A 70,627-nucleotide genomic window follows, 5' to 3' on the forward strand; every position below is an offset into this window, starting at 1 on the left:
CAACGCTCTAACACTGTAGTCCGAACAGCAGATCAGAAACACTCGTGTCCAAAAGAACAAAACCCTTTCTGTCCTTATCTAGCTCGCATCTGCCCTCCATGAATCCTTTTCGATAACAGGAATTCGATTTCGAAATGATCTCCTTTATCATGTTACAGAGATGAATCGCACTAATTTCAGCTTAAAAATACAGCTTAATATTGTCTCCTAAATCAAGCTGTATGCTCTTCTCTTTGAAATGTTGTGTTACAGAACAATCATGAAGACTAAAGGTTAGAACCGACATTTACTGTGTTGGTACAGCAACGAAGTCCTCAGAAAAAAGAGTTTTACATCACAATTTCACTAAAAGAAGCCTCACTAGAGTGGATACACCAGAAAACGCCAATGGATATGTAACTGCATAATGGAATGGGTTTGGGACAGTTAATCTGTCACTAGTAAATGAGACCATTTACGTTAAGACGCTTATAACGCCATATTTTTGTAAAATTCTTGTTAACTTTTTTTTGTTCTTTTACTTTTCCCCCCGAGAAAATAATATGCTGTTCAATTTCGATTGAATCCTGAGCAGCCGTTCTCCTTCTAAAGCGTTCTGAAACTGGAACTTGACGTCCTGTAGGTGCACAACGAGTACAATTTCGTTATTTGAATCCTTCCTGTTGCTGCAATTGTAGTGGCCATCAATGTATTGGCGACACACAGAAACACAGCATACATCCAATCTGTCATCCAAGGCGGGCTATACCTTTATACTCACATACTCTCTCACCAATCCATACAGTGTGTTGTTTGCACTGTTGACCACTTGTCACAAACCGTGTGCGACAGCGTCAGATTCATCTTCTAACTGATGACAATAACACTGCCACCTGCACAGAAGATGGCTGTCAACTGCAGAGAAATGAAAAAAGGTGAATCACAAGTAAGCTGCGACAGGTCTTGTGATAGTATACTGCCAGAATCCGTGTTGTCTAAAACACAACATTCTGCTTGGGATGTTCCTTGGCTGATACTCTAATTGTTACGAACAAAATGCCTTACTAATAAATTAATATGCAATTTCTTTTTATGTCCAACGTCTTCAACTCGAATCTGTTCGAATGTATTTTCTTATACGGTTTTGATACATTTCTCATTAACAAAGCTATTTTGAGTTTATTTATGATGTAGCGTTATACCACCATACAAAGAAAGCTGTAAATGAAATAGGTAAATAGGTATGTAGCATAGTAATGTAATTTAGTGTGTAGTGTGCAGTAAACACTAGCAGATGGCAGCTGCTAAGCTTGATGTGTGGCTAGACCTCCTTTGTGATTCTCTCCTGAAGACTGCTTCGCAGCTGACCTCTGCTCACTTTGCCCGTAGGCAGGCGAGGGATGGAATCCACTACGAACACGCCCCCACGTAGCAGCTTCTCCTCGCTGCCACAAGCTTTCTCTGAAATGAAAAACATATCCGAGTCTCTACTTCAATGCGATGGATAATGTGGTTTAGCTTACTCTAGATAGATCGCAGTGCTCTCATACAAAAAGCGTCCCTTCTTGCGTCAGTGATGTAGACCTGTTATATGTTGAGCTAAATAAGCATAAGAGTAGATAGCAGTAGTGAAATCAGTACAACTAAAATTCAAATTAGTAACCCACCCTGAGTGTTTTTTCTTCACTGGTCTGCTGATTGGTCTGATGCATCCCGCCACGAGTCACTCCCTTGTCTCAACCACATTACGTCAGAGTAACACTGACAGCCAGATTATTCAGTTACTTGTAGGATATTCTTCAATCTGTTTTCCTCTACTGTTTTTCCGTATTTTTCCGCTTCAGGTACTATGGAAGATTTTCCTTTACATCTTAACATATTTCTTATAACGACGGTTGTCCAGAAAGTAAGTTACGATTGCTCGAAAATGGAAACCACTGTGAAAATCCGGTAAAACTTTCCACAGATGTGTTGAGCAGTGTCTCTAGTATGCCCATCGATCGTGTAGCGTCGCTCATTTCAGTTTTGAGTGAACAGTGAGGACGTAAAGATGCGTAGGGAATATCGTCTCCCGCCAAGTATGAAGGCCTTGTTACAGATTTCGCCTGTGTCATGCAGCCCACATAACACAACTGTCGAGCAGTTCCTTCTTCATGCCAATTCTCGACCGCACACTGCATGGGCAATGAAGACGCTACTGCAGCGTTAAGAGAAGTGTTTGATCACCCACAATACAGTCCGTAATTGGCTACCCCTGAGTCTCATCTCTACTCACAAGAACCGCTTGCTATGAAGACAAAAATTTTCCACAGACAACGAGCTGCAGACCAGTACAGATAACTGGCCGAAAGCACAGGCGGCTGCTTTCTATGATGAGGATACTGGAAAGTTGATACAACACTACGACAACACTCGATGTTGGAGCGGTGACTATGTATGTAGAGAAGTAGGTGGAAGGTGCACCTAACTGTTGCAAATGAAACGTTTCTGGTTTTCACTGTGGTTTCCATTTCGCGACCGATAGGAACTTACTTTCTGGAGTGGCCCAGCGGTTGTAGGGGCTACAGTCTGGAACCGCGCGATGCTACGGTCGCAACTTTGAATCCTGCTTTGGGAATGGATGTGTGTGATGTTCTTAGATTACTTAGGTTTAAGTAGTTCTAAGTTCTAGGGGACTGATGACCTCAGAAGTTAAGTCCCATAGTGCTCAGAGCCATTTGAACCATTTTTTTTTTTTTACTTTCTGGGCAACCCTAGTATGCTGTTCCTCCTTCTTGTTAATGCTTTCCACATGTTGCTTTCTTCATCAATTCTACGGATAATCCCCCATTTCCTATCAAACCACTTAATTTTTATCATTGATTCCACCATACTGCAAATGATTCGATTCTCTTCTTTCCCGGTTTTCTCACAGTTTGTGATTCACGTTCGTAAAATACTGTGATCCAAAGGTACATTCTCAGAAATTTCTTCTTCAGTTTAAGGCTGACGTTTCATCAGTTTTTAGTAGAGTCGTTTTGATCAGCAATCTTTGCATGTGTACCATCCATCGTATGTTATTTTGCTTCTCAGTTAGCAGATAGCTTTCAGTTCGTCTATTTCGTAGTCTCCAAGTTTGATGTGAATTTTACGGCTAATCTGTTCCTGCTGCTCCTCATTAGTGTCATCTTTCTGCCTTTTGCTTGCAGTGTATAATGAATGTTCAATAGATTATTCGTACTATTCGACAGATCCTGCAATTACTCTTTATTTTCCTGAGCAATGTCATCAGCAAAACATATAGTTCATATCATTTCACCATGAGTTTAACTCCCACTCAACGATCTTTCTTTTATTTCCCTCCTTACTTCTTCGATCTATGCATTGATAGACAGGAACATCCCTGTCTTACACCCTTATCAATCCGAGCACGTCTTGCATCTATTTTCCTGAGAACTTCAGCATTTCGCCCCACATTACATTGTCGAACGTTTTACGTTTTTTATAATTCGACAACTGCTATGAAAGTATTTTTATTTTTCTAAAATCTTGCTTCCAACATGAAGTGCACGATGAGGACTGCCCCTCTGGAGCCTTTATCGTTTCTAAAATCAAACTCATCGCCTAAAAAAATCCTCTATTATCTTTCCCTTCTTCTGCATATTATTTTTGTTAGCAACCTGGATAAAATAACTGTTACCTGATTATGCAGTAGTTTCCGCTCTTATTTGCCCCTGTTACCTGACTAGTGTGTGGTGATATTTTTCCGAAATCCTTATTCTGTACCGTCGACCCACAGACATTAAAACTAAGTTTAATATTCGATTGGTTGTCACTCCTCCCAATAATTTCACATATGTGATTTCATATGTATATAATTTAACACTATACATTCTATCAGCTAATCACAATGGCGACGTATGGTTCGTATTTTGGTTTCTATTTGCTAGAAATCAGAGCCAGGATCCTTCTATAATGAGTGAGGTGTTGAGCCAAGAAAGCCATGTTAGTATCACACATTGCGATTCTTTGGGAGTCAGATTTATCAAAATAATAATAACAATAATAATAAATGGAAATAAAATGAATCAAAATTGTGGGACTATTACGTGAAATGACTGAAGCCTCATTACTGTTATTAATAATATTTATTTATGTTACATTTTTTACCAAACTCATTCTCTGTGTTATTTAGACAATCCTTCATTTTACAGAATGTACTGCTTAACAGTAACATTTTAACTGCCTTTTTAAATACTTTTCCTTCACTAATCTCTTTAATTTTGTTCTGTGGTTGTGGAGAACTGTTTGTGCAATAATTGTCAATGGTTTTTTCTTGAATTCGTTCTTGGCCTTGTTTTTACTGAAGAATGTTCTGATATTTCTATATAATTAATCAGTCCTTCCCACTGCCATTTCTGTTTCTGTGTCCTTACATTTTCTATTTGCATGGTGTAATACGAGGGCTATTCAGAGAGTAAGGTCCAATAGGTCATCAAATTGAAACGACTGAAAACCTGATAAAGCGTAGCACAGATGTGTCGGGCAGGACCCCAGTATTTCTATCCAGCGCGTCACGTCGCTCTTTTCAATCCTGAGCACACTGTGAGAGAACGTAAAGGTGAGTAGGGCAATCCCGTCTCCCGCCAAGTGTGAATGCACGCTGCAACGTTTCGCCTGATTTCATGTATGACATGCATTTCGTTCTTCATGACAGTTCTCTGCAGCACAGTGCAGAGGTAATGAGGATGTCACTGCAGCGTTTTCGATGGGAGGTGTTCGATCATACAACATACAGCCCAGAGTTAGCTCCCTCTGATGTTCGTCTCTTCTCACATGAACCGCTGACTATGAAGCCACATTTTGGCACAGACAACGAACTGCAGACCAGCGTAGAGAAGTGACGGACGGTTATTACAACCCTACGACAAATGTCCAAGTCGGAGCGGCGACTATATAGTGAAGTAGCTGGAAGGTGTAGCAAACCTTTGGAAATGAAACGTTTTCGATTATCACTGAGGTTTCCATTTCGCGACCGATCGGATGTTACTTTACAAATAGTCCTTTTTTGTTAAGTCCAACTTCAGGTGAAGTACGTAAGAGACAATGAGGGCGCAGACAAACATCTTGATATATACCATATATTTCCATAAACTTCTTCTGGATTATACATCATGTTACGCTATAAATGGATCAACCAAGGGATTCAAACAGAGTGTAGTGCTACTACAAAAAGGACCAAACCGTTTGTTCAACATTTTGCGGTATCATATGTTCTACAACGCAAAAGAATTCTATGGAAGGGCACTCCAGTCACAAGAACCTACAAACATGCATGTGTCACGTAGTTTCAGAAACAGTCGGCCATAAAATATTTCCCATTGCGAGCAGTCAGGTGTACTGACTGTGAAGGCTCGAGTCATAGAGCGATGGAGAAGTGCACAGAATTCATATTTTGGTATAAACGTCCAGGAGTGGTTCATGAAATCATGAAATTCTGCCTAAAACAAACTATATTAACTAACAACACCCATCAAGCATGGCAGACAGAGGCGCTGACAGAAAATTTGGGAGATGCAATATGAAAGAAACTGGAGATTTTACAAGGCAGCGCCAAAATCAGCGTTTACAGCGATTTGAGTAGATGGAAGTCCTGTTTCCTGCTTTAGTTAGGCATGGTAACTGCCGAATATTTCGCTGACGTGTATTAAAGACCGTTAGCACACATGAAATAAAACCACTGGCTGCTAATTTGTTCTCGTGTAGGCCGGGCTGTTACTATGATTGAAGGCATTGCAGTGTGCATTACATTTATTCAAACATTCAAGTACATATTACATCAATACTTTGATCTGTTCCTAATAGACTGTTTGTCAGTTTCCTCCACCAATTTTTCTAACGTTGCCTAAAGTTTATAGTTTCTAAAGGAGTTTGCTTTGAGAAAATATGTTACGTTCGTCCATTACTTTTATGTATTTTGCCATACCACGTCAGATCTTCTGCGTACTTTATGTACGGAGACTGATCATCAAAGACAGAGAATGACTCTTTCTCTTAGCATCCGTGATAGTCTCCTATCTGTATTATAAATGTTTGGAAAAAGCTGGTTTTTATGAAAAACGTCAATAGGCGGCTGCACTCCAGTGTCAATAGGTTGGTAGTAATGCTCTAGTTTGTAGACGCTCTTCGCATATTGCATAGAAAACAATAAGGATGACGTGACAGTTGTTGCGTCTCTTGGCTGATGGAGAGGATGCATTTCTACTATCAGTAATGAGTCATGGCTACATCATTATGATCCTGAAGATAAACAAGGCAACACAGTGCGAAAACACCAGGTTCTCCAGTACCAAACTAGGCGAAAGTTGATCCACATGCAACGAATGTGACGGTTGTCACTTTTTTTATCATCATGGAATGTTACGCACTGTCTTCTGTACAGGACAACGGCTTCCGCAAGTAGACAACTAGAATAATAACCACTTGGCTGCTCTTGTACATAATTTATTTGACGACCAGTTTTATAGAATTTAGTCTTAAACAAGGCACGTTCGGTCCCGTCGATTTTGAATTTTAAATGTCATGATGCACCATATGAAACCCGATGCTGTGGCTTCTAGGTTACTACATCTACATCTACATTGATACTCCGCAAGCCACCCAACGGTGTGTGGCGGAGGGTACTTTACGTGCCACTGTCATTACCTCCCTTTCCTGTTCCAGTCGCGTATGGTTCGCGGGAAGAACGACTGTCTGAAAGCCTCCGTGCGCTCTCTAATCTCTCTAATTTTACATTCGTGATCTCCTCGGGCGGTATAAGTAGGGGGAAGCAATATATTCGATACCTCATCCAGAAACGCACCCTCTCGAAACCAGGCGAGCAAGCTACACCGCGATGCAGAGCGCCTCTCTTGCAGAGTCTGCCACTTGAGTTTGTTAAACATCTCCGTAACGCTATCACGGTTACCAAATAACCCTGTGACGAAACGCGCCGCTCTTCTTTGGATCTTTTCTATCTCCCCCGTCAACCCGATCTGGTACGGATCCCACACTGATGAGCAATATTCAAGTATAGGTCGAACGAGTGTTTTGTAAGCCACCTCCTTTGTTGATGGACTACATTTTCTAAGCACTCTCCCAATGAATCTCAATCTGGTACCCGCCTTACCAACAATTAATTTTATATGATCATTCCACTTCAAATCGTTCCGCACGCATACTCCCAGATATTTTACAGAAGTAACTGCTACCAGTGTTTGTTCCGCTATCATATAATCATACAATAAAGGATCCTTCTTTCTATGTATTCGCAATACATTACATTTGTCTATGTTAAGGGTCAGTTGCCACTCCCTGCACCGAGTGCCTATCCGCTGCAGATCTTCCTGCATTTCGCAACAATTTTCTAATGCTGCAACTTCTCTGTATACTACAGCATCATCCGCGAAAAGCCGCATGCAACTTCCGACACTATCTACTAAGTCATTTACATATATTGTGAAAAGCAATGGTCCCATAACACTCCCCTGTGGCACGCCAGAGGTTACTTTAACGTCTGTAGACGTCTCTCTCTAAACGGGTCATTAAATAAATTATTTACAAGAAAAGCCAAGTGGCTATTATTGGCGATGTCATAGAATCATTTACCAGCATACAGTTCTTCCTCACATTACTATTACAGTAGTATGCCACACTTCAGTACTGGGTAAAATGTGGAAGCATATTGCAAGGAAATAACCAGAACTTCCTTAGACTGGGTGGCGGCTTCATCATCAAAATGCGCGGCCTCATGTAGAAGATCATTCTATACACTTTGTGGCTCAATGCAACGTTACCTGCCCACCGCATGCGCCTTGTGGCTCGATCTTGCAGCCTATAATTCTTTTATTTGCATCACAGAAAGTAAAGTTTAAGGGGGTTATATTTGAGACCTCTGAAGCAATCTTAAGAAAAGTAGATGATTCCCAAGGACCTGACAGAGAACGGCCGGCACCTTGTGTTCGAGGGCTGGCAAAGACGCTATAAAGAGTGCATTCAAGTAGCAGGGAAGAATCTGAAAAGGTCGTGGAAACACTGAAATTGAGTGATAAACACCTGTTAAGAAATTCGAACGATCAGAGCCTTTGTTGATCAACATTAATATTATTGGAAAAGTGGATTAACGAATGAATAAACTAACGAACGTAATGCTCATAGAGACGTTCGTTACAAATCGTAGCCGATGTAGCATTTTGTGTGCTCTGCGTTTCGGGGAGTGAAACGCTGCCACTTCTCCATTTATGTACATGGGAATATTAATTTACTTTCCTCTGTTCATCTGATTTGTGTTAACTTGATACGTAGGTACTCTTATTCAGTAAAACTATCGAGGCTAGACGTTACGTTACCCAAACCGAGTACGCTCGTAGCTTTCCGTGTAGGATACCTGACGATCGACGACACGAGGCACTTCTCCACGTTGACATCAACGACGGACCCGATGTTAGTCATATCACCATCAGCCTTTGAGGCTATAGGAAGACACTTAAACAATAATATCATGTAGACATACACACAGGCATTTTCTTCAGTTGAAACTACCAGGCCCTGATTCCCTGGCCGACATAGAAAACTATTCCACAAGCTTTCGTCAACTTCTGCCAGTAATATATTCGGAAATAAAACGGTAACTACATCGAGAACTTGAGGGGTCCGGAATTTATAGAAGTGTATGGAAGACAAGTGATGCCGATTGCGTGATTACTTCTGTATGGCAGCATCGTTCCCAATTAAAATTAACTCAACGCCCGATACGCGCGGCTCCCCTGTCGGAGGTTCGAATCCTCCCTCGGACATGGGTGTATGTGTTGTCCTTAGCGTAAGTTAGTTGAAGTTAGATTAAGTAGTGTGTAAGCTTAGGGACCGATGACCTCAGCATTTTGGTCCCATAAGAACTTACCACAAATTTCCAAAATTTTTTACATCAACACAATTCAATTGGCGCAAACTCTAAAACAGTATATTATCAAACACCGTCTTCTTTTCGGTCAAAATTATTTTGGTGTTTCCAAATTCCTGTGGCCTTTGTGTACATACTCGCATGGTAATGTGTTGACTTTGCCAAAATGCTCATCTCAGGGAATTCTGGTTCGTTATTCCCATCTCGGAAAACGTTCTGCGACGGCCGATTTGTCAGTATGTTCCAAGAAACAGTTCCTTTCGTGTTTGTCTTGTTCAAATGATTCAAATGGCTCTAAGCACTATGGGACTTAACATCTGAGGTCATCAGTCCCCTAGACTTAGAACTATTTGAACATAACTAACCTAAGACATCACACACATCCATGTCCGAGGCAGAATTCGAACCTGCGACCGTAGCAGCCGCGTGGTTCCGGACTGAAGCACCTAGAACCGCTCGGCCACAGCGTTTGTCTTGTTAGCGAGCTTTAACACTTTTTTGTTTTAATCCCCGGTACCTTCGAAGACGTCTCCCTCAGTCGGTGATTGTGTAGATTTATTTACAGATCAGAGCCACTCGGCTGAACGGAATTGAAGATATCACTGAGTATTTGTTTCTCTTTGTTGATGGTATTTCTTTTACCTGAAAACTCTGATAGAACCCTGTCTATGCCACCACAGCACGACAGTATCTTTAATTTATCTGACATGAAGAAATAAGTGTGGGGCAAGTTGTAAAATGAAACTGATGTTATTTCCACTTTTAACCACCTACAGGGTGTACTAGAATTGTGACAAACTTCTAGCCATTGTAGAGGGTGTCTTGAGGAACAGACTGAGGATAAGAAACCGTGACTGGAAACTTCATCCAAGGACGCTACAGAGCGTCGAATTTATACACGCTGGCTCCTGCCACTAGGCCATCCATTCGGCAGCAGATGTGACTTTGTACAGTAACGAACATTTCGTAGTGTTATTCATTATTCAGGGATCGGGACTGATTGCCATGATCACCAGTGGAGCTAGCTGCTGCGTATAAAGGCCTTGTCTTCTACATGTGATGCTCTGTTGCCTCGGTGGATGACAGTTTCGGACAAAATTTTCCATGCGCAGTTTATTTTTATCCTCGAATCCTCTAAAATCACAGTTGTTTTCAGTTGCACAGGAGAAAAATAAACTGCGGATGGAAACCATGTCTGAAGCAGTCATCCACGAAGGTAACAGATCATGGAATACGTAGGAGAAGAGGCTTTCTACGCAGGAGCGAGCACCAACTTCTAAACTGGCAAACGTGGCAATCTGTGGCCGTCACTGCTAACATACATCACAGCGAGATGTTCCATCTACATTCCGTCAGCATATGAAGTCACGTTTGCTGTGGAAGGGGTGGCCTAGTGGTAAGAGCCGGCGCCCATAACTTCGACACACTGTACCATCGTCAGTTGACGTTACTGGGCACGGGTTCCTATCCTCGATTTGTTCATCAGAACACCCTCTACAACCCCTCCAAGTCTGTCACAACATTGCTGTGAGATTAGATTAGATTAGATTAGATTAGATTAATACTAGTTCCATGGATCATGAATACGATATTTCGTAATGATGTGGAACGAGTCGAATTTTCCAATACATGACATAATTAGGTTAATTTAACAACATACTTAAGTTAATATAACAACTTTTTTTTGTGTTTTTTTGTTTTCCTTTATTTTTATTTTTTTTTTTATTTTTATTTTTTTAATATTTTTTTTTCTTAATTTATATCTAAAAATTCCTCTATGGAGTAGAAGGAGTTGTCATTCAGAAATTCTTTTAATTTCTTCTTAAATACTTGTTGGTTATCTGTCAGACTTTTGATACTATTTGGTAAGTGACAAAAGACTTTAGTGCCAGTATAATTCACCCCTTTCTGTGCCAAAGTTAGATTTAATCTTGAATAGTGAAGATCGTCCTTTCTCCTAGTATTGTAGTTATGCACACTGCTATTGCTTTTGAATTGGGTTTGGTTGTTAATAACAAATTTCATAAGAGAGTATATATACTGAGAAGCTACTGTGAATATCCCTAGATCCTTAAATAAATGTCTGCAGGATGATCTTGGGTGGACTCCAGCTATTATTCTGATTACACGCTTCTGTGCAATAAATACTTTATTCCTCAGTGATGAATTACCCCAAAATATGATGCCATATGAAAGCAATGAGTGAAAATAGGCGTAGTAAGCTAATTTACTAAGATGTTTATCACCAAAATTTGCAATGACCCTTATTGCATAAGTAGCTGAACTCAAACGTTTCAGCAGATCATCAATGTGTTTCTTCCAATTTAATCTCTCATCAATGGACATACCAAAAAATTTGGAATATTCTACCTTAGCTATATGCTTCTGATTAAGGTCTATATTTATTAATGGCGTCATACCATTCACTGTACGGAACTGTATGTACTGTGTCTTATCAAAATTCAGTGAGAGTCCGTTTACAAGGAACCACTTAGTAATTTTCTGAAAGACAGTATTGACAATTTCATCAGTTAATTCTTGTTTCTCAGGTGTGATTACTATACTTGTATCATCAGCGAAGAGAACTAACTTTGCCTCTTCATGAATATAGAATGGCAAGTCATTAATATATAATAAGAACAACAAAGGACCCAAGACTGACCCTTGTGGAACCCCATTCTTGATAGTTCCCCAGTTTGAGGAATGTGCTGATCTTTGCATGTTACGAGAACTACTTATTTCAACTTTCTGAAAGTGTTGTAGTACTGTTTCTAAGAAGTATTATTCTGCAGTGTCGAGTGCACATTTGTGTGTGATCAAGAGGTATGGCCTCACCTTGGACCAGTTGCTTCAGTTCGTCGGGTGTGACGGTGGCGCCTTGGGCCAGCACGACGAAAGCTGCTGGGTGTTCCTGGTCCTCATCGTGTGGCAGGCCCAGCACCACCGCCTCCGTCACCTGCGGGTGTCCCAGCAGCCACGCCTCCAGCTCTGACGGCGACACCTGCCGGAGTAGTCACTCCTCTGTATATTACCGAAAACAGCGTACTCTATCTGATATAAAGTATCTGGCACTCCTACCTAATGCAAACTTTTGTGCTAAATCTCAAAAGAGGCGAAGTGGCCAGGATAAAAGGAGATGCAGAGTACAATGTTCTCAGTAGAGAAGCTTCATTGATATCATTATTTTTATTTTTATTATTATTACTACTATTGGTACTGTAAGTGGAAGCAGCAGCAGTACTACAACTACTGCCAGAATTAACCCTATTAGTTCATAGCCAGTATGATTTACTCCTGTTACCGTTATAGACACCCATATTACTTTTCATACGAAAATGGGTATTTCTTAAGTAGTTCTGATATAATGAAAGGTACTGTATGCGTGGAATGCAGGTCCGCTAATGAGATGATGTTAAATAAACAAATGACAGCAGAACGCGATGGTCAGGAGAACCCTGTGGTATCGAACATGGGGTAGTCGTTGCATGTCAGCTGAGCAACAAATTCATCACAGACATTTCAACTGTTCTAAAGCTGCCCAAGCTGAGTGTTGGTGATGTGACTGAGAACTGGAATCGCGAATTAACAGCCACTGCATTACCAAGACCAGGCAAAGTTCGGGAACTGGTTGAAAGACACCGCTGAGCATTGCGGAAGGTGGCTGCAAAAACTCGCATGTAATCATGGGAAAGAAAGTGCTACCGGAGCTCAGACAGAGCAATGGCTATGTGTACGGAGATTAATAGAATAGTTAAAATGGTCGACCAGCTTCTCGTAACTGCATATTTCTGTAGTCAAGCGACGCCTGAGATGATGTAAATAGCGATGCCACTGGTCAGTGGATGACTGGAACGAGCGAATTGAGGTGATGAATCACGCTATACACTGTTGTAATCCGATGGAAATGTTTTGAAATCGTGGAAAGCCTGGAGTCCGTAATCTACTTCGACGTCCAATATTAGCGGTAAAGTAAAGATAAAATGGTGTTGTTGGTGTTTTGTGTGGTTAGTGTGACATCCCATTGTTGTGCTTAAGGCAACGCTAAACGCGGAAGGACATGAACATATTTAAGAGCATTCGGCAGTGCGTTAAGTTCTGGAAAATTTCGGGGACGATTACTATTAGTATAAGCATAACAGCGCATCATGTGATAAAGCTTCCTCTTGAAGCAACTGTGTATGGGCGGTAACATTCTCGAAATGGATTGGCATGAACATATTTACAATATGAACCCAAGGAAACATCTTTGGCATGAGTTACAACACTGACTTCGCTTCATATCCCAGCGATCAATAGCACTAACTTCACGTTGACAAAGACTACTAGGTGTCTGAATACTTTTGATCCGATAATGTAATCTGAAACAATCGCTGTGGGACGCAAATATTATCCGATGCAGTCAGACTAGGACAGTTTCACTATCGGATTAACATATGAAAGTGGCTCTGGAGATTCAAATATTCTTGTACAATTCAGGAGAGGACGACATGCTGCTGACTAAAACATTAATGTAGTCGGAAACGTTAGCCACATGAAGGTGGGCGTGATATCGAAACCAATTTTGGCATTGACATAAATATTTTTAAGAGGTGTTTGCGATGGTTGCGTTCTTGGTCACAAAGTTGTGAAAATGTTTAATTATAGTGTGTTAGAAATGTTTTGGGCGGAAGTGTTCTGAATTTACTTTAACTGAAATCAAATGAACGGTTTATGGATGACAATATCGTGTATCAGTATTAAGGTAATAAAAGAGGGCCTCAAAGTAGCCCGAAATCAAGGTGGCAGACAAGAATGTGGAATTATAACTAAATCAATACCATTAGCTGCTGACGGGCGTTCATATACATCAACGGGGACAGTTGAAAATGTGTGCCCCGACAGGGACTCGAACCCAGGATCTCCCGCTTATATGGCAGACGCTCTATCCATCTCAGCCACCAAAGGCACAGAGGACAGTGCGATTGCAGGGACTTATCACCGGTGTGCTCCACGTGAGACCCACATTCTCAACTTATAACCCACACACTACATTCGTAGTGCCCCTGCCATTATACCCATTACTCGCGGCAGACAGTCCCCCGAGTCCCGTAAAGAGTTCAGGTAACTAGTGTGCATCCGTACGGAAGAAGGTCATCAGCCGGTTAGCCTTAACGATATGAAGATGGCATCTGTTCTTTCATATAGAATTTGGAATTGTTTTTACTCGTAGCGGTAGGTATCTTGGGCGCTGATTCAGGATGTCGATCTTTTTGTGATGAATTTAGCTGCTCGCCACGCTCTGAAGTTAAATGTTTGTTCCATTTATTAGTTACAATGTAATCGCAGTTTGAAATTATATGAATTAGTTAAGGGGATTATGTGAACCAGCAGCTTGAATGTAAGTAAAGTACATTGCAATCGTTTTACATGCACAAAAAATCTGTTCCTGGCACCAGTTATTCAGTTACAGTTTCTCTTTATAAGCGACACTTTCATCGAGGTGCAAAACGTATGGACGAAGGTAATTTTCGATTTATGTGCCCTTGGCAAGTAACGTAGCTCGATTGAACTTAAATCATACACATAAAGAACTGCTACAATACGGACAGAAGGCGGCTGAAAGAAATACACAATGACATGAAAAGAAATGAGTCCTTTATTCAATGACAATGATCACACTGAAGTCACCGCGATATATGATGACCTCCTGAACGTTACAAAAGACGGTACCTGGTCCTTAAAAACGTTTGTGATCGCCACAGACGCCAGTGCATGCTCTTCAATGTGTTACAACGCCGGTCATACGGTTGGTAAGTTCTGGTGGTAGGGCGTTCCATTCCTCCACGAGCAGCGTTGACAAGTGCAAAAAAATGCTTCAAATGGCTCTGAGCACTATGGGACTTAACATCTGAGGTCATCAGTCCCCTAGAACTTAGAACTAATTAAACCAAATAACCCAAGGACATCACACTCATCCACGCACGAGGCAGGTTTCGAACCTGCGACCGTGACAAGTGCAGCACGTCCGTTGCTGCGCGTGGACGCGCTACAGTACGTCTCGCCAACGCAACACAGCTACTCTACGGGAACTACGTTTGAAGAACCGTCAGCCCAGTCCATTCGCCGAAATCCTCTCGTTCCTAGAGCTCCTTCATCAGCGTAGTTCTACGCGGTCGCGCATTGTCATCAATTAAAAATGAAGTCAGTGCCGAATGCACCACTGAAAAAGACACACGTGAGAAAGGATTATACTGTCACCGGTAAGTCCACCTCCCCACAACGTATTGCCTGGACCAACAACACGACCATGTTCTGGAACGCTCTCTACGTACCCTTATGTAGCGAGAGGTGACAACACATAATGCACCCAGGAACATTCTCGAGCGTGATCATTCCGGGATACAACTTATGATACCAAGAACCGTAATGTTCCACTAGAGTCCTGACTTCCAACTCTTTGAACAGAGTGCGCTCACTCGTCAACGTTATAGTGGGACTCCACTCCTTGCCTCACGTATGTCTTTTCCTGAGTGCGATCGACGCCGACTTCATCTTTATGGATGAGAGAGCACTACTCCATCAAACTGCCCAGGTGGAGGAGCTTTTTGAATAGGAGGATTTCGGCGACTGCCCATTCCGTCGACTTAAATGCCATCATCGGGTACGAGTGGGATGCGTTGGGGAGGTGTATTACAACAGGTCCAGACGCAGCAATGATCATCCAGCAGGTGTCAGTTACGCCGTGTGAGGAATTATTGGTGACATCATTTGGTAGTCAGCTTCAAATGACGGTTCTCTAAATTATTTCAATAGTGTTCCTCGAAAAGAACGTCGCCATCCCTCCAGGGATTCCCATTTGATTCCCGAAGCATCTCCGTAACACTTACGTGGTGTTCGAACCTACCCGTAACTGCTCTAGCAGCCAGCCTCTGACCTACTTCGATGTCTTCCTTCGATCCGACATGGAACGGGTCCCAAACATTCGTGCAGAGCTGAAGAATAGGACGCATCAGCGTCTTACATGCTACCTCCTGTACAGGCAAATCACACCTTCCTAAAACTCTGGGGCGCGCGGGGTAGCCGCGTGGTCTGGGGCGTGCGGCTCCCACTGTCTGAGGTTCGAGTCCTCCGTCCGGCATCGATGTGTGTGTTGTCCATAGCGTAAATTAGTTTAAGTTAGATTAATATAGTGTCTAGGCTTAGGGACCGAAAACGTCAGATGCTTGGTCTCATAAGAACTTACCTCAAATTACCAATTTCCTAAAACTCTGCCAATGAACCGAAGTCGACCATTCGCCTTCCCTACCACAGTTCTCACATGATCGTTCCATTTCATATCACTCTGCAACGTTACGACCAGATATTTAAAGGACTTGAGTGTGTCAAGCAGAACACTATTAATACTGTACCCAAATATTATAGGTTTCTTCTTCCTACGCATCCGAATTAACTTACATTTTTTCATACATAGAGCTAGCTGCCAATTATCACACAAATTAGAAATTTTTTATAGGCCGTCTTGTATCTTCCTACAGCTACTCAGCTTTGACACCTTATCGTAGACCAGAGCATCCTCAGCAAACAAAACTGAAAATTGCTGCCCATTCTGTTCACCAAATCATGTATGTATACACAGAACAACAGCGGTCCTATCACACTTCTCTGAGGCACTCCTCACGGTATTACTTAAAAAGTCTTCCAGCCACTCACATATCTGTCAACTTAGTCCATATGCTCGTACCTTTGTTAACATCCTGCAATGAGGCACCGTGTAAAATGCTTTCAGGTAATCTAGAAATATGGAATCAGCATGTTGTCCTTCATCCATAGCATTCAGTATATCACTTGAGGAGAGGGGCAAACGGAGTTTCGCATAAGCAATGCTTTCTAAAACCATTACTGTGTTATGGACGTAAGGTTCTCAGCTCAAGAAAGTTTGTTATATTCGAACTGAGAATATGTTCAAGGATTCTGCAGCAAACCGAAATTAGGGATGGTGGTTTGTAATTTTGCGGGTCCGCTCTTTTACTCTTCTTTACCCTCTTTTCCTGTCGGTTGGAACTTCGTGCTGGCAAGAGATTAACCATAAATGCAAGCTAGGTGTGCGGCGAATGCCATCCCATATTCCTTGTAAAACCTTATTGTGATTCCATCAAGACCTGATAATTTATTTGCCATCAAATCTTTCAGTTGTTTCTCTACGCCAGGGATGCTTATTGTCATGTCGTCCATACGAGAGTCTGTCCCATGGTCAAATGACGGTATGTTTGTACGATTCTCCCCCGTGAATGATTTCCTGTACGTGAAATTTAAAACTTGGCCTTTCATTTAGCTACCTGGAACTGCCACACCAGGGTAGTCAACAAGGGACTGATTGGAAACCTTAGAGCCTCTTAGTGATTTTACATACGACCATAATTTTCTCGGGTTCTTTGCCAGGTCTTTTGCTAACGTATGATGGTGATAGTTGTTGTATGCTTCGCGCATAGATCACTTCAAAGACGCATGAAGCTCTATTAACCTTTGCTTGACGTTATTTGCGCGTTCTCTTTTCAACAGTGATTGCAACGGCCTCTACTTTCCGAGCATCTTCCGAATTTAATTATTAAACCGCGATCTGTCTTTTCCGTTCAAGACAGTTTAGAAAATGTGTTCAGCAGTATACCGCACGACAGTCTGTCTGCACTCAGCGCAATGAATGCATAGACATCCCAGTCTATACTCTGTAGGTTCAAGTTGTCTCCAAGTATTACTGCATGATCTGGTTAATTAAGTGATACTGTCAGTAGATCATTTTTAAATGACTCTGGAACTGTCACTACCGAATCTTTTGGCAGGTAAAAACATCCAACAATGAACATAGTTTCACCTACACCAGCTGTAACTGACCAGATAACTTCACTGTGACACTCAACTTCAACCTGAATAGAGACAGTACCATTGTCATCTGCAATGAACACCCTCCTTCAACGGCATCTAATATGTCTTTCCGATATACATCCCAAGACTCGCTAAATGTCTCAGAGCTTTCTACTTCGGGGTTCAGCCAGCACTCGGTCCCAAGAATAATTTATGCACGAGAACTTTCTTGGAAGACAGTAAATTCGGAAATTTTATTACTAATACTTCGACAGTTTACTGATAAAATTTTGACAGTCGAAGTATCTTTACTCTCAACGTGGTCTGACTTCTCTTGCTATGTATCGACTGGCGAGTGTTCATCAGTGCACCTCAACTAACTATGCCCTTAAAAACCCTGAATACCTGCTTCCTTCGCGTAGTGCACCCTTGACCTATCAAGGGGAGTCCAAGAAATCCCCATTCAAAATCCACAACCAAGACTGTAACAGAGTCAACGAAACCGTTGATCATGACCTCCACTCGACTGCAAACCAAAGGACTCCAATCAACTCTGAGAACAATGCTGCAAACTGCGAGCTCTGTTTGCACCCTGCGCGCGAGGCCAGCAGTGTTCATCATATCCGCCAGCCGCCTATATGAATTGACAATGGCCTCAGAAACCATGCGACAAGCGTCATTGATGCCGACATGACCCATAACTTCCAGACAACTGCACCCTGCGCGTTCGATAGCCGCAGGTAAGGCCGCCTCCACATCTCGGATACTGCCCCCTGGCTAAAGTGCAGAGCACACATTGGTTTTCTTTCCATACCTGAACGCTGTCTGCCTAAGAGGTTCCATAACGCCCTAACGCTGCAGATCCCGATAACAAGCCCCCAGTGTGCCTCCTCGAATCCTGCTAAAGGAGCGGCCACTTGTTAATTCACAGGGTGAATGGGCAAGGCCAGGAGATCTGTCACACATGCCCTCCGCCTCGAGCGAGGCGAATGCGTGACCATCTGCCACTCACCCTGCTGTGAGGCCGGATCCACTGTGTCGGCCACACTAGGAAGTGTCTCGGAAGCAGAACCTGTGGGAGCAGCAAACGGCACCTGACATGTCCCATGGACGTTCCAGATCCTCCGACACCGCCACACCCCGAGGCAGCAGCCTGTAGGTGATTGACTGAAGCCAAAAACAAGTTCAGATGTTCGCTAACCGCAACCAGCTCCTCCTGCGTCCATACACATCCTAACCATCCTAGTGAGACTAACAAAAGAAGTAAACTATAAAGGCAGACAGAGTTTTAGCTATGCAACTTGTTTCCTCCCTGATGTGTTACAGACGGACGCTGTGGAGCTTGCTCTTCAGTGAGGAACTATTGTGCCACAGACTGAGTGAATTTACCCTTACAAAAACGCAAGATGGAGCCTCTTAAACAGAAGAAACATGCACGAAATTTAATAAATGTGCTACGAGGAAAACATAGAAGAAGATCAGCACTTAACTTACCGCTCCGTAGATATGAATCACCTGAGAGTTGCTGCTGCAAAGAATAACCAAGCTTGCTTCCAACTTATGTTCTCAAAATTAATTTTCAATGCACAAACAAATATTTATGGTAAAAATGGTCTCTTATTATAAATTCAAACAGGGATATTTTGATTTATTTAACCTTGCACAGTGCTGGTCGTTGGTAAGGAAGCGATGTTAATGCTTGGGTCACCAAAGGAGACGTTCATGTACTTAAACATCCACTAATATCCCACTAAATTACTAACCTTCAGCATGCAGCTTCTGCTGGGACAGAGGAGTTGACGGCGGGATCTCGCAGCGTTTTTACTCAAATATACTATATGTGGAAACCCAGTCTCGAAAGCGACAACCGAGCCAAAAAGGAAAGAATGTACATAAGGCCATTACCAAGAGCAAATGAACTTTCCACTCATGTACTGATGAAAGAAAATCTTAATAATTAGATTCTCAGGCTACAAAACAACGATCTACAAGGCACCCACCAAGTGGTTGGATCAGGTGCCAAAATTAAAGTCCTATTCACAACAAAAGCTATTCACAAATAAGATTCGAGACGCCAATTCTATGTCATTGTGCTTATTATAATACACGCCATCATTTTATAATGATTATGGTGTGATAACTAAGGACCACGGGCTTGGCTGAAGCCGATTTGAAATTTCATGATTTTACACGGAAATGACATATCATTATGCTTATTATAAGACACGCAATTTTATGATCGTTCAACAAGGGTATGGAAGAGCGAAGAGACCACGTACTTGGCTGAGGGACACAATAGTAAAGATGTGGTTCAGACGGAACACTAGATGAAATATGAAAGTTCACACGAAAGTTGTATATTATCATGCTTACTATAATGTACAAAAATACGCCGAAGAGCCAAAGAAACTGGTACACATGCCAAATATCGTGTAACTCTCCCGCGAGCACGCAGAACTGCCACAACACGAGATGGAATGGGCTCGACTAAAGTCTGAAGTAGTGCTGGAGTGAACTGACACTATGAATCCTACACGGCTGTCCATAAATCCGTAAGAGTACGAGAGGGTGGAGATCTCTTCCGAACATCATGTTGCAAGGCATCCCAGGTATTTTCAATAATGATCATATATGGGGTGTTTGGTGGCCAGAGAAGAATAATATTCCTGGAGCCACCCTGTAAAAATTTTGAACGTGTGTGGCGTCGCATTGTCCTGCTGGAATTGCCCAAGTCGGTCAGAATGCACAATGAACATGAATGTATGCTGGTGACCAAACAGAAGGCTTATGAACGTGTCACCTGTCAGAGTCCTATCAAGGCGTATCAGGTGTCCCATACCACTCGAACTGCACACGTCCCGCACCATTACAGAGCCTCTACCAGCTTGAACAATCGCCTGCTGACATGCAGGGTCCATAAATTCTCACGGTTGTCTCCACACCCATACACGTCAATAATATAGATACAATTTGAAACCACACTCGTGCGACCAAGCAATATGTTTCCAGCGATCAGCAGTCCAGTGTCGTTGTTGACGTGCCCTTTTGCTCGAAAGTCGCATGCCCGGTGTTGGCGACAAATACGATACTGCGGTGCAAGCGTTATTCCGAATTACAATGCAATGTCCCTTTCGACATGCATGCATGGCCGTGAGTCGTGCACGTCATTCTGAGGAGTCGTTCTCTTTCTACAGTGTTTCGATGGACACACTGTGTGTTATTATGATATTGAAGGGACTGTGTTGTTCAGAAGTACGATGCAAAGTTCCTTCGGACATCTATCGCGAGGACTGTGGTTGACAACATATGTGAAGATTGATTCGGGCAGTGAGTCATGCTCGGGTAGCCTAAAGGTAAAGCGATTGCTCACGATAAGGGAGTTATCGGGGTTGAAATGCAGGTCCGGCACAAATTTTCATTGTCGTCATTCCATTTACAGCTGATGGCTGTCCATATCAGCAATTGCGAGTGCATTTCCTGTGTTTTAGTGATGGCTACAGTCGGCGCATGTAGACATGTCGAAAAGAACATTGCATCATAAATCGGAATAACACATGCCCTCCGATGTCGTATTTATCGGCCGACACCGGCATGCTACTTTCAATACAGAGCCTCAAAAAGCTTGAAGAATCGCCTGCTGACATGCAGGATCCATAAATTCTTGAGGTTCTCTCCACACCCATACACGTCAATAATCTAGATACACTTTGAAACGACACTCGTGCGACCAGGCAATATGTTTCCAGCCATCGGCAGTCCAGTGTCGTTGTTGACGTGCCCAGGTGAGGCATAAAGCTACGTGTCGTGCAGTCATCAAGGGTCGCGAGAGGCCATTCGGCTCCGAAAGCCCATATCGATGTTTTTTTCGTTCAGTGGTTCACACGCTGACGATTGTTCATGCACCAGCACTGATGTCTGCAGCAATCTGTGGAAGGCTTGCACTTCTGCCACGTTTAACGATTCACTTCTGTAATCGTTGGTCCTGTTCTTGTAGGATCTTTTTTCGTCCGCAGCGATGTCTCAGATTTGATGTTTTACCAGATTCCGGAAATTCACGGTACACTCGGGGAATGGTCGTATGGGATAATCCCTACTACAACACCACCTCGGAGATGGTGTGTCCCATCGCTCGTGCACCGACTGTAACAGTACGTTCAAACTCACTTAAATCTTGATAACCTCCCATTGTAGCAGCAGTAACCGACCTAACAATTGCGCCAGACACTTGTTGTGTGACAAAGATGTTGCAAACTGACTGCTGCGCCATTTTATGACTTTTACATATCTCTGTATTTGAATACGCGTGCCAATACCAGTTTCTTTGGTGCTTCAGTGTACAACAGGCCGGTACCTTGCAGCGCTGTTACCAGTGGTGCTACGGGATTGCGTGGAGTTGCAGCAAAGAGAACGAACAGAGATTTCGATACACACAATAAGCTACACGTGGTAACAATTCGTGGTAGACAACAGAGTTCTGGGTGCTCCTCAGAAGGGAGCACATGTCAGTTCATCACGCTTGTTGATAGAGGCGAGATTACACTTCGGTTCTCAAAGCAGATCATTTGTCTTGGAGACTTCAGCTGATTTATCGCAGCCTGTGGCACGATACGTTGCCCACCAGGTTCACAAGTCAGAGAACTGAGTGGAAATGTTAGTTGCATGTGAACTTTTTCTTTCTCTTGGTGGACACTGGCAAACACTGAGCAATCATCGTGGATTTAACTACTGATAAATCACCTGTAGACTCCAGCTTCATCCCATCCACTTGAATTATCCAGTCTTTGCCAAGGTATTCACGTGTTAGTTGTATAGTGACCCATGTTAACAGTTAATAGTTTTCTCATTCTTTGCATTATCATTAATCGAACTGATCCAACAATAAATTTTTATTCATATATGTCAGAAACGGATATTGCAATAAATAAGAATAAATGTAGACAACTGTTTCACTTTTTGATTAGATGGAAACTCTGTTTGTTATACTGTGTGATTTACAGCACCCATGTCTCATGTTTGCTAGGGCCATCTTTGTCTCATTAATTATCTGTTGCACGGCACTTGTCTCATTAAATGCACGTGAGTCCGTAGGGAGCAATAGGACTATTACCGAGGTCATCCGATGCGGATCATTCTGAGACCCACAGAGGTATGTCGAATGCCAAACTGTAGCTTCATCTGTGTCAAGACGGGGTGCCGAATATCCTGATGAATGTTTTGGAGGACTTTAGAGGTGAATCTGATAACACCATTAGTGATGGACGGAAGGTGTAACCAATAACTGCCTTTGATGTTCCCTTCTGCCTTCACAGTTTAATGAAATAGCAAGTGCAGACACGTCCATCAGTTTCAATTCATCAGTGGTCATTTGTTTTGCTGCTAATGCACTCTACAGTTTTCTATTGCTACTATGCACCAAAAGTGATTCTGAGAACTGTCATAAACAATTGCACGAAAAGCATTTAGTTAGTTGTTCTTCTGCTTGTATGTAACCGGAACTAAGTAAAGTGTGTGCGTGTTAACGAATGCAGCAAAATACTATGTTCGGCGTCAGAGAAGACGTGATGCAATTGTTTCTATATATACTGGAAACGAAAAATAACATTGCGTTGAAACAGTTTAGAGCTGGGAGAGAGAATACAACAGAATATAACAAGGACGTGAACAATTCCGGCGGGCGTTTATGGCCGTGCGGTTCTAGTGACTTCAGTCTGGAACCGCGTGACCGCTACGGTCACAGGTTCGAATCCTGCCTCGGGCATGGATGTGTGTGATGTCCTTAGGTTAGTTAGGTTTAAGTAGTTCAAAGTTCTATGGGACTGAAGACCTCAGAAGTTAAGTCCCATAGTGCTCAGAGCCATTTGAACCATTTTTTTGATCAATTCCGAAGCCCACCGTTTTCTTATCATGAACATACCCCTTAATCAGTGTATTCGGTTGATTTATAGCAGTAACGTGTGACCCATTTTATGTTTACCGTACTCACCAAAGAAATGGGAACAGTTTTATTTTCGAGGATACTGATGTAACCTCTAAAACTCACATGGACCCCGCGGTATTTGACGAGTTCCTTTATTCTATCGACGACGTAAAAGTTGCCATCAGCGTCGTAGTGGCCCACGTCTCCACTGTGGATCCAGCCCTCCTCGTCTGCGAAGTCTTTGACGACGGTCCATCCTTTGAAGCACAGCTCGCCATCGACTCCTGGACCGAGACATTTCCCGGTCGCCAAGTCCACCACCTGCAAGCAGAGCAGTCACTTACAAACGTAATCGACAAATAGAGAGTCCCATACACGGTGTGTAAGCGAGAAGGCACTGCATTGGAACAACGACACCTAAAATAGTGACTTGCCGCGAGAAAAATGGCAAGCTCTAACACCACTCCTATAATAGAACACCTAGAGTGAAAAGGTATGAAGACGAAAAATGTAATTCATACACTCGAAATTTGTAGAAATAAAAATTACTCCGAACTGCTCTGCTAAACGAAAAGACAGATATGACGACAAAAGGAAGGAAGCTTAGAGTTTAACGTCCCGTCGATAGCGAGGTCACTAGAGTCGGAGAACAATCTCGAAGTTCGGAACGATGAGAAAATAAATCGGCCGTGCTTTCTATAAGGAACGATCCCTGAATTTGCTCTAAGGGATTTAGGGAAATCGTTAATGGCCGAAAGGGAATTTGAAACCCCGTCCTTCCGAATGCGAGTCCTGTGTGATAATTGCTGCGTAATCTCGCTCGGTGACGACAGGTAACCCACAAATAACCATGTTTCTCCCATGTAGTAAGGGTATGAGTTTCTATTTTGATAAAACACAAGTTGTCTGCTATTAGTTTCGGAAAAGTTTGTCCATTATTTCCAATGAGTTTCAGTTTATTCTCTGTTGAACAACATAGGAAGAATAAGCGCCTTATCATATCCACCTGTTTTTGATATGGCAGTATTGACATTCAGAAAATTACTGGCAGATTTATTAAAACTAAATATATACCTTTGTATTACTTATTGTCGTTCACATTCTGTTTGGTATTTGTGGCAGAGCTGTAATTATTGCCTTCCACAATGTTACCTGCAAATCTAAGCATTTACTAACGTTTTGTTACGTAATTTCGCAAATTTTTGGCCTAATATGACATTACCGTTATCTTTTTACATTTCGTTTTTATTGTACTACTGTGATTATATCACGTGGTTTTGTAAGCATGGATTCACTATTTTACTCTCTGACTAGCACTTTTTAAGTTACTGTACAACTTTTCCAAAAAATTTGTTGAGGTGTTTGCTGATTGTGAGCAGGCTTTGTAAATCGATGAGTTTTGCAGATCCTACGTTTTCGAGTTCCTACAGTGTGTCAAGTGGAGCATTTTAATACAGACTGTTTCACTGTTTGTGTGATAATTACTTGTTCCATCATGTTTTTCTAGGTGTTCTTGCCGGGAGATTTGAATGTTGTGGTAGCGTTGGGGTTTAGGAGTGTGTGGTTTTGTTTGTTTGTTTGTTTCTCTCCCTTTCCCCTCAACCCCCTTCCCCCCCTCCCTCACACTCTCTCTCTCTCTCTCTCTCTCTCTCTCTCTCTCTCTGTGTGTGTGTGTGTGTGTGTGTGTGTGTGTGTGTATGTGCCTACTCTGTTACTCTGTTAAACATTACGTCTCAGATTACGTTTCCAGTTTCATTGTGGGCACTGACGTATTGTTGTGAATGCACAGCAGAAAATTCAGGGCTTTTCTCTTCACTGTTCATGGGAGTAATTCACCTCTTGCCACAACACACGACTTTCAAACTTACAACATGCTGTCTGAATTAACCACCATCATAGCTTCATCAGTGCTAACCATGTGGAGAGACTATACATGATAGTTGCATTAAGGCTAGTCTTGACAAGATCGCCGCAACTGTGTATAGGGACGATGCACGCTGCCTACAATATGCTTACCGTTTTCACCTCACCAGGTTGCAAAGACTAATCAGGCCACCTATATTGAAAACGAGACCTGGTGTATCAACCCTAGCGGTGTACAGGGACAGTACATATCATCTACAGTAATAGCTACGATTCTCATATTCACCCCATCTGTACGTAACACCTTGCATACCATCTGCATCAAAGGCTGAAGAGCCTGGTGTGCTGTTACGCCACTGTCATCAATTACTGCCTTCCTTTTACCTTCATTCAACATCCTTTCTCAGGACCACTGAGATGCACCGTTCCTACCAGCGATTAGCTACAGCAGCTATTCTACTTCGCATGACGGCTCGGTCCCACCAGTTTTTAGCCTTCTGAGGATCTACTCATATCCTAACCCCGCAAACCACCAACCAGAACTTTCCCCGATACACATCGCCAGCCTCTTTTATTACACACTCTCTTCAATGCCTTACACATCTTAACCCCTCACTTACAGTTGCCGACAGCCCATACCAGCACTATAGTCAAAGAACAGAGGCATGCACTCTCCTATCATTTTTTCACATATTTCTGTCGTTGGCTCATCAGATTATATTTCGTTTTTACATTTGTTTCATTTGAAACTCAAAGGTGAAAGAATGAAAACTTGGTCATTGTCAGACCATTCTCATTTAGGGGAATGCAGAAGGTGAACCAGAACTTCGTCTAGAAAAGTTTCAAGATTGTTGATGGATGAATGTGCGACGCTGCAGAGCAATTTCACAGCACTTGTGGCAAGCGCAGTAAACAGGAGTCATGTCGACACCAGAGCATAAAGTCTTTGGGAATTTTATTCCGTCTACTCAGCTGAACAATAACTTTGCCTCGCAGGCAGGCGTGTGAACAATATACACAGATGGCAGCATTTTAGAGACGACGTGTAGCGACGTGTAGTTTGGCTCAAAGCAGCCTGTCCGAATAATCGGCTGATCGCTCGACATTTGAAATAGAGCGATGCCACTAGTCGACGACTTTTGGCCGGAATAAGTGACAGTGACCACAAGGATCTTTGATAGGGGAGTCTCAGAAAGGGGGCTGATATCACCGCGCCCCATGCGCCGGTTACTATTGACCTCTGAACACCGACAAACCTGTTTTCAGCAGCGTCGGACACATTCGACGGGGTATCTCATTGACTGAAGTAAAACTGATATCAGCGGTAAACCCCGCTTCGAACTGAGTCCCGAGGACGAAGGAAGACATGTCTGGAGACATTCCAGACAGTGGTGGGATACCATCATGACTGTCGCCCGCCATACTCCGCGACAACCAGGGATGATGGTTTGGCCTGGCAATTCATTTCATAGCGGAACCGGTTTGGTTGTCATCTGCAGCACTCTTGCGGCACAGCGGCACGTCGACGATACTCTAGACGTTTTGTTGCTCTTCGTCGCAAGTCTCCTGGGCTTACGTTTCAGCAAGATAATGCCCTCCCATACACATGAAGTGCTTCGACTGCCTGCCCAACTCTACCTTGGTCAGCAAGACCGCCGTATCTCTTACAAGCCGACCGTTGTGGCCGAGAGGTTCTGGGCGCTTTAGTCCGGAACCGCGCTGCTGCTACAGTCGCAGGTTCGAATCTGGCCTCGGGCATGGCTGTGTGTGATGTTCTTAGGTTAGTTAGGTTTAAGTAATTCTATGTCTAGGGGACTGATGACCTCAGATGTTAAGTTCAATAGTGCTCAGAGCCATTTGGACCATCTCTTACAAACAACGTGCATTTGGAGCACTATGGGCGTCTTGGGATTTGGACGATTTAACGTGATAGTTGGGCAGAATTTAGTACGATGTCCTTCAGGTAGCGTTCGACAATTCTATCAGTCAATGCCGAGCCGAATACCTGCTTGCATAGGGGGCGGAGGCGGACCAAGGCACTCAATTTGTCAAGCTCTTTCTCTTCAATAAATCATCCAAGTTTTCTGAAATTGTAATCAGTTGTTTATCTGTACATGTACATGACATCTATCGATTTCCGTCCCTTTCGGACAATTCCTTCGTGATGCGTCGTTTTATCCTTTTACGACTTATAGTGTGATTTTAATGTCAGTCCACGCAAGGAGAACATTTTCTTAGCATACAGTATTCAAAGGCTGCAGTGCCATGCTGTGCATTACTGAGATTGTGTGTGCGGGTCGTCAAGCAAGAAGTAACTGAAGCGGTCACCCCTCCACCCCATAGTACAAAGCGCTGTACTCCCCTTGCGCTCTGGACAGAATGCATTTCAGCGAAGAGATTGTTTCCACTAGACACAAAGCGTGCATGACCGACTTTAATATGTTGTCGAGATATTTTCAGCGTACTACCGATGGAAAGAAAAATGATTTGCCTTGCGAGACTGCACGTTTGTACTTCCCACCGCTGGTGACTATATTTCTCGCGGTTTGTGGAGGCCATTATCGTGAGAGGGCAGCCGCGTGGGATTAGCCGAGCGGTCTTGGGCGCTGCAGTAATGGACTACGTGGCTGGTCACGGTGGAGGTTCGAGTCCTCCCTCGGACATGGGTTTGTGTGTTTGTCCTTTGGATAATTTAGGTTAAGTAGTGTGCAAACTTAGGGACTGATGACCTTAGCAGTTAAGTCCCATAAGATTTCACACACATTTGAACTCATCGTGAGAGGGCAATTCATGTGCTTGATCATCGATGCAAGCGATCCTCTGGCCGATCTCCGTCATCGTGGTGGAGTGAGTGACAGTTTGTTGACTGCCAGCAAGCGAGGAAGAGAGAGACTGAAACGGTGAGAGCTGCGGAACCGGACAGCATGTATGCAGAGCCGCAACGGTCTACGCGGACGTGAGGCGGGCGCTATCGTTTGCTGTTTTCCATAAGAAGAAAGCAGCCCAAAGCCAGAGACGACGAATGGAGGAGCTTCACCTACTGCAGAATAGTGCAGATCACCAAGTATTATGCTTTTGTGGCATGCATCTATTATTGGGCAGCTGATATCATGGCGTTCTGAAAAGTAATGCTTCCAAATTTTTTATTCTGTTTTCAATACGGGTTGTTATATGTCAACCTCCCTGCTTCGCTGATGCAACTGCAAGCCTCTGCTACCATAGGGTCCCAATTTGTAGCAGGTTACATGACTGTGCGTTATGTCTGTGCACAAAGAAACTGAAAACACGAATTCGAAGAATTCGCCATCACATGCAGCATCCTCTCCTTCAGCGTGAAAATGACCGACCACACGCGAGCGTTTTGACATCTACAACAATCCGATGCCTTGTGTTCAGCATCGGCGATCACCTTCTATACAGCCCCGACTTGGCCCCTTACGATTTGCATCTGATTCCAGAACTTGAAGTACACCTTCGAAGACTTCATTTTGATAATGATGAAGCGGTGCAAGGAGAGGTGAGGTTATGGTTCCATCAGTAACGTCAAACATTCTGAAGTAACGGTTTCAACAAACTGGTATCTCTCTGGGAAATAGGTGTTTGTCGGTAGGTAACAATGTAGGGAAATAAATATATAGATAGGAATATTAAATATGCAGAATAATAATAAAATTTCTTTTATTTAAAAGTTATTAAGACCTTTAAGGTAAAATATTCGGAGGCTTTACATTTTAGCACGCCCTCGTAGGTTCTGCCAGCGTAAATTATTGCACATCATGTACCAAAGGGGGTTAAGTTCGTACGTGCATGTTATGTTGTTTTAAAATATGCTGAAACCGACTCGATATTTTGAACTGAAATTCTTTATTGCGTCATGGGCCATTCTATAGAAGAGAGTAATATTTCATTGCATTTTGATAACTTTACTCACGCAGTGATTGTGATTTGAACATTATGTACAGATATAAGTTCTGTCTGTGTTGTGATGATTTCCCTAGTATTTGTATTGTCCGTTAGCAACGGTTGAGTAGTCGGTGGGCGTTATTTCTGATAGAGTGTACATATTTCTGTGACAATTGCTATTCTTAAGCAGCATGGTTCTGTGTGCCTACTTTTAAAGCTATTACTGGCCGATATTGCGATATTTGTTTCTCGATTCATGCCCACTTTAAATGTCGTCAGGTTCGAATAAGATTATTGTTTAGTTACATTTGGATCTCTTTAGATTTATATTATTAATTTTTCTGGGGTCGTCTTAAGTAAGAATTACTCACAGACAAAATACGGTACAGTTTATTTCTGATCTTAGCTGATGTAGGTATCTGTGTTGACGTTTGAGCTTCCGTGTTGTAATGTGTGAGGTTCATTCAAAAAGTAATGCTTCCTACTCCTTTCTCCTTAAATATTGTTAAGTGAAAAATATGGCGGTATTCCGCAAAAGGTCTCCTCCAATACACTGCAGTGGTAACATCCAGCAACAACAGATGCCAGTACCACAGTCACTAGCAAAAAAGTCGACATCGCTGTTCGTATCAGACAGCTTCCTGTGATACAGTTCTTGAACTGAAAAGGAGAAACGATTGTTCGCATTCATGGAACAATGAAAAATGTGTACAGCGGTGCAGCAGTGGATATCAACACTGTTAGACGGTAAGTTCGTCGACGTAGGGAAACTAAAGGGCAAACACCATTTTTTTTAAATTCAATATTCAAAAGAACAATTTCATATACAAGCAGCCCACTATCTCACTCATTCTACATAAACATTACAGTTACGTCAGAAAAATTATTTGCTACAAGTTGTGTATTTTGTTATGTTATAACTCCACTATGGGCATCTCTTACCTACGCCATGTCCGCTTCCGGTAGCTGAGTGGTCAGCGCGACAGAATGTCAATCCTAAGGGCCCGGGATCGATTCCCGGCTATGTCGGAGATCTTCTCCGCTCAAGGACTGACTGTTGTGTTGTCCTAATCATCATCATTCCATCCCAATCGACGCGCAAGTCGCCGAAGTGGCGTCAAATCGAAAGACTTGCAGCCTGCGAACGGTCTATCCCACGGGAGGTCTAGTCACACGATATTTTCATTTGCCTATGCCATCATTGTTCATTCTACATGTTACCTTAACTACCGAACAATCTCCAGGGTTAGTATGCTAGTGTCTATACTCTAATTCTATACTACATTGTACACATGTTAAAGCTAGCCTACACTACCTGCAGTGTTACAGGTGTGCCTGTGTGATATATAAACCTACGGTGTCGGCCGTGTCCACCGAACTAATCCCAGTAGGCATGCCACTGGCACCGGGCTGGCCTAAATCTTGAAATTCGCTGCAGTTTTATGCCAACTGTTCATCCTACCTTAACCTACATCAAACCTAAAGTTTGTATTACTACTGTCGTAATTATTGCTTTGTTGTAATTTGTGATCTATGCACCCTCCCCCTAAATCCGAGACGTGGTAGATCCCAGCCATGAGGCGGCTAGCCAAGTCCACACCCCGGCGGAACAGGTCAGGTGCATAGAGTCTTCATTGGTGTGTTATTCTGACTGTTCCTTTGAAACTCCCTTAAGACTTTTTATGATATTTCATTTGTAAGTTCATTAAGAATTTGGAATGTGTCTTGTTCCCTGAGCAGATGGTGTGTGGCGCGATTGGGTAACTGTTGCTTAAGTAGTGATGCTAGGTCTTCAAAATGGGGGCACTCGTACACTACCTGGTCTGGAGTGCCCTTTATGGCGACACAGTCACACGATGGTGTGGCCCACTTCCCGAACTGACATAGACATGCCGGCTACAGTCCATGTCTGATAAGGAAGTGCAGCTGTCCTCTGGTTGGTTCGAAGTACCTGAGCAGCAGGCGCTCCCTGATATTCGGCAGCAACTCGTAAGTTCTGCTCAAAGTTTCATCAGCATCCCACTGCTCCTTCCATAATTCCTCACCCCTTCTTCTGAATTCCGCTTTGTCTCCCACTTGGATTCCCATTATTTGAATTATTTTCTCTATTTATTCTTTCTTTGCCCAGTACCATGCTGCCAGCCCCTGATCTTGATATCAAGTGGACAGAGTCCCATTAACACTAACAGTCGCGCCGCCCCTCCCCCCAGAACTCAGCCGCCAGGGCGATTGTGTTAGACACCGATACTCCCAGCAGAAAGCCGAGTGCACAGCGCAGAGTGTGCTGTCAGTCTGTCTGCTAGCAGCTTCTCAAAAAGTTTGCCCAGGAGGTCCAGCAGACAGATGCACCTACGACTTTACCTCTGTCGGGTCTTTGTCTGGACCTTCCATCATTATGCAACTTAGTGAGAGGCCCCACCAACTAGGGGACGATGAATGGCACTACTTCCACTATAATGCCGTCTGGGACTGGAGCTTTGCCGTTTTTTATGGTTTTGGTTGGTTCAAATGTTTCTGAGCCCTTTGGGAATTAACATGTGACGTCATCAGTCCCATAGACTTAGAACTACCTAAACCTAACTAACCTAAGGCATCACACACATCCACGCCGAAGGCAGGATTCGAACCTGCGACTGTTGTTGCAGTGTGGTTCCGGACTGATGCGCCCAGAACCACTCGGCCACAGTAGCCGGCTCATGGTTTTCATTTGGGCAGAAGCTTCCTCTTCTGAGGAGGGATACACCAAGGTGTTATTCTCATACTCTTGCCGATCTTCAATCCTGTTTCGTCGTTGGTCATTTCAGTCATCCTCCTCATACGGCAACAGAGCTCAGAGGAGGACCTCGGCAGTTTTCCGCCTAGATTCCGTCATCTGGTCCTAATCCCTGACGATGGATAACACCACTGGTGACCTTATTATCTCGTTTACCAATTTGTACGGGACGCCCTACGGGTTTGCAGCCAATTATTTCTATACGTATCTCGCCCAGCCCCTCAGCCTCAGTGCCCTTAGGTCCTGCTTCTCGATATAGATGCAACCAACGTTGCTTTTGCTCCCAGATGACACTCTGCTGATAGTAGCTCCTTGCCCTCGTTACAGACTGAAGCGTCTACCATATTTCAGCCGACATCGAGATGGAGAAGCCGCAATGGCTCTCCTCCTGGTTGGAATGGCTGACTTCACCGCCGTGGTAGCTGATCTCACTAGTTTCACAGCGTACTCTTCTACACTGTCGTCTCCGTCCGGCAATATCGGTATGTACACACTCCCCGGGTAGGAGCTCACAAAACGTCCGATTGTAGCTGCGCTGTATCTCCCACACAAAGTCCCAGTGGCACTCCATACCAGGCAGTGAAAATGTTATTAAATAATGGTCACTGGTGATAACTTTGTCCAAGACCACCAGTCATTTACATTGCTCGCAAGACTTGACATTACTAACGCAACGTCAGTGTGTGTACCCTCGCCACCTCCACAGTGTAGGTGGGGGGGGGGGGGGGGGGGGGGGAGTGGGGGTGTTCCCCTGTCTACTGGGAACCATGAGTTTTAGCGCCATAATAGTCTCCTCCACTTTCTGTCCCTGGTCATCCCGAGTGCCACTGATCCATAGGAGCGACTCGGCATTTATATCGGCCGTCACAATGAATCTACGCCCCCGCATCGCCGTGGCCAGCTGTACTAGCTTGTCTTAGAGCTCGTCAACTTCTCTTCCATACTGAAAATACATATTAATCAGGTATGCACCAATAGCTGACTGAAGTTCCAGGCCGTTGCAGTGGTCGTCAGAAAGCTGTCAGGGGACTGTGACTGCCAGTTTCAATTTTCCGCCGTGAATGGGATCTGCCCAGCGATGGAGTACACCTCCTGCAGACAGAGCACGTCCAGACTCCTCTCCTCCACCACTCTTCGAAGTTCCTGCATTACCAGTCTACTGTTACACGCGTTTTTTGTCCCATATTAAGCCTGATCTTCATGGGAAGTACGTGTGAATGTGTGATTCTGGCAAATTTTTCCTTCAGTCATGCGCTATCCTCCAATTTGTTAGGACAGATTGATTGTGTAGTTCATCCAGGTCGAACTTTTCGTTTCTTCTTTCGAAAACGTTTTAATTAAGCCCCACAGGGCGCCAAAATTAGTGGGGAGATTCATTGTGCTGAGCTGTATTCTATCCACAGCCATCATTACAGAAAAGTTGACGTCTCTGCCGAGCTCGTTGCAGTCACACGCCACATGCCTCAAAGCTTTAGTGAGGACTGCCGTATCCTCCAGGCGCGCTGGCCGCATTGCGTGTTCCAAGTTTGGCTATACCCTAACAGGATGCCTCCGAAACTTGAAAAATGGTTCAAATGGCTGTAAGCACTATAGGACTTAAAATGTGAGGTTATCAGAACTACGTAAACCTAACTGACCTAAGGCCGTCGGCACACGGACCGTGCATCCGAACGTTGAGCGTGCCGAGTTTCTGACGTCATAGCGTGGAATAGCACATTCGGGATTCTTTCCGAACGTACAGAGCAATATCTGGCATGTCAGATATTCTGAGCGTGCCTCTGAGTGGTGACCAATGAGATGGCACAACGCCAACTACGTCACAAGCAAGCTGTCTCCGTTCAGTACAGGGTTGTGTGGCGCCATATTGACATTCATTTGAAGCGTATATGTATATATGCCGTTTCTGAGCACCAGCAAATTGAGAATCACTGGAAAACCCGTTGTTAACTGTGTGATTCGTTCCAGTCAAATAATGTGAAATATCATTTTCGTGGCAAAAGAATTATTGTAACTTGCGTATTATGAGAGTAGGCTATTTGAAGGCAGCGACGCACTGAAGATCCACCCAAAACGCAGTTTCTTGGTGCAATTTGTTATAATTAAACTTCAATTAGTATCATATCTACGATAAAGGTTTTCAGCAAGGGGGAAGATACTATAGTTAGATATAGTTTGAAAGTTGCTGGTGTAATGTAGTGACTACTGTCACTGTCTGCTGTTGCGATATGTGTTGGGGCGGTTGTTCGCGTTTTGCCACTACCGAATGTTTTTCCTAACATTCGCATTTTTATTAGGTTCTGGTACTTTATTATTAGTTTCATATAAGTATATAGTATAATATTTGATGTTATGTAAATATAAGTTCACCTTTTTTTGAGGAGAGACTGTTCGATTGGCTTAATCTACGGGACAGCTACTTGTATAAAGATATTTTGCTCCTTTTTCTTTTACGCTTCGTAATTCACATGTTGCAAAGATTCTCCTACTGGGTAGGAACAGTGATCAAGTAAGACTGACCTTGGGGTTTTACTAAAATGTGAGAATGATGAAATAATGTTTATCTTATGCGGAGAAATATTCCAAATTTGTACCGCACTGTTTGTAATGGAACTTTTATTGATTGGACATGGTACTTTTCGTGGACGATGGAGGACATGTGCGTTTTAACAGAGCTAACGTAAGAATTTTTAGGCACACCCGTTGAGTAAACAATGTGATTTACGAACTAGACACATCCCTCAACTGCCGCTGGAGCGCGTTGCGATCGCGTATGCTACGTTGGGGCCCAAGTACCGTATGCACAAGTCGCATCGTTCCTGAGCGTTCAGCAGCACGTTGAACTTGGCACGTTCAACGTTAACGTTCGATAGCACTGTCCGTGTGCCGATGGCTTAAGGACATCACACCCATCCATGCTCAAGGCAGGATTCGAACCTGCGGCCTTAGCAGCCGCATGGTTTCGGACTAAAGCACTTAGAACGGCTAGGCCACAGCGCGCGGGCTCCGAAATTTCTGTGAGGAAGTGAATCTGTTAAGCCACTCGTACTGCTCACATTGTTTACTTGCACTTGTTTTCTTAGAAAGAAAATATGTCATTCTTCTTCATCACTGGTGAACTCCCTGCCACAGGATGCCCTCTTGGCCGTTTCCGATCTTCAGAGGACCTCTTTCCCTGGCTTAGAGGAGAGGGAGCTTCTCGCTGACCTCAGGGGTCAGTTTGAACATATACGTCCATCGTCTCTACTTTCCGAGTCGAGACTCGGCAAGCATCCGTGAAAATTCTTGGAATCTTGTGGTCCTCATTGTGTTCCTTTCCCTTTTGCTCGGGGACTTAGGCTTACTGTGTTCAGATGTGGCGTCAGCCATGGTTCATTCTAACGATGAGTCGCTGCTGTAGCATCATGTAGGTAGGGAACTTCCTCCCAGTGGTGTTGCAGGTCTTCTTTCCTTTTCGGCATCAGGAAACGCTCACCCCAGTTCAACCACAATTTTTCCGTGCATGATCTTCAGCCCTGCACCTAGAGCATTCCGGACTTCGTTCACAGTGCTTGTGCACATGGTCCAGATGGGCACAATAGTGGCATCGGGGTACTACCAGATAATCTATCAAGTTTATTGCATGAAAACCAATGCAGCTTTTGCCAATAGTGGTTAATTTACGCCACAAGTTTTAGGAAACCTCGGCAACGTGATGTACAACGTCAGATTCTTGAGGCCCAGTCTTGAAGCGCAGCTTAAACTCCTTTTCAAAGGTTTCCATATTCATATCATCAAAGTTTTGCTGGCATATTGTTTCGTAGATTTGATTTTCCTTCAGTATAATTGCCACGAAATATAGTATTACCAATGAATTCCGCTTCTTAGGTGGCTCACACTTTACTGCTTAACTTAGTTTTTGGTTATTAGGAATGTTGTTCTCATCTTCTTCTGTCATCTACAATGACACATTCTTCGTTGCCTATAGTTTATTGATCCTTATTTTGTCTTTTGAAGGATACACTGTTGTTGTGAAGATTTCCTGCAATTTCTTTATATCGTGACAAGACAGAGGTCTTAGAAAGACCGCCGTGTCCAGTCTTTGTGACACTTTTGCAATGGTTTCCTTTGTTATTTGGGGCCTGGTTCAAATGGCTCTGAGCGCTATGGGACTTAACATCTATGGTTATCAGTCCCCTAGAACTTAGAACTACTTAAACCTAACTAACCTAAGGACATCACACAACACCCAGTCATCACGAGGCAGAGAAAATCCCTGACCCCACCGGGAATCGAACCCGGAACCCGGGCGCTGGAAGCGAGAACGCTACCGCACGACCACGAGCTGCGGACATTTGGGGCTTGAAAGCTGCCCATGTTTTGATAGCTAATTTTCCCGATTTTTACGCTCGAGTCAAGGATCTGACTTATCCCGACATGTTTCTATAGAACACTTTCCTCTGTCTGTCCCAGGCCCTCTTTGTGGCAGAAACAGTCAGCGCTGAAGCCCTCAAAAGCGCACTCAAATCGCTCGTCTCATGTTCGGTTCTCATGATTTTTAGATGATTGAGGAAGGTGGGAGCCCTTCTCTTGCCCGACAACAGCTTCCCTTGCACAGAGAGGGCGGGAGGGTGGGGTGGGTGGGGAGGGGTACAGCTACAGCTCACCCACTGACCTCACCCCTTGGCCAAGGCCACTCCTGAACCGCCGGGTTCAGCAAGTATACCCCTAACTTTGGAGAGGTGAATGCACCCCTCTTCCTTTACTGCGTACTAGCCCGAGCTTCCATCTCTTGGCCAAGAACCCACTCTTACTCTGGTGGTGGGGCGGTCACCCAGTCGTTCATGCGTCTGGACACAGCTAACTTGGCCCAGGCGATGTCAGCAGCCTCTAGATTTGGCAGAATCGCCCCCCCCCCCAGTTACTCCTCACGGGCTATTCCGAGCATCCTTGCCGACTTATACCGAGATCCCATGCCGACAAACGATGTCGCTGGCATGCAGAGCACCTGGTGATCTATGCTCTGCAGCAAGAGGGAGGCGAACAGCAGACTCCCAGCGCTGAAGAGTCGCTCATGAGGTGAGAAACGCCCCACGCCCCCCTTCCTCGCCAGGCACAGCAGCCCTTTCAAGCCCTCTCCAAGGGACAGATCTTCAGTCCCTGGGCACAACTCCCCCTGTGCCACGGACCCTTCTCTTTAACATCGGGTTGGGTCGCAGCTATCCCTTCTGACGCAAGGCAACGACCGTGTGAGCCTGGGAAATGCCGAGTTTGACTTCTGGCACCACGAGAAGGCGCAGAATGAGCCACGTGGGTAGAGAGGCTATCTACGACGCATCACTCTCCCATGTGAGACCTGCAAACACCTTTTGTTAACGAAACGCCAAGTGGCAGGCCGGTGACTGGAGTGGCTCCACACAACATTCAGCGAGTCGATCGCATCATTGTGGTCACCGGCGGAAGGCTGCGGATGATTCGTGGTGAATTACCTCCCTCAGTAAACGCAGTGTCATGAAGATTATTCAGCAATGTATATTCAAAGGTTTGTCCAACTTGCGTAGCAAGAATGATATCCGACGAGAATACGTACACAAGAAAAACAAGTGCCTCCCAACAGTGGCAGCGCTTCTGTTTGGAAGTAGAGGAATTTATGGAAAACACTGCGACTGAAGACGAAATGTGGGTTTATTTTCTTGAAGCTGAAGAAAAAGACAGTCAGTCGAAAGGCATCACAAAAGCTCACCAAGTAAGAAATAGCTCAAAACAATCCAATCGGCAGGGAAAATAATGGCTCTAGTATTCTTAGAAGCAGAGGGTGTGATAACGGTTGAATTTTTGGAGCAAGGATGCACAAAAAATTCTGTCCAAAATGTCACAACTCTTGAACTCAGCGAAGCAGCTGCTTTTTGTACGAAAGCGAAATATCACACACTTGTCGTCACGCCGCTGAAGAGATTGTGGAGAATGAATTGGAAGTCTTGCCTCCACACAGCCATGACCAGGCACCACCAGATCCATCAGTTCAGGCCACTGAAAGAAGCTCATCACGAGATTGTCTTAGAATATGAGCAGGCCATGAAAGCTCTGTGTGACAATGGCTTCTGAAATAGGATCTGCCTTTTACCACGCTGGATTACACGTATTCGTTAAAAGGCGGAATGGAACTGCGGAAAAGGACAGAGATTGTATTGGAAAGTCACAAACTAATCGTCAGTGTTCTGGTTTAGAGGTTTTACAGTTGCATTTGAAATTGTTGACGAATAATGAAAGCCGCGCAGGATTATCCGAGCGGTCTAGGGCCCTGCAGTCATGGTCTGTGCGGCTGGTCCCGGCGGAGGTTCGAGTCCTCCCTCGGGCATTAGTGTATGTGTTTGTCCTTAGTGTGTAAGCTTAGGGACTGTTGACCTTAGCAGTTAAGTCCCATAAGATTTCACACACATTTGAATATTTTTTTTAATAAAGAAAGGGGACATTACATTTTGTAGGAGCTCCTATGGTGGCAAATAAAGGTTTCCAGCAGTGGAACCTGGCATTGTCCAGCTATTATTTATAGCTTTGCGTCAGCACCAATACTGTGCAGTGTCTGGCTTTGTGCTTAATGCATGTGACATGTATCCTGAACTATGTGATGTACAATGAAATAATTTTGTACGTATATTCAGCGGAATATGCGAATACTGTCTGCGAAATTTATTTAAACGTCGTGCATGAAGCAGTAGTTTTTCACGCATCTTATTATTTATAATCATATATCTCCTGAACGGTGGGCAGTATAATGATATGATTTTGCGTTTACGTTCAGTGGTATATGAAAATACTGTCAGTAAAATGAGTCCTGAATGCCATTCTTGGCCCAGTAAGTTATAACTTCATGACATGCGTGGTACTTTGACTGCCTGAACAGTGGAAAAGTAAACATATCTCCTACCATGATTTCATTTGTCAGCGAGGAAGAACTTAGTAAAGGTTTGAAATAATGTGTAAAGACTGTTGTAAGTCAGTAAGTGCTCTCAGCCTCAAACATTGGACATTCACACATCACGCACTACACTCCTTTTTCACCCCACTCTCCATTTACTAGTTAGGTGGTTCTCACCGCCCCCCCCCCCCCCCCCCCCAGCAACGATCACCTATAAATAATGTTTAGGTATACCACGTTTGGTTGCAGTCGGTTAAGTGGTTTAGGATTAGATGTGCAAGACATCTATTTTAGTAATACGTATATATGTAACAGTAAGAAGCATCGCTCGCACAACACCAGCCCACCCAAATCCTCTGCTACAATGGCGAAGAGAAATCAAAAGAAATTTAGTTATCCTGTAAGAAGCCACTGGACTCCTCAGGTCGCTTATACCGAATCACTCAGAAAATAACCCGAACGAAGTCTGAGATTTTCTCGATTGATTTCGTGTCCACACTGTGGATAATAAGTAAGTGAAAAAAGCAGACAGACGCAGCTAGTAACTGTGCATGGTGTGCTGTACCTTGGCCTGTACCCCTGGATCGAGGCGACCCACAGAGCCGGGTGGCGGAGGCGAGTGGCTGAGGAGGACGTTGCAGGCCGGGAAGGCCTCCGTCTGGCCGTACCACTGCTTCAGCGGTCGGCCCGTGCGTCCCTCAATCCAACTTTGGGCCCTAGCGTTGAGAGCGGCCCCTCCCGTGATGCACACGCGCACCTGAGATAGAGTCGACCGCAACCGACCTTCTGGAGAATGGCGAACCAGCAGCACCCAGTGGTTGGACGGCATTCCTACACAGGTGGGCTGCGAAAAGACCCAATTACATACACACACATACACATCTACGGACACAGCATCGAACGAAAGCTATCAACACTTTGCTCATAAATAAAAATCTTGAAGGCTTGGTGCTCTGCAGTTTTCAGATTCTTATTAAAGGACATCTCCTGTACACCAAGAGCTGAAGTAGTAATGTTTTGTTTGCCAAAATCAGTTTTCATGCCTGTGACCCATCATCAGTGCCATATGATGCAGGGGAACAAAGAAATGTATGATCATCGATGTTGACAAAATGATAACTGTACTTACGGTATCACTAATATCAGTCATCTAACAGTAAGTACCTCAACAGCAATGAAATACATGTCAGTTAAAATGACAGTTTCTCAAATCTGTCTTGTAACATAGCACACAGATTGTGATGTATATAATCGCTGACAAATCTTAGGCAGTGACAATACTGTAATGTTTGACATAACTGTCATAAAATGCAAAAATGGAACTGACAGGTCAAAAGTCTGTGTTACCTGCCTTTTCAGGAATTCAGCATCGTATTTATATACAGGGTGTTACAAAAAGGTACGCCCAAACTTTCAGGAAACATTCGTCACACACAAAGAAAGAAACGCTTACTTTCCATGTTAGAACTCATTATATTACTTCTCTTCAAATCACATTAATCATGGAATGGAATCACACAGCAACAGAACGAACCAGCGTGACTTCAAACACATTGTTACAGGAAATGTTCAAAATGTCCTCCGTTAGCGAGGATACATGCATCCACCCTCCGTCGCATGGAATCCCTGATGCGCTGATGCAGCCCTGGAGAATGGCATATTGTATCACAGCCGTACACAATACGAGTACGAAAAGTCCCTACATTTGGTACCGGGGTTGCGTAGACAAGAGCTTTCAAATGCCTCCACAAATGAAAGTCAAGAGGGTTGAGGTCAGGAGAGCGTGGAGGCCATGGAATTGGTCCGCCTCTACCAATCCATCGGACACCGAATCTGTTGTTGAGAAGCGTACGAACATTTCGACTGAAATGTGTAGGAGCTCCATCGTGCATGAACCACATGTTGTGTCGTACTTGTAAAGGCACATATTCTAGCAGCACAGGTAGAGTATCCCGTATGAAATCATGGCGGTGAATCGAGGAAGTACAGCACAGTACGAAACTAAACACAGCTCCAACATGGAAATTAAGCGTTTCCGGACACATGTCCACATAATATCTTTTCTTTATTTGTGCGTGAAGAATGTTTCCTGAAAATTTGGCCGTAGCTATTTGTAACACCCTGTATATGTGACACACATTCACATATGTAAATTACACTTTGACAGTAGGTAGGCCTATATGAAGAGACAATACACAAAAAGTACGAAACAGGAAAACAATAATTTTGGTTCAGTGTTTATGTCCTGGGTCTAAAATTGCCTAATTTGACTTGATACGTTTTACTATTTTGGAATGTTATACTTTTTGTATGTTATAAATTCATATACCAACAGTGAACAAAAGAAAAACACTGCACGTCGCAGATATACGTAAATGCTACCTTAGAAGTAACGAAAGTCAGGTAACGTAGACTGTTTACACAATGTGACAGTTAGGGAGTCATACGTTAACAAGAATTATCACTCCCTAAGATATGTCAGCAATAGCATACATTACAAACTATATACTCCGTGAGCCGTGTTGGCTCATATCGATTGCGGTCTGTAGATCGAATCCTTGTTTCGTTTTCCCTCTGGTCGCCAGGCGGCCCTCTTGCGCTTGGTCTTCTGGCATGAAACTCTGAAATGTTTTCGAGGTGAGTGAGTGTGGAATGAACAGTCACCGAGTGCAAGGAGGAAGGAAGTCGGCTGGAGAAAATGTGTGTTGTCAAGCGCCCGTGGTCGGTGTCTTGACTGAATAGGCTTGAGAGATCCGTTACAACGGAACGACTTCCATTATGATTAGCTGTTTCCGGTGCACTGAATTGGCACCTCTTCCCTGTTGTCGAGCCGTTTTGTGTGATCAAGTTGGGCATTATTAGTCAGCTCTGTTGTTACTGCTTTGCCCTAAGTGATTTTACCGTGAGTGGTGAATCTGTGCTTTCGGAGAAGTTTGGATCCACCATCAGTGCAGTATGTATTTCTTTTACAAACTGTTTGGGCCTGCCTGTCTCTGGGTTCGCGAGGGCCCTGTGTAACTTACTTGTGATCCTTGGGTGTGGAGATTGTGGTGAAAATCTTTTAGTGGTTGGTTTGTCCGCTTGCTTAGCTGAGTGGTAAGGTGCTTGACTCTCATGCAGCGGGTTCGGGTTTATTCCCGGCAGATTTGGAGATTTTATCAGCTCGTGGACTGGGTGTTGTATTGTCTTCATCATCATTTCATTCTCATCATCGCGCACGCAAGTTTAGGCAGCTATTTGCTGAAAATGTGCTGTCGTAACAACTGACCTTTTGATGTTTCTAGGCATCTCCAGGTGAGTCAGCTACTATTTCTGCAGTCTACGCTTGCAGTTGGTTCGGCGCACCGGCGGCACGATATTATTGACCAGCATTTGGGATTCGCTGCTGCCCTAAACTTGTGTGAAGCTGTCCTTCTGTGCCGGCCGAGGTGGCCGAGCGGCTCTAGGCGCTACATTCTGGAACTGCGCGACCGCTACGGTCGCAGGTTCCAATCCTGCCTCGGGCATGAATATGTGTGATGCACTTACGTTAGTTAGATTTAAGTAGTTCTAATATCTAAGGGACTGATGACCTCAGAAGTTGCGTCCCATAGTGCTCAGAGCCATTTTTTTGTTCTTCTGCACGGCGACTGTTGCTTAAGTTGTCTTTTCTTAATAGGTTTGCGTGGGCCAAAATCTTTTCAGAGTACACGTATTTTGGCCTTTTGGTTTGGATACTTTTTTGTTCAGTGGCCTTTCTTAATCAAGCTCTCCCTGTTTAACCCGGCCTTTTGCTGACACTTGTATTTCCTTAAATTTGACTGATCTCGGAAAGGACTAAATTAATCATTGGTTTATAATTTTAAATCATTCTGTTAGCTTCGGATATTTAAAACCGTCCAAACATTTTTACTAAATTTGTGCTACTCCTTGTTACATTTGACCTACAAAATTTTTGGTTTAAGTGTGTCAGGTCTTTTAAAAGACCGTGTTAAATCTTGGGTTCCGTAATTGAAAACCATTATATTAGCATGGGACATTACCATATTTGTTGAACCACTTTCCTGTGGTAGTTAAATCCTATCGTACTAACTGATATGCATGTCATTGCTACAGAGCTACTCTAGTAAGTGCTGCTACAGGCACAGTTATCAATTTGTGGAAATCGATGAACATACAGTTGTTTTGCTCTGTATCAGGTGTTATAAACCCGAAAACAGGTTTTGGGAAATAAGGTATATCTAGTTTAGCTCATGGTGTATGGAAGATGTTACTCATAAATAACATCGCAAGAAAGTTATAGTAATCATAGAAGCATCGCTATGTTCATGTATCGGTGTTTAGGATTGATGAAAGGGTTAGGTATTCTGTCTGCTCTCATTTCTCCATTTCTACTTATTTTTCAATCTATCTGTGATAGAGGGCAATCGATTTTCACAAGTCTTAAGCGAAATAGTACAAGGTTTAGATATAGCAACTTTTTAATTTCATTACAGATTTTTTTTTAAAAATAGGAAGAGCAAATTTAAAATTGCATAACAGATTATCAAAAAACAACTGGACAGTACCAAAAGCAAAATAAATTAATTCTTACCTAAACCTTCATTTATCACTCTGTGTACCGTAGTCACTAAAAAACAACAATTCATACGTCCAGTCGTCTCGCTGACAATCTTTTACTTAGCACTGACAACGCATTGCTTAACTTTGAAAATAAACGCTTGGAGATTATTAACGTTGTTGGAATCTTCAGATACTCATTGCAAGCTTACAGAACTGGGGGAATAAAATGATATATCTTCTCACTGCTCTACACGTTTATCCAACAGTGATGCCACAGGTATCGCAGACTAGTTCATTGGGTCATTTTGATCAGGCAGAGCAGGTTCGAAAGAGGGAGCTGCTTCGTTTACTTTTCTTTCGTTTACTTGTGATGACGCCGGAAGTCGTATACTGTTTGAAAAAGGGATCACAGCCTGCTTCGCTGCTAATGGTGCAGCGTTTGTACCAACACTTGTTGCTGATAGACGACTCGTTGTAGATTTTGCTCTAATGCAAGCTCTGGAATACTGAAAATATTTTTCAATCTTGGGTGAAGCAAGCAGATTATTGTTGCCAAATAATCATCTTCAATTTTTTTCAAAACTGCGTTCTATTTGCTTATTAAGCTCATCTTTAAAGTGTCTACTACACTGTCATCAGGGTGATCGTTGGGCTTACTTAAGTCATTTCGTTGTGCTTTTATCAGTAATAATAATAATTCGCGTGCCTCAGGGACCTGGTACAAGTATTTCAATTGGACGCCACTTCGGCGAATTGTGTGTCCGTAACATAACCCAGTCATCCAACAGGGACAGGGGACTCACAACTAAACATGTAGCTCGAAACACGTATCGTTTCTGTTGCCGCCTTACATCGTGGTGACGTGAAAGCTAGGTTAAAACGCAGATTGAAAATTCTTCGGTCCCACCGGGGCTCGATCGTGCTAGCACTCTGTTTCTCTGCAAGCGCTTTGCCGTACGATTTCTTTCAACCATGTGACAACTGATATAATTCTGCTTATGGGCACGCACTCCTTAAATATTGGTATGTTGGTGCTCGTGTGTTCAATTGTTTCAACTGTTTGAAGTGAATCATGTGACCAACATTTTAGTTTAGTGATAAAAATGTAATAAACTATTACTAGGATCACGACGTACACGCTTACTTATCTGGTCCTGTAGTCAAAGTGCTATGTCAACAATCAGTTACCATTGCATTCTGTTCATTGCTGTTTCCCCACAACTGACTACATTCAATGCTTCCGCATCTTTCTATATGTCGTCTTCCATCTGTTTCCTGTCCTACCCAAGGATCTTTTTGTCGTAAAGTGGACAGTGAATGCTTGCTTTTTGATCAGATCTGTGTCCTACGGATTACGTGATCTGCCCATTGGAGACTTCTTATCTGTTGATGTTGTAAGGCGTTGTTCTCGTTGAAGATCTTACCAAATTCGTTATTATTTCCTGCTCGCCAAGTATCTCCGCCTGCCAGCGGGTCCCTAATTCTTCTCATCGCGATTCGTTCTTGTCTTAGGACTTATGCCTCTGCCTTTTTGTCGATGTCCCGCTTTCTGAACCGTAGAGGACAATGAGGCGTTCTCGTTTTCGCAGAATGTGGTATGGCATTAGAACTGGAGATATCTCTGAGGACATGTAGATATCTCTAGCCAGCAGCAATTCTTTCTGATACATCAATTGGTATATGTGTATAACAACTGTGCCAACTTGCACACACTTTAACTGATCAACAGACTTGAGGTCCTCTTCGTCAACTGTGAAATGCTTCTGTGCATATTTAGTCCTGCCTAGTTGAATAGTTCTACCTACTTGCATGTCTCCTTTTATTTGTTTATTTATTCAGTGCGGTACTTGCTTAAAGTACTGGTATCAGTAAGAATATCTATTGAAGAGTATGGAGAAAAAAGATACTGATATGGAATTACTCGATACCAAGCATTATCATACTTTTTCCGTATTTCTACACACATCATCATCACTACAATAATTTCCAAGATTCTTAAATTAAAAACTAAACTTAACCTAATTTCAAAAATTTAAATTTTTCTTCTAGCTGTAAAATAGCTAATATTGGAATGGTTATCGTCACTATCATACACGGTATGCAGTGACATACTTTGCTCTCTGTACCTTTATGAAGAGATTCAAGGTCATTACTGTCAGTCGACTGTGTCCCCGAGAAAGATCTGTGTAGGGGATTTCATCTTGGTAGTTGACAGGCTTAAATTATCTTCCCTAATAGAGCTTTTACACATAGGAATCAAATTTTACTACCTCTCCGGCTACAACAGATGCATAAATACCACTAAGACGTAACGTTGGTTTGATGGCATAATTGTCATCAGCTTTGACTCTATTAACATTTTCTCCGATCCGTCTATCCGTTTCATTATAATCTGAAGCTTATTCCAGTGTCAGATCATGTTCAACATCTCTCATCTCTTATACCAATGTATCATATTTAAAGATCTTTTGTCACATTCCTAAAATGAGGAATTTCTTTATTGAGTATTTCTACACGATAATCAGTTTATACTAGTATAACTGCTCAAGACATATCTGTCCTCTCCTTGGCGCGTGGTAACACTATCATGTGCCCCACCTTCTGTTGTATTCTCGGTCTTTTTATTCTTCTATTCATGTCCCTATTCGATTAATTCTCCCAGTATTCTGGTGGTCTTTTTTCTTGGTACACTTTGTTTCATGGGCTGTATGCCGTGGTCCAAGTCATATTCCGCTGCCTAACGCATCGTCTCCTAGTCATCACCACAGGGTATAAAGACATCGATAGCAGATTCAGACTTAGACAAGCTGAACAACCCGACCTTTTTATAAGTACCCCCACAACGATCACGTTTGCGCCTGTATCAGGAGGAAAGCTCCAGATGATACCAGAAAGCACTGAAGCATAAATCGTTATAAGTAGTAATGCTGCCTAAAGTTGCAGGTAAGTTCAGCTGAAATTTTTACCGCGGACCTAGCGGTGATCAGAGAGGATATATTAAGTCCTAATCGTAACTAACACTTGGGTCAAGAATGATGAAAGAAGGTTGTATATATGGAAGAAGATTGGAGATAGATTATATAATGGTAAGACAGAGATTCAGGACCAACGTTTTAAATTGTAACACATTTCCAGGGGCAGATGTGGACTCTGACCACAAACTATTTTGTTTGAACTGTAGATTAAAACTTAAGAAACTGCAAATAGGTGGGAATTTTAGGAGGTGGGAGCTAGATAAACTGAAAGAACTAGAGGTTGTATAGAGCTTCAGGAAGAGCATTAGGGAACAACTGACAAGAATGGGGGAAACAAATACAATAGAACAGGAATGGGTAGCTGCGAGAGATGAAATAGTTAAGGTAGTAGATGATCAAGTAGGTAAAAAGACGAGGGATAATAGAAATCCTTGCGTAACAGAAGAGATATTGAATTTAATTGATGAAAGGAGAAAATACGAAAATGCAATAAAAGAAGTAGGCAAAAAGGAATACAAACGTCTCAAAAATGAGATCGACAGAAAGTGCAAAATGGCTAAGCAGGGATGCCTGGAGAACAAATGTAAGGATGTAGAGGCGGATATCACAAGGGATATGATAGATACTACCTACAGGAAAATTAAAGAGACCTTTGAAAAAAAGAGAACCACTTGCATGAAATCAAGAGATCAGATGGAAACCAAGTTCTAAGCAAAGAAGGGAAAAGGGAAAGCAGAAAAATGGAAGGAGTATATAGAGGGTCTGTACAAGGGCGATGTTCTTGAGGACAATATTATAGAAATGGAAGAGAATGTAGATGAAGATGAAATTGGAGATATGATAGTGCGTGAAGAGTTTGACAGAGCACTGAAAGACCTAAGTCGGAACAACGCCCCAGGAGTAGACAACATTCCATTAAAACCACTGATAGCCTTGGGAGAGCCAGGCCTAACAAAACCGTACCATCTAGTGATAAACACGTGTGAGACAGGCGAAATACCCTCAGACTTCAAGAAGAATATAATCATTCCAATCCCAAAGAAAGCAGGGGTTGACAGATGTGAAAATTACCTTACTATCAGTTTAATAAGTCACGGATGCAAAATACTAGCACGAGTTCTTTACAGACGAATGGAAAAACTGGTAGAAGCCGACTTCGGGGAGGAATAGTTTGGATTCCGTAGAAATGTTGGACCACGTAGGGCAATACTGACCCTACGACTTATCTTAGAAAATAGATTAAGAAGAGGCAAACCTATGTTTCTAGCATTTGTAGACTTAGAGAAAGCTTTTGACAATGTTGACTGGAATACTCTCTCTCAAAACCTGAAGATGCCAGGGTAAAATACTGGGAGCGAAAGGCTATTTTAAATTTGTACTGAAACCAGATGGCAGTTATAACAGTCGAGGGACATGAGAGGGAAGCAGTGGTTGGGAAGGGAGTGAGACAGGGTTGTAGCCTCTCCCCGATGTTACTCAATCTGTATATTGAGCAAGCAGTAAAGGAAACAAAAGAAAAATTTGCGGTAGGAATTATAATCCATGGAGAAGGAGTAAAAGCTTTGAGGTTCGCCGATTACTTTGTAATTGTTTTAGAGACAGCAAAGAATCTGGAAGAGTAGCTGAACGGAATGGACAGTGACTTGAAAGGAGGATATAAGATGAACATCAATAAAAGCAAAATGAGGATAATGGAATATAGGCAAATTAAATCGGATGATGCTGCAGGAATTAGATTAGGAAATGAGGCGCTTAAAGTAGTAAATGAGCTTTGGTATTTGGGGGGCAAAATAACTGATGGTCGAAGTAGAGAGGATATAAAATGTAGACTGGTAATGGCAAGGAAAGCGCTTCTGCAGAAGAGAAATTTGTTAACATCGAGTATAGATTTAAGGGTCAGGAAGTCGTTTCTGAAAGTATTTGCATGGAGCGTAACCTTGTATGGGAGTGAAACGTGGACGATTAATAGTTCAGACAGGAGAATAGAAGTTTTCGAAAAGTGGTGCTACAGAAGAATGCTAAAGGTTAGATGGGTAGATCACATAACTAATGAGAGGTATTGAATAGAATTGGAGAGAAGAGAAATTTGTGGCACAACTTGACTAGAAGAAGGAATCGGTTGGTAGAGCATATTCTGAGGCATGAAGGGATCACCAATTTAATATTGGAGGGCAGCGTGGAGGGCAAAAATCGTTGAGGGAGACCAAGAGATGAATACACTAAGCAGATTCAGAAGGATGTAGGTTGCAGTAGGTACTGGGAGATGAAGAATCTTGTACCGGATAGAGTAGCATGAAGAGCTGCATCAAACCAGTCTCAGGACTGAAGATCACAACAACAATATTAAATACAATGGTGGCGCCGTGTTTGTTGCTCTTAGAAGTAGTCTGTCTTGTGGCGAAAACGAAGTAGATACCTTCTCTTACTTGAGATGGTAGAGTCTATATTTAACAACTGGAATTAATTACAGAATGCTTACTTTCACCGACCTCTCGACTCAGATGAAGACTTAAGACTCATCTCAAACGCTTACTCCACTCATGCAGCTACACATGATTTGTGACTTAAATTTAGACTCGATATGTTGGGGTAATTACTTGCTTAAAGTCGGTGGTAGGCACAGAACATCGTCTCAATCAGTACTAAGTGTGTTCTCGTGAATTTATTATGGATAGTTAGTTCAGAATCCCACTCGAAGTGTAAATAGTTGCGAAAACATACTCGGCCTCTATGCAACAATTAATCCCTAGCAAATAGATAGCATTTTGACAGAGACAGTAATCGCAATGTCGTTGCACCGACACTGAATACCGCAACAACAAAATCAACTAACAATAGACATAAAATGTAACTCTATAAAAGCCGAACAAAATTCGCTTGACGCCTTCCTGAGAGACAGCTTTCATTCCCTCCGGACTAACTATGTAAGTGTGGACCAAATGTGACTTAAATTGAAAGAAATAGTACCGCAGGCAGTGGAGAGGTTTGTACGAAATTAATTACTACGAGACGGAACTGACGCAGCATGGTACAAAAAACAGGTCAGAAAACGTTTGTAGCAACCACGTAAAAAGCACGCAAAATTTAAAAGAACGTAAAACCCCAAGAGTGGCCAAGTTTTACAGAAGGTCTAAATTTGTCGCGAACTACAATGCGAGACGCTTTTAATAGTTTCTACAACGAAACTGTCATGAAATCTGGACGAAAACCTAAGGAGATTTTGGTCTCGTCAAGCATACCAGCGGCAATACACTATCCATACTTCACATCATAACGATGGTAATGTTACCCATGAAAGTGGCACTAAAGCTGAGTTACTAAATACGGTTTTCCGAAGTTTCTTCACCAAAGAAGACGACTAAATTATAAGTAGATATTCTCGGTGTAGTGCAGCATCTGAAATCACTTAATAAAGACAAGTCCTCCGGTTCACTAGCTTCATACTTCAAGACTTGAGAAATGCGCGTGTTATACCAGTACCCTAGAAAGGAAGTAAGAGTAGTCCGATGAGTTGCAGAACCATTCCGCAGACGGCGATTTGCAACAGGATTTTGGAATGTATACTGAGACAACTATCCGTCAACACACATTCAACACACGTTCAAAATGTATCGTTCTTCTGAAACGCAAGTACCTCTTTATTCTCACGAACGAATGAGTGTCATCCACAGAAGCGTTCACATTCATTCCTTATTTTTACAGTTCCAGAGAGCTATTGATACTGTTACTCCCAAGCAGCTTCTAATCATATTGCGTGCCAATGGCGTATTGTCGCAGTAATGGGACTGGATTCGCCACTTCCTGTCAGAAAGATAACAGTTCGTTGTAGTTGACGGAAAGATATCAAGTAAAACAAAAGTTATATCTGAATCTCCATCGATCTTCCCAAATACGAAAATATTGTTTCATTACCGAAGTACGTGTACATGGAAAGAAACGACTGTCGTAATAAAATAGGAGAAATCATGTTCCGCAAAAAATTATTTAGGTGTCCGTTTTTCCTGTGGCGCTGTTCAAGAGTGCAACGGCAGAGAAATAGAATCAGCCGCATAAGCGTACTGCAGAGTGGTAACGTAGATGTACATCTGTACTGCGCAATACACCTTACGGTGTGTGGCGGTGGGTGCTTCTGTTACCACTTTCTTTACCCCCATTTCCTATTCCATTCAACAATTACGAGTGGGAAGAAAAACTGCAAGTAAAGCAGGTAATGTAGTCAGACCACTGTCTAAGATCACAGAGTCGCGCTGACTTCTGTTGACGAGCTCGTCCTGGGAAGATTTGGTGCTGTTTGCTTCATTTAGCCTTGAGACCAATACGCTATCTAACTTAACTCCATCCTGTTTTCCATGAAAAGTGTTTTTCAATTCGTATTGCCTAATATATTAATAATGTCGGAGAAACGAATTTGGCGCTTCACTAATCCTTGTGCATAATCTTCTTCTTTTGATTTATCCCTGTTTGGAAGATGACACTTGCTCTTGTGTTCTTTAAACCAGGTGTTAATGCCTCTTTTTTCGGATGTATGTACTCTAGATCGCGTTAACGAGGGTCTCTGAGAACTCATGTTGAGATATGTTTTAACAATGCCTCACATCATCTTACTGTGAACAGTACAAGAAGGTACATGAGCGTTAGATGGCGTGAGTATAGATAACCCACCAAGCACAGTTGTAGCGTTTTCTATACTGGAAGAAGTTGAGTAAACAGCCCCTCAGATGGTCATGAAGAAAAGCCCTCTTCTTTGGTTCCAGTATATTGATGATACTTCCCTTGTATGACCTCACTGAGAAAAAAACTCTCAGAATTTTTTGAATGGTATTAATCCTGATACAAAGCTCACTATGGAAAAAGAGAAAAAGGTCAAATTTCAGTATAGGACTTGCAAGTACTTAGGAAACGTGATGGAGCTTTAGGGTCCACACACCATAGCTAATCCATTCACGTGAATTCCTGTCACCAACCCAAACATTGAACCGGAATGTTTAAAGAACTCGTGGGTTGCGTTAGAAGATTCTAGAACCCACAGTACTTAAAGCAAAAGTTCGATCATTTAAGATAAACAGGGCCTACAGCCTAAAAGATCTGGAGTATCTACTCACAAAAAACCAACGAAACGGGAATTTTTTTCCTATTCCTAGACTCAGTCATTGATAGCATCGTCAGTATTCCAAGAAGTAGAAGGATTGACACTGTTTAAAGTAACAAGAAAGATGCGAAAATTTTTCGCCACTGCAAAGGACGTACGCCCTCCGCTAGCCACAGCAATCTATATAAAATCTCTTGAATATGCAGTCAACTGCACATAGGAACTACAAAAAGAGCTAGTAACATCTAACTTAAGCAACACGAGGGCAATAATTGTCTGAGAAATACGGATACCTCTGTTGAAGCAGATACTGTAGTGGGGTCAGGGAACCATCAAATTCGTTTTTTCGATACTGTTATTTTATCATGACCCAGTAGATACTATACCAGGATGAAGAGAGAGCTAATAGAAAATCAAAAGAACAAATACAACTTGCAAAGAAGAAAATGTTTGAAAATATCAGTTTGTGGGCCTCAGCGGGAAATAAAACAAACACTGCCAATACTGCCCCATTACATGCCCCGTAAGACATGGCGGTACAGTTTCCGCAATCTCATGGTGCAATTCCAGTATGACGCCTGAGGCGACACAAGCCACGTGACGTGGCAGCAGCGGTGCGCCTGTCTAGCATCTCCCCTTTTCGTATAACTGAACGCAACCCTTTCCTATTCCACATCCACAGTCGCACTACAGCAGACCCAAAGAGCGGCGCGAATCTTACCTGCACTGCAGTAGCACTACTTCAGATATGCCATTGCAAAGAATTCCGTTCAGTTAAATTAAATGCGAATAATAAAGTTGATTAGATAAAATACTTTTCTATAAACAGCTCACGGCTGTAGCCAGTTACCAAGATAAATTTTTAATTCAATTAAAGGAGTGCGACTGGCGTCTGGACAGTCGAATGGCTACTCCCGTGCGGTTTGTCACCAATGACGCCGTCTGCCTGGGATCTTCACTCAAAGGGAGTGGTTTGATGACGTCACGACGCGACTACAGCATGGATACATACAAACAGTCCGGTTTACTGAGATTCTTAAGTCTGAAATTGCTCTTTGAGTCCTTATGGCCACAGATAATGTACTCAGGATTGGGAGACGAAACAGCAAGCATCGAATTATGCCTTGAACCACAGCCTAACGCAAATAAAATAAAATTCTCCTTGGACACAGATACCGGCGGTGAAACCCTACCTTCTTGATGTCTTTGAAAACGTGCTTTCTATATTAAAATCTTCTTTGGGCATCTAACTTCGTAAAATTCTTTCACTCGTCCAATCGATGTATGTACTAATATTTTAATTTAATATATTTCTTATTTATCTGACTTTACACTTGATTCATTTTCTTGCTCATCATTCCCAATTCCTCCACAAAAATGAATCTATGTCATATTTAGAATGTGAAGTTTGGTTTACTTGTTTACTGAATCTGTGTCAGCTATCTATATGTGTTCTGGTTTTGACACAGACGTGGAAAGCAATCTCACCTCAAACTCAAAATATTATTATTATTATTACTTTTCAGACAAATCGCCAAATTGAATTATGTCTAGAACGATATGGAAATCAAAGAATTAAAGACTCTGACAATTTTTTCTGTCCTACAGAGCAAGAGTTAAAACATTTTGTTGGCATCATGAGCAATTGGGTATATTTGTAATGTATTAATTAGGGCTTATGTCACACTTCCACGTAATATTTTTATTAGTGACTATTTTCGGACATTTACGTTCATTCTCAAACGGTTACCTACATTGTAAGGTACTATGATAAAAGAAAGTGTCCTAAACTGGATTCTCCTAACCCCCCTCCACCCTCCTCGAAAAAAAATAGTGGTGTAACTGGTTCTTGGCTCTGCATTCTCCTGAACTCTAGAGGAACCAAGTGTAAGTAGTAATTTAGACTTGTACCATTCTGTAGCGGAATGTACAGACAGCTGCTTCTCTTGTTACTTATCACCGCTTTGAGTTTATTAAACCAGGCTCCTCATATTTTCATGTTTAATGTCTGAATTAACACGGGCTCTTATTCCCTTGAAATTCTATTGCAGATATGAAGAAGACAATGGGGAAGGTTCGTGAAAGTCGCGTCCCTCTAAATTTACTAAAGGTATTGATAATGTTCAGGAAAAGCAAATGGGTTGGAATAACGCCAGTAAACAGCTTAATGTTCCAAAAGCTACACGTATGAGGGTTTTCAACTTTTAATAGGGTACATCTGAGAAAACAGCAAAAACAAAATTGGAAGACCTACGATTCTGGGCAAGGATCTTGAAAAAGATTATTTTGCTATGGAATCGTCTTCCTTTTGACTTACACATAATTACTTGTGACAAATGGCCGCACAGTTGGCAGAGAGAAGTAAATCTAAACACACTTTGAAAGATGCAGTTGCTGGGGGAAACTGGGTTAGTCTTTTACTTGAACGCCACAAAAGCAAACTCTCGGGAAGAATGTCTAGAGGAACATCCTACAGCAGGGCTGCTGGGTTCAGCAAAGGAAAAACTGAGGAATTCGATAACCTTCTGAAAGATGTTATATTACGTCTACTTTCAAACGATATTATGTTTTACCCAATTTAATACCTTTTCCTGTTTTGATTATTGCTATTTTGCTTATTTTTAGAAGGGATCCGATTTTGGAACGCTCTGCGTGAAATTCCTCTGAAAATAAATGTTCCTTCATGTTATTTCTTAATGATTTTTTCAGAGAGTAAAATGTAAATGGTGTATAACATAATACAGTAAATATTACATAACTTTAAAAAACCATGTTTTACTACTTTCAATTTTTTGAAATCATCAACCAAATACGTGTCAAGTTTTGGGTACTTTCTACCACGGACAAAGCGTGAAATACAATACGTTTAGTTACATATATAATTTTCAAACATTTTTATGCACATGCTCTAGTAGTGCAATAAATCTTTTATGGCGTACCTGAATTTGCTATGTTTGACTGTACATAACAGATTGGTTTTTACGTCAGATCAATATAAGAAACATTATTTCGCTTTACTATGATTGTATTGGTACATTCAAATCTCGAGACAGACCATATGAATTATGAACACATAACAAACAACTGATGACGTCTGTCAAATTTTAATGTATACAGAAGTAAAAACGACAGCAGAATTTGGAATGTACCAAGGCAATGACAATATAAACAGCATTTCTTGTAATGAACCGGTGTAAATAAAACTATTATTTAGAGTCAAAAATTACAAATCCAAGTATTCCATAAAAAATATATGCTACTATTGTAAACCGTGCACACAAAATGATTGAAAATTGCTTATGTAACTGAACATTTTGTATTTTATGTTTTGTTAATGATGTTGTATCTTCTAAAGTAGGTAACTGTTGTGACTTGGCAAGACAGCCAAGTCACTGGGAGGTAGCCGAAAGGCACGCGTTTAAGCTCACGCAGGCTGGCGTGAGGTCTGGAACAGGTAAAGTAATTATACTATCAAGAAAAGTACGTAGCATCAGGAATACGTAACTTTAATCCATAATGGGTGTACATTGGTCTGACGGTACAGGCATCACAAGATTGACAGCAAATGATAGTGGCGCCTTGCTAGGTCGTAGCTAATGACGTAGCTGAAGGCTATGCTAACTATCGTCTCGGCAAATGAGAGTGTAATTTGTCAGTGAACCATCGCTAGCAAAGTCGGCTGTACAACTGGGGGCGAGTGCTAGGAAGTCTCTCTAGACCTGCCGTGTGGCGGCGCTTGGTCTGCAGTCACTGATAGTGGCGACACACGGGTCCGACGTATACTAACGGACCGCGGCCGATTTAAAGGCTACCACCTAGCAAGTGGGGTGTCTGGCGGTGACACCACAGTAACCGCCTGAGAATGAACGAAAATTTTCGAAGTCAGTCACTAATAAAAATATTATATGTCAATCTGACGAAAACCTAAATTAATAGAAGAGTGAGAAACATCTTAAGAGTCACGAAATAACAAGTGAGACCTGATACCTGACACACTCATTGTGCAAGAGGTTGGCTATCTATTATGCAGGTGTTTGTGATGAATTATGATTTGGATAAATTCCTTCCAGAATCAGCACAGGCTATTAACTAATTCGAAACTTAAGCCATGGTAGTTGTTTGTAGATGGCAACCAGGGTTTTCGTGATTCAACCAAAACAATATAGTTAGTAGATGCTCTTCATGTAACAGAGGCCTCATCACCAGTTTTGTCTGAACCGTGTCACGAACTGATGAAATTGCTAAAGTAAATGGAGGATTACCCATCGTGAGATCGTACCCTTTGGATCCGAGCCTGGTGCCGACTCCACAAGTACTGTATTAGGCAAGTCACAGTACTACAAGTGACGCGGACGCTCCGCAACTTATAACACAGTATGGGAGACAAAGCATAATTCAACCAAGCTGCGATAATAGGTTCTGAACTGAGCTGTTTTGTTACACAACAAGTAGCTGTAGTCACTGAATCTGAAATTGTCTTGATTTCCAGATGATGAGTAGTGTCTAAGAGTTTAAATTATAATACTTATAGAAAGTATTCCCATCTGAGGATGGACAATACCAGCCTAAAGCTTAATATGAGACTTGAAAAAGCTACAAGGATAGGCGGGTCCTTAACCGTAGTAAGTACCCATAACAGATTCCTTGGTTATCCATTTTGTTCTAACTATACTCTGTTAAGAATAGGAAATAGTATTTGAACTACTGCTACTTAACTCAATTTGGTCTAACCTTGTATCTCTCTATGTCTTGCAGAACAGCTTCAGGACTGAACTCCGACGTCACAATGCATTTCATCCCGGTGCCCACACACCACACTGTGAACGCTATTCCGCTTATCCAGTAGAAGCCCGTCGTAAATAACACAACGTCCTCTCCACCATAAGGGGCATCGCTGCGACTGAAACAAAAACACCTAATTACGAGGTGAACTGGATTGCTACATAAACACCTTTTCTACGAGCTAGTGCCTGTGAGTAAAATACAGAAAGGAAATCAACTTTTCATTATTGTAAAAAGCGCCATCTAACAGCTGTCTTTCAGGCATATTACGAGGCTGAGTAAGTTTCACTAATTGCTCGCATTAAAATCAGAACAGGGCAGTAGGATGTGTCGACCTTGTAGAAGCGTTTGAAATCTAAAACTCGGCCAGATGTTCGAAATTCTGAGGAAAGTAAGACGAAGCTACAGGAAGAGACAAGTGTTACACAGTGCGTACAAAGACCAAGAGGTAATAGTAAGAGTTGAAGACCACGAACGAAGAGCTCAGTATAATAAGACGGAGTCTTTCGCCTCTACTATTCAATATACACATCGATAAAGCAATCACGGAAATAAGAGTGGTTCAAGAGCGGAATTACGAATTAAGGTGAAAGGTTACCAGTGATAAGAGTCGCTGACGACGTTGCTAACTTCAGTCAAACTAAACAAGAGTTACAGGATACTTTGAACAGTATGACAAGTCTACTGTGTACAGAACGTGCGTTAAGAGTAAATCGAAGAGAGACTAAAGTAATGGGAGGTGGCAGAAATGAGAACAGCGTGGAAATTGGTGATAGCGAAGTTGACGACCTTAAAGGATTCTGCTACAATGGAAGCAAAATACCCGTTGCGGAGGAAGTAAGATGGACATGAATATCAGACACGCACAGGCAAAGAGGACATTCATGACCAAAAGAAGTCTACTGGTATCAAACGAAAGCTTTAATTTGAGGAAGAAATGTCTGGGAATGTGCGCCTGGAGGACAGAATTGTATGCTGGTGAATGACGGATAGCGGAACACCCAGCAAGGAAGAGAATATAAGCGTTTGAGATATGGTGCTAAAGAAAAATGCTGAAAATCAAGTAAAATTGATACTATAAGGATTGAGGAAGCTCTCCACGGGGTCAGCGAAGAAATATATTTACATAAAAGAGTGACAGGGCATGTGGCAAAGGATCAGGTAATAACCTCCTTGGTACTAGAGCGAACTATGTCGGATTAAAACGGAAGGAGAAGACAGAGTAGATCAATCAAGTACTTTAGGACGTGGAGACAGCGTCGTATTCTGCAATGAAGGGGTTGGTGCAGGTGGAGAATTCATGTCGAGTGGCATGAAACAATTGAGAACACTGCTGACTCAAAAAGGAATGATACCTAAACGTTTGAGGTAATTCATAACGGACCTCATTTCACTGAAAAAAAAAAAACTAGAACCAGGAGACTGTTAACCCCGCCAGTAAGATACATGAGACCAATCAGGAAGACAATGCAGACAAGGTGAAACATTTTTTCCTGCCTGTTGGAATTTGTGATGCTAAGACTCCATGTGGAGATGAACTCTGGCACTACTGAAGAAAATATGTCAACATCAAAGGAACAATACTGAAACAAAAAATACTGAAAAATGTTAAACATATTTTTCTAGTTTTACTGCAAGTCATATGACGTGAGTATAGTTTACAATAAACGTTGAACACAATTATCTTTTCGAATCAAGAAAAATTCTGGAAGAGACATTCCAGATGTTGTTTTAAAAGTGGAAATATCGTTTCACATCTGGAAGATCACTTCCATGATGCCCTTTGGATGTGCACTCAGTTCTGAGTACATATGATGGACAGAACATTTTTCTAACCTCCAGTCTGGACATTCTGATGAAGACTTATGTAATAGACCTTGGCCTCATTAAACAGCTGTGCTACTTTCCAGTTCTATTATACACTCTTTGAGTCAGACACAGCCACCTTCATTTGAATCTGACAAATCAAATGTGCTTGTATAACACGTTAACTGCCATGTTATGATAGCATGGTTCAAAAGAGAATATAATTAACATACCTAGGCAAAGTGAGTCTGCACAGTTCAAGTAATATGAAATGTTTAACCAAATACTAATTTGTTTTACATTTAATTTCGGTCGCTCTGGTATGTGTGGCAAATGTAATATAAATGTAAACGTTCATTTACTTGTGTCTTCAGTATGGCAATGAAGATGGCTTTTCACTGCAACAGGTCTGTCTAGTAACATATTTGAGTTTTATTGCTGTTGCACCGCTCCACATTTTATTGAATTTATTAGTTGAAAACTGACTGGACACACAGTGTTTTTAATATAATTTTCCCTGACAAATGTCATAAAATAAATGTTTCATACCTTGTCTTTCAAAAAGGTTATTAAATGTATTATATATTTATAAATAATATATATGTGCGTATATCCAGTACCTCCTCTTATGTGTTTGGATCGAGTTCATTCTCATCTGCCACACAAAGGCAAATTTCGCGAGTATCAACACTGTGATGTCTATAATCTCCTATCTCCAGTATGAGTGGTGATACGTGCAAAATGCGATTTCTTCAGTTCTTGCCACATAGATAGCTCTGTACAACAGGCATGTTGCGTTGGAATCTGACCACCTCACAGAGTTGCTTTCAGATTAGTCTAGACATCAGTGACAAGAACGTGTTTGCCAGCCCCTGACCAATAGGTTACATTGCAAGCCAGAGGTGCTGTGTTTTAGTATTATTGTAAGAGAATTAAAGCATTTGGGATGTGGTGCTGCAGAGGAATGCTGGAAATTCAGTGGACTGATAAGGCTCTCTGTAGAATCGACAAGGAAATGCTTACACGGAAAACAATGACAAGTCAAAGAAGCATTACGAATGCGCATAGACCTACATCATGTTATAAGGGAATAACTTCCACGATATTGGAGGAAGCTGTATATAGTAAAAACTGTAAAGGAAAACAGAAGTTCAACTACATCAAGAAAATAATGGAAAACATCATTTGCAGGTGCTACTCTGAGATGAAAAGTTTGGCATAGGAGAGGAAGTCATGGTGAACTGCATCAAAATATTCAGGAAACTGATGGATCAAAATAAGAAAGGAAAAGGTTTTGGCCTGCCTTATCGATGTGCATTACTGGGCGGTCTACACATGAGGGGCAAGAAATTTTTTCTAGCACTGACAAGTAGGATTCTTTGCATTACAGGCTCGTTTTGGAATTAGTGTCGGGCTGCTTTATAAACTTCTTTGATGAGTCTACATGTCATGTATCCTGTCATGTTGGCTACACAGCGTGAGAGATGTGTTTTAGTAGTACAGCCACCTTGTCAACATGCATTGCAGGATAGCCTACACATCAGGTGCAAAGTATAGTTTTACATCTTCTGATATGTATACTTCCTTGAAAAACAGGTGTGCTTTTGGAGTAGTATCAGGCTGTTTTATCAAACTTCCTTCCTTGGAAAAAAATTGTTCTTAAACCTACTTAGAATGCCATTGGTTATAGGCCTGTTGCGAGAAGGGTTGATTCTCTTCATTAACCTGTTTTGCAAGAACTATGTATATATGCGAATGGGCATGATGTGGGGAAAATTGAGATGGATAGAGGAAGAGATGGACAGAGCGATGGAATAAAAGGGAATACATCAGAAGAGCAGTCAAAAGGTGGAGAGAGAGAGAGAGAGAGAGAGAGAGAGAGAGAAAGAGAGAGAGACAGCAGGTTGAGATGGAAACATTAACAGGGCAGGAGGACATGGGCAGAGGAGATTAACAGAGATTTACAAGTAGGAGAAGATGGATACAGAGAGAGAGGGGATGAGGAGGTGAACAAGCAGAGAAGAGGAGAATGCGGATTAGGAGGCAAGAGAGGAGAAAATAGATCAATAGGTGGAGGGGATGGTCAGGGAGATATGGAGAAGGAAGAGATAGTCAGAAAGATGGGTGATGAGGATATGGGCATAGACAGAGGGAGCACAAGAGTGACAGACTTTGGCAGGGAGTAGATGGTCTCTGAATAGTGCAGGAGGAGACGGACACAGAGAGGGGTCAGGCAGAGACGAGGAGAGAAGGGAAGGAGAAATCTTGCAGAGAGGAGGAGGCTGACATAGGGAGAGGGTTTGGAAGGTTGTGATGGGCGAAGAGGGGTTCAGGAGGAGATGACCAGGAGAGGGGAGGACATGCGCCAAGAGAGGGCAGAGAAGTTATGTGTGCATTATATGCGACATACACATATTTGTCATACAAACAAGAAACAGGAATGAATATCAGCATGGTGGCGTTCACAATACATTGATCCAATATGAATGGAGATACGAAAATACATTTTTCTCTACCTGCGATAAAGGGTATTATGCACTACATGCTTGTGGGAGCAATTTCTTAATGTTTTACTGGCCTGTTTCTTAGGGATTGCACATGTGGATAGGCATGTTTGGTTAGCCGGAGGAGGGGATGTTGGGAGGTGAAGATGGATAAGGGGAGGCAGGCAGGAGGAGATGGATAAGGTGTCAAGAAATGGACTGAGAGAGAGAGAGAGAGATTGATAGGAACAGATAGATGGAAATAGTGGTTGGCTGAGATGGAAAAGAAAGAGAGACTGGAAGGAAATGGAAACAGAGAGAGGGCAGAAGGACGAGAAGAGAGGGAGAAGGAGTAGGGAAAGGAACAGGAGAGTGGCAAAGAGGGGGAGGAGGAGATGGACAGAAAGAGAGGGAGGGACTAGTGAACAGGGTGAAGGAGTTGGAAAGATAGAGAGGGTAGGATTCATGCTCCCATGCAGTACTGTCATGCTGTGCAATGAGTACATGTGTGGATGCACATTGCTGGGCATTGAAATCTGGTATAGATCGATACAGAGATAGAGTGGGGACAAAGAGGCAGACATATATAGAGGAGGGAGAAAAGGGACAGACTAAGAGGGAGAGGAGGTACTGGACTTATAGATGGGTAGGAATTGATAGGAGGACAGAGATATGGAGAACAAGATTGACAGAAAGAACAGGGAGGAGGTGATGCACAGAGAGGGAGAGGGGGGGATGAGATGGACAAAACGAGAGGGTGAGGAGATGGAAAGAGGTGTCCTTAGGACGCTGATAGAAGGCAGTGAGAGATATACAGAGAGGGCAGAAGAAGGTGACAGGCAGATGGAGTTGGGAGGGGGGCGTTGAAGGAGAAGGATGGAGAGTGTGTGAAGAAGGTGAGAAGCGGGAGGCGGTTGGAAGGTGTAGATGAGGGGGTGGAAAGGTCGTTACTGAAGAGAACAATATGAACAGGTGAGAGGAAGATACGGGTATGACTGGGGAAGAGGGCAGAGAAACTAGTCAGAGAGATGGACAAGGAGACAGAGACAGAGAGAGGGATAGGGGATGAAGATGCGGGCTGAAATGGGACCATGAGGCGAATAGAGATAGGGGAGGAAGAGATAGATGCAGAGTGTCGCAAGGAAGAGCTGTGTGTCAAACAAGTATGTGAGTGAAACTGCAGGGAAACGCTACTTAAATATAAATCGTGAATGGATTAAAGGAAGAGAAACCTCTACTTATCATAAAGAAACAACAGACATTATGACAAGGTTAATTCATATTATAATATGTACTGTGCCGTTTTAAGCAAAATTCCCTTTGTATCAAGTGAAAAAGTGAATTTGCCCAGCACCAAGAATACAGTAAATAGAATGAGGCAGAAAAATGAATCAATTAAATGGTTTAATTTCTTTGAAAGTAAATAATTAACTAAAGAAAATTTCTGTCAGTAACAGATAACACCACATACCTTACGTTTTTGAGAAAAGTATTACATATAGTTTGGTAGAATACAAACACATCATTATATCAAAACTTCCAAAAATTAATTTACAAATATATTAATAGTATTTTTATAGATAGTCTGCTTATTGCAACAATTTTTCTAGAAACTTGAGGTTGATCACGTACACCTGACTTTGTAACCACCTAATACTGAAAGACATACGCAGTACCAAACACTTAGGATCTAAAGGACGACAATTAAGTGATAAGGCTACGTTTATCTTGACATATGGCACCACAATACTGGAGGCAACAAACATGAAATGATTATCGTTTAGTATGTTTTGTAAGGTCACTAAGATTTTTGTGTGAAATATGATATTCTCATGCCAAGGTTAAAACACTGTGGAAGTGTAAATACATCAAGCTCATGGTTTTTAACTTACTTACATGATGGAAAGCATAGTGTATCATTTCGTTATCCATCTGAAGAAATCAGTTGTGTCTTACCACTGAGTTTCGTTTTGAGTTATCCATTTCTTATATATATATATATTCTAGTTTGAATTTTCAGAAGAAACATTTTGTCCTTTCATCATACGACACGATTATACAAATCTTAATTATCTGCAAGCACCAAACGTGGGATTAGCATAGAATACTAATTGAAATTCGGTTTGTCACTTAGAATTCCATCAGCTACAAAAAAAAAAACCTCTCTTCAGGAAATGAAGTATATGATGTACAAAGCGTAATTCCTTCGGAATCCCGATGTGAAAGGGCTTTGCCTAGTATATCTAGGCACCTTCGCTGAACTACGTTTGTAGTACACATGTTTACTGGTAGAGATGGTTTATATATATATAAGAATAATTGTTTTGGGTGTAAACTTAGAGGGACAGTGTTTTCACAGTACAGAAGCGTGTTGTAAGTATTATATCTGGAGTTCTAGAACATTCCGCAGTAATTCATTTGTCTAAGTCTTTATACACCGAAGAGGGAAAGAAACTGGTACACTTGCCTAAATATGGTGTAGGGCCCCGCGAGCACCCAGACGTGCCTCAGCACAACGTGGCATGGACTCGACTAATGTCTAAAGTAGTGCTGGAGGGAACTGACACCATGAATCCTGCAGGGCTGTCCGTAAGTCCGTAAGAGAACGACGGGTGTGGAGTTCTCTCCTGGACAACACGTTGCAAGGCATCCCAGATGGGCTCTATAACTTCCATGTCTGGGGATTCTGGTGGAAAACGGTAGTGTTTAAACTAAGAGGAATGTTCCTGGAGCCACTCTGTAGCAATTCAGGACGTGTGGGGCGTCGCATTGTCCTGCTGCAATTGCCCAAATCCATCGGAATACTCACTGGACATGAATGGATGCAGGTGATCAGATAGGATGCCTACGTACGTGTCATCTGTCAGATTCGTATCTAGACGTATCACGGATTCCATATCACTCCAACTGCACACACCCCACACCATTACAGAGCCTCCATCAGCTTGAACAGTCTCCCGCTGACATGCAGGCTCAATGGATTTATGAGGTTGCTTCCATACCCGTACAGGTCCATCAGCTGGATACTATTTGAAACTAGATTCGTCAGACCAGGTAAATTTTCCAAGTCACCATCAGTCTATTGTTGACGGGCAAAGGAGAGACATAAAGATTTGAGTCGTGCAGTCGTCAAGGGTACACGAGTAAGCCTACGGCTGCGAATGCCTATTTCGATAATGTTTCTTTGAATAGTTCGCACACTAACACCTACTAGTGGCCAGACATTGAAATCTGTAGCAGTTTGCGTATGGGTGGCACTTTTGTCACGTTCAACGATTTTCTTCAGTCGTCATTTGTCCTGTTCTTGCAGGATCTCTATCCGGCCGCAGCGATGTCGGAGATTTGACGTTTTACCCGGTGCCTGATATTCACGGTACACTCGTGAAATGGTCGTACGGGAAATTCCCACTTCGTCGCTACCTCGGAGACGTTGTGTCCCATCGTTCGTGTACCGACTATAATTCCACGTTCAAACGTACTTAAGCCGGCCGCGGTGGTCTCTCGGTTCTAGGCGCTCAGTCCGGAACCGCGCGACTGCTACGGTCGCAGGCTCGAATCCTGACTCGGGCATGGATGTGTGTGATGTCCTTAGGTTAGTTAGGTTTAAGTTGTTCTAAGTTCTAGGGGACTGATGACCTCAGATGTTAAGTCCCATAGTGCTCAGAGCCATTTGAACCATATCAAACGTACTTATATTGTGATAACCTGTCATTGTAGCAGCAGTAACTCAGGTAAGAATTACGCCAGACAATTGTCTCATACAGGGGTAGGCGTTGCCGATCGCAGCACCGTATTCTGCCTATTTACGTATCTCTGTATTTAAATACTGCCTATGGCAGTTTCTTAGGCGCTTCGGTGTAAAGTGTATATTTTGCACAAAAAATACCCTTTCTAAATATAATTAAAGTCTGTTGTTTGGCTAAGAATACCATCCAGGGACTGCCAACAAATTCTGTGAAAACCAAACATTACTAGCATTATCTGTTTCAAGTTTCAGATGATTCACCCTCCAAACATTACTAGCATTATCTGTTTCAAGTTTCAGATGATTCACCCTCTATATACAAATTCGTCCAAAATATATATATATATATATCATTGTTGGAACTATTCAAAATACGATATCTTGTAAACGAGTCGCTCTGGAACAGAAAATAGTAACATTTTAATGTATCTTTATTTTATTTGCTAATGTCATTTGGTATTTTTCCGTTTAGAAATGTGTAAGGTTGCGCAAAAATTCACTTTCCATGTATTATTACGATCTGTTTATTGGCTAACAACACGAGCATCTGATTACCAATCCAAAACTGCACGTCAATAGTGCTTTCTATTTCTGCAATGTTTACAGTGCAAGTTATATATCACCACAGTCATTACAAGTAGTTCTCGTTTCTCAAGAAATTGTGGGAAACGTTAATAGAACCCAAAACATCCTCTAGAAAGATATCAAGGCGTTACCATTTGCACAGAAACGTATGGGGAATCTTGCTGTACATGTATCCAACAAGTACTTCCAAAGATTTTACTACAGAGGGAGACCGTATAAGGAGAAGAAACTTTTACTTTTAAGTAATACTGCCAAACAAGTTGTTAGCTAGCTGGGAAATAATCTCCAAATATCCCTTTTTTCTTTAATTTTACATTTTCAGAACTGTAGTAAGCGACGTTGCATACCACATTACATTCCTTAACCCTTTTTTGTTTAATAAGATTTCCAGGCAAAGAATCGGAAGGATATGCTTAGAGCTCCTGGGCTGTCTTCAGAGGGAACCATAATTCTTAATTTGCGGTGTCGAGGCATACGAAATTTTCGAATATGATCCCCAGAGGAAACGCCGAAGTCGGCGAGGAATAGCAAATTCCAAATTAAATGGATATTAGTTTGTTGACTGATCGTACACAAGAATTTGTGCTCCCGTTCAACTAGTGGCCGACCATCGTTTTTTATAGCATGTGGCGGAAACACTCAGGAAACCGATGGCACATGTGCGACAAGTCATTGCGCCACAACAGTGAGAATTACAAGAAATGGATTTTCTGTGGTTCCACGATTCACTTGTTCTCTGGATATTCGTCCATGTCAGTTCTTTATATTCCGCCCAGCATAGAAGCCACTTGAAATGACGCCACTTCGATACTTTGAATAATATCCAGAAGAGCGTAATCAACGAGCTGAAATACACTTCACCATTACATGAGTAATTGCAGTATATTTACAGTCGCTTTTCCTTTAGATTCACATGAAAGAAACGAAAAAAAATCGATCATCATAAATCAACAGTTCGTCGTCAACAAAACTTTACATCAAAAATAGTTGGCAAAATGAAGGTGTCACGGATATAGCATGTGATATGTATAAAATCCTTTCAAAAAGTATGAAATCCTTCTCGCATGCTGATTAGTGAAGCAATATATATATATATATATATATATATATATATATATATATATATATATATATATATATATATAAATAATCAGTGTCTCTCAAATAGTAACCAAATATGTGCTGAAATTAATAAGCTTGAACTTTCGAAATCTAATTGAAATATATGTTTGAGGAAGTAACTAATAAAGGAAAAATATGCAAATACTTTAGTCTTGCATGTGATTCTAGTACAGATACAGTTACGACGGCTCAGTTTTCATTTCTGGTGCGTTATTGAAGAAATTGAAGAAATTATGGGATATTAGAAGGCTTCTTGGCGGTATAACTACGACAGATTACACAAAGAACTGTGCAATTAACGATTTTGTACGAATAAATTACTTAATTACAGCTGGTTTAATAAGAGTATTTAGAGGCACATGTCCATAAACGATGGGCTTCAACAATTACTTGGAAGCATTGATTAAGAGGGAATGGCATTTAACAAGTTATTTTCCACTCATAGCTTACTGCATCAAGAAAGTTTGACATGCCACATTTCAAATAACAGATTGAAGGATGTTATGAAAATCACCATAAGCAGTATAAAATTCATTCGTGCATGTGAACTTAATTACCCTAAATTTTAAAGAACTGCTGAAGGAATTGTGAGCTTGGTACTTTGATGTCCTACATACTGCTGTCAGATGCCTAAGAAAAGGAAAAGTGATCGAATGGTTTGTCAATTTCAGATCTGAAATTATTTTATTCTTACAAGACAGCAATAAAAACTATGCTAAACTTATTTATGATGGATGGAGGGCACTTACAGCTTTTCCGTCCAGTATTATACAAAAATTCAACAAACGTAGTTTGGAATTCCAAGGACGAAGCACGATAATCGAACACATGACAAACAAAATATTTGCATATGAAGTCAAACTGGAAATGTAAATTAATGGAATTTAAGAAAAACACTCGCCTAACTTTCCAACCGCTGCTGTTCTGCAGTCTGACTTAACTGACCCCGAAGGATTTACCAAGATATGGCTCTGAAAGAATATTTTGAAGAAAAAGAAAGCATATTTGCAATAGGAAGAAATTCTTGTAGGGCACCCAAAGCTTGTTGAAGATGATGATCTAAAATTATTTTGCCAACTTGGGTTTTATAAAACTTATTTTATAAACGAAATAAACGAACATCAACACGACAAACAGCTTAAAGCTCTATCTACAGAATATCTTTAAAAGCAAGAGTGAACTGTATTTCTAAGAAGAGTGCCCAGCAACAGTAAAAGTTTAAGAGCCTGTACGTATTTAATTTTGACACTGTTTCTTCATTCTACCAGTCTGAAGATTCGTTTACGAAAATTAAAATATATTACTTGAAATTACATGTCTCAGTCGGTTGTCCCGACATTTAAAAATCGCAGTGAGGATTGCATGCACTCCAAATGACGAATATTTAGACGAAATAGCCGAAAAGTATATTGCAGATATAATTAATAATATTTTTATTTTTGTGCTTAAGTTTGTTTTGCAGTTAGAACAAATAAAAGCTCAGTTGCATGAACTATGGCTTTCTTTCCCACCAGTGAAGCCACATGAACATTATAAGACTCTGCAGAACATGTGAAATTAATTTTGATAAGGGTGAGGTGGACTGGACTCCGCCAGACAGGGCCCTATATTCTTTCTTTTAGTTTATTGAAAATTCGTCTTCAGCACTTGTGTTATTCTCTACACTCTCATTCTTGGTGGCCGTCATTTTGTGTAATTCTATCATTTGTATTCCCGAACTTTGCTCATGCTACCACAACGATCATTCCATTCAGCGCCAGCATTTGATTCCAGTGAAAACATTACAAACATTCAACTGTGAAAACGGCTAGTGGCAATTTAAAATACTTATTGCCTACGTTGGAGGATTTTAATAACACAGACATGGTTAATCATTTTCATTAACTGCCCAACAATTTCACTCGACGAAGGAGACAAGCTCAGCCAGTAGTTGACAATGGTAAGTACTTACTGTTTAGCGGTTTCGAAGATAGGTTCCCATTTGTAGCTATTGTTAACCTTTCATAGCTCCTGAAGAAGCGTAAGTTATGTATATCCGAAACCGCTGAAGAAAACATTCTTACCATTCGCAGCTGTTGGCTGTATCTGTCTCTGTCGTTGAATGGAATACATATTGGAGGAATTACAGTAAGCGTGCAAAAAGTTGTCTGGTTACCTCAGGAGCAAGGCAGGGTGTAGGGGCAGATAGATTTGTCATTGCATGATAAGGGGACGTGATAGGCGGAATGCTTTCTTCTTTGTCTTCAAGTGGCTGTGGCATACTTGTTTTTTTAAATGAAAGTAACACAGATTCGTGAATGCGCGTTATAGAGACAGTTATCATCATGTGCAGTAAGTATTTCCAGCATGGAATATGAAACTAAATAGATGCTGTGTTAAGGAAATGCAATGAATACATAAAAATCATATTTGCAAGATTTTCGATAGTGTCTCATATTGCCTAATGGTGTTATTACTCAGTTAATTAATCCCTCACAGAAACAAACAACACGCCACTTTGTCAGGCAATTACAATTTTGGGGTCACTGAGGGTGGCACTAATGTGAAAGAGAACAGCCGACACGACCTGTTCCGAGTGGTGCCGAATGTAAATGCTCAGTTCCTGATGGCGGGAGGTGTATTTATCACGCACTTACTATAGCTAGTCTATTAAGGGCTCAAAATACACTAATTTATGTAACTTACCAATTTTGGCTTCAGATCACTAGTGTGCATTTAGTCGAAAGTGCTCTAGTCACACTGGAAAATTATTTATGTTGGCGACAACATTTATTTCCATTTTCCTAGGCGCTTGACGTTTACGGGCTGAGGAAAGTCAGGGTGCTCCACCGTCTTCATTTCTGTTCAATAAGACTGACTTTTAGGATGCACTGTAGAAGCTGCTGATTATTTACCTACACAGTCTCCTGCAAGAGAATTGACAGCATATTCCTTGGGGACTCATCAAAAATGCCGTCAAAGCAATGTCTGCAATGGGATTAATATTGACAGTTCGAATCGAACACCCTTTGAAGTCACTTGTTGTATTAAGTTTTTCTGTTTCCGTTCTACATTCCTACCTGAAGAAAACATTGCGGATGCACACGAAGAGGCGTATCTAGAGCGTAAAACACCATCAAGCTCACGAATAAAACAAATTCTATTTGACATCAAATGGATTCGCAATGGCGAATAACGACTATGATCAGCCGTAGGATGGCCGTGAATCGTGCACTGATATGCAAGTGATAAGGCGACCGCTCGCGATAAGCGGGAAATCCGGGTTCGTTTCCCGGTCCGGCACACAATTTCATTGTCATTCCGTTCTACAGGCGATGGTAGTTCTTATTCGAAATTGCGAATTCGTTTAATGTCTTTCGTAACGGCTGTAGTCACCGCAGTGCCTGTTCCTTCTGATATGCATACATGCATGTCTGATGGAACTTTGCATCGTAACCTCAGAATAACACAGATACTGCAATATCGCAAATTCTGATCCTGCGATCACTCAAATTCAGTGTGTTCTAACACCCACATATAATCTTTTTGTGTAATAGGGCAAAGCATTTGCATCCAGCTTTCACCCGAATTACGAAAAACTTCACAGAAAAGCAAGTGATGTCATTTGAGGTGTATGGAAGATAATCTCTTGACTACTGTAAGTCTACGATTTATTCCTGCAACCAAGAATGTCAATTTCCTCATACACCTGTATTATAAAATTTACTTTGAGTTATGCAACATAGATTTAGAGACTACACTCTCCCTTCTCAGGGTAGCAAAAAGCTATCGTCACCGGATAAAAAAGTAGAATATTATAAGTACCACAATTGCCGCCTAGAACAGGAACGTACCATCATTAAGTCAACCAAAGTGTCAGATTCAACGTCCAACACAGTAATCTGCAGCAGCAGGAAGATGACAAATCTATGTGTCACAAAGGTATGGGTAAGTGAAAGAACGGTCCCGAATTGGCACTGCAAAAGTTAGTGATGATCACAAGACAACACAGACTGAATCTGGTGGTGCTTTAATTGATATGTATATCAGAAATAGATATTACTTGCAAACAGACATCATACAACAAATCCGTTCAGAAATAGGGAGAATGAATGTCATAGCCCCATTGCACAGCTGTTGCTTCAAATTCTAATCGATATCCAAACAAAAGTAACATCGAAACTTTTAATGAATTTGGAAGTAGTCAACGGTGACAGTTTCAGTCACCTTTTTCAAAGTTTGCAATTCTGTATTACACCCAACAGACTAATTTGAAGGAAAATTAAGATTTTTGTTTGTATCTTCTTGTTTAATACTATGGTTTACCGACAGTCTTAGAAACGTTTGGTATTTCTTGCAATTATAACATCATATTTAATTAAAAGCTTATTACATGACATGTGATATCTTCCCTGTGAATGTAAATTTCGTATG

At 42.1% G+C, this 70,627-nt stretch overlaps 1 protein-coding gene across 1 annotated transcript; it reads right to left on the reverse strand.

The window, feature by feature from the left end:
* Positions 1-1,125: 1,125 nt before the first annotated feature.
* On the reverse strand, positions 1,126-56,589 carry LOC124619775 (luciferin 4-monooxygenase-like). Its single transcript, XM_047146360.1, has 5 exons — positions 56,423-56,589; positions 39,651-39,929; positions 23,775-23,972; positions 11,732-11,897; positions 1,126-1,440 (listed from the first exon to the last, which is right to left on the reverse strand). Exons 1-5 carry the CDS (start codon positions 56,486-56,488, stop codon positions 1,301-1,303), a joined length of 849 nt encoding a protein of 282 aa, XP_047002316.1. The 5' UTR covers positions 56,489-56,589; the 3' UTR covers positions 1,126-1,300.
* Positions 56,590-70,627: the final 14,038 nt, after the last annotated feature.

Source organism: Schistocerca americana, chromosome 6, assembly GCF_021461395.2.
Source record: "Schistocerca americana isolate TAMUIC-IGC-003095 chromosome 6, iqSchAmer2.1, whole genome shotgun sequence".
NCBI classification, from domain to species: domain Eukaryota; kingdom Metazoa; phylum Arthropoda; class Insecta; order Orthoptera; family Acrididae; genus Schistocerca; species Schistocerca americana.

Coding starts and splice junctions, on each gene's coding strand:
- LOC124619775 (XM_047146360.1), bottom strand. CDS start 56,488: ATGAAATGCATTGTGACGTCGGAGTTCAGTCCTGAAGCTGTTCTGCAA. Junction 23,973..39,650: donor ATCCAGGGGTACAGGCCAAG/GTACAGCACACC, acceptor CTCTGCTTGCAG/GTGGTGGACTTGGCGACCGG. Junction 1,441..11,731: donor ACTGAAGCAACTGGTCCAAG/GTGAGGCCATAC, acceptor TTTTCATTTCAG/AGAAAGCTTGTGGCAGCGAG.